Source organism: Leucopleurus acutus (genome assembly GCF_964270905.1).
Source record: "Leucopleurus acutus genome assembly, chromosome: 3".
Taxonomy (NCBI): Eukaryota; Metazoa; Chordata; class Mammalia; order Artiodactyla; family Delphinidae; genus Leucopleurus; species Leucopleurus acutus.
Window position 1 is genome coordinate 64692586 of NC_139145.1, and position 70306 is coordinate 64762891.

General features: G+C 53.4%; 1 protein-coding gene across 6 annotated transcripts; it reads right to left on the minus strand.

Annotated features, from left to right (window-relative positions):
- Positions 1-6538: 6538 nt before the first annotated feature.
- Positions 6539-37386, minus strand: TCF7 (transcription factor 7; the record flags this gene model as incomplete). Of its 6 annotated transcripts, none has more annotated exons than XM_082835828.1 (11): positions 6539-6627; positions 9273-9321; positions 9843-9950; positions 10062-10224; positions 10651-10770; positions 12017-12109; positions 13735-13822; positions 14681-14792; positions 36242-36366; positions 36876-36942; positions 37147-37386. In XM_082835828.1, 11 exons carry the CDS (start codon positions 37384-37386, stop codon positions 6548-6550), a joined length of 1245 nt encoding a protein of 414 aa, XP_082691954.1. In that variant the 3' UTR covers positions 6539-6547. The 6 variants fall into 6 exon arrangements, with proteins under 6 accessions (XP_082691954.1, XP_082691953.1, XP_082691957.1 ...); XM_082835827.1 differs by having other exon boundaries at positions 13735-13825; positions 37135-37386; XM_082835829.1 differs by having other exon boundaries at positions 6575-6650; positions 13735-13825; positions 37135-37386.
- Positions 37387-70306: the final 32920 nt, after the last annotated feature.

Genomic DNA, 70306 nt, shown 5'->3' on the forward strand with positions numbered 1-70306 from the left:
TTTGGCTTCTCAGCTTTTCATTGATTCTCTGGGTCACTTGTGATCGAAAGTAAACCAGCCGCCTTCTGAATGTTAGCTTATTACTTTCTCCCTAACATTGTCACGGATTAAGGATGTGTGCTCTCAGTTTCTAATAATTCTTAACCTCTTTCGAGGTGCTGTTATATTTTATTAGCTCACCTTCATAAATCTACTTTTAATATACAAAGTAGGTATTGCTTTACAGTTTTTATATTTTTCCAAAGATTCACAGGCATCCCTTTAGGTTACAGATCCCTGAAGTGGCATTATAGCTGTGATTTATTCTACAACTGTTTGAACACATCAGCTGCTGGAATTGATCAAGCAAGATCTGTATTGTAATTTGGTAGACTGCTAGGACTACAGCTCTGTAACATGGTGCCATGGTAATTCTGAGCTTAGTCTGGAACTAGCTGGAGAAGGAGGAGAGTAGCAGTGAGTCACTATAGGCACATGACTCAGGGCAGGCAGATACTCCAAACCACGTGATTTTTTTTTTTTTTTTTTTTTTTTCCTGGCTGCGTTGGGTCTTCGTTGCATTGTGCGGGCTTTCTCTGGTTGCAGCTTGCGGGGGCTACTCCTTGTTGTGGTGCGTGGGCTTCTCCTTGTGGTGGCTTCTCTTGTTGCAGAGCATGGGCTCTAGGCACGCGGGCTTCAGTAGTTGTGGCGCGCGGGCTCAGTAGTTGTGGTGCATGGGCTTAGTTGCTCCATGGCATGTGGGATCTTCCCGGACCAGGGATTGAACCCGTTTCCTCTGCACTGGCAGGCGGATTCTTATCCACTGTGCCACCGGGGAAGTCCTGCCCGGGCTCTTAATACGGCAGTTTGAACAGGGAGACAAAGTGGTTTCACCAGGGAAAGAGAGCAGCAGACCCTTTGATCTGAGCACAGCCTTTACCTTATCCACATCCATCAGAATCTCATCTTTCAAAGCTTAACTTTTGGTTGCCACCAATTCCATTTGAAGATGTTTCTGATTATTTTTATAAAGCTCAGTATACATTGAAATGGGAAGGTACCAAATAAATGTTCTCCTATGAGTTGCTTGTGCTTTAAAAAGGTGATAATCTTCAATTGTCTGGATTTGTATGAAAACCAGGAGGGAATAAGGGAGAAGATTGCAAGTAAAGGGTAAGCACATGAAATGGTTAAATCCCTGAAGTGTAGCTCCTGGCTTCTTTGTAGGAAGTATAAGACATGGTTGCCTTCTTAGAAGATTTTGGTGTAGCTTAGGAGGCAGAGATAAATACTGCTGGGAGGAAATGAATAATAAAAATGTTCTGAGACAGAACATTAGTGAGCGAATTGGGGCTGCAGAGCTGGAAGGGTCTAGGAAAGGTTCCATGAAGAACTTGGTTTCAAAGGTCAAGTTGGATTTGGTTTGGGTGGAGGGATGCCAAGGTGAGGGAGAAAGCAGTGTGCTCAGTCTGGAACTAGTAGCAGAAGTTGGGTGTCATTAGGCCTGCTAGAGAATATAGTCTGGAAAGAGATATTAAAGCTGGATTGGTGAAAGAATTTTGGTGACATTGTAGGAAGAGTATTCATCAGACTCATGTTAGGCAGTGCAGTTCTTGAGTGAACCAGAATGTTTTTATTATTATTAAAGTATTCTGAATATTGAGGACTTTACAACTAGAGTCTTGATGCCTTTTTCTTGGTTACTATTGTTAAAAGTCACTACCTTCAAAAAACAGAATGAGTAAGAACTGTATGTGTACACAAGATGAAGAACGATGTAAGTTTATAACATGTCCCTTAGCCCAAGATTTAGCCATTTGAACACCTAAGCAGGTAGGCTGAATGCTACCCTTCCTGTTGAGTTGTCAGTGGATGTCAGCATTGTTGGTGGCATAACGGTGTTGGTGAAGGGGCTCTTGTTTGAGCGATTTCCAGTGTGGGACTTCTTTTGAGTGACAGTTTAATTTATGGATAACATACTTGCTTCCTTGCAGTATTTTGCACTGTTGGCTATATCTGGTCTGTGTGCCAATACTGAGAGGCATTTTGTAGGAGGAATATAGTTGCTCACAACAATACCTGCTTCCATGTCTCTAGTTCTCATGACCTTCTGACACTGCTGAACTTGACATGTTCAGGAGTCATTTGCTCAACTTATTAACCTGCCATATGCCGGCCTCTTCTTTCACTCTGAGGATCAGCCTGTTCCATAAAAGTACTCTCACCTTCAGAACCTTCCACCTGTATATGTTGCAAATTGGTATTTTTCCTTTGAGTGCTGAATGTGCCATTTCACATCCTCTTTTACCTGCTTCAGATGCTTTGCAGATATTTCTGTCGTAGGAGGCTTATAGGAAGGGTGGGGATACAGAAGAAACTCAGATATATATATATATATTCAAGAGGAGTTGTGTGTGTGTGTGTGGCTAGAACCTAATTTCTACTCCTCCATTCCCCCCCCCCCCCCGCCCCGCCATTGACTGCACATGCCTGAAAGAACAAGACTTCAGATAAAGGAATGTGAGAACACCTGAATAAAAAAGGAACATCTGGTCCAGAGCCCCGGGTGAACTTTAAAGAAGTGTCAGCCTGAACTAGTAACTATCTCCCTTATAATTCATAGCTGCTGAAATATCCCTTACTTTAGGTTGCTAGTGACCTAACTCATGGGGCCTGCTAGGGATAGGATAGTTCCTACCCCTACCCTAGGACAGAATTATGCCCTTTCCAGTTAACTCTTTGTCCAGTCCCATAACTGTTCTTAACAACTTCAAAATGTCTCTTGATCTAAGGTGGGCTTTTATTCGAGGGAATTGACTATGGGAATATCCCCATCTATATTCTCTGTTGTAAAACTCCCTGCTGTACTCCCTGAGTACATTCAGTTATAGCTCCTCTCAGACCCCCACTGCCCAGTGTGGACAAGCAGACCAGTACAGACTTTGGGAGCCTGAGTTAAAAAGAAGCCCATGGTGATTTGAGATCTGAAACAGAAGGTGATCGCAGTAGTTGGGATTGGGGGAGTTGACACAACCTAGGAACCAGGTTCTGCTTTGGTTGCCAGCTCTGTTTCAAGGACCCTTGGTGAACTCTTAAACTCTCAAGAGACCTGAGAAACAGGCATGCTAAAGCAGCTTTTCTAACCTCACAGAAAAGCCAACTCAGCTTTAATATAATGAATTAGTTTTTGGTCTCAAATCTTATAGGCCTGGCAAGTCTGTGTTACCCTTGTTCCTTCAACGCTGTTTTTTTTTCCCCCCCCCGGAGAAATGCATGCAGGAACTGATTCCTTTCTTATTCTTTGGAACAATGTAAAGAACCATTCTGCTTCACTGCACATGTGGCCTTCCTAGCCAGGCTTATGGTACACTGAATAGAGCTGGGCAGCTTCTGGGCCATCCAGAATGTAGTTACAGTTCAGAAGAGTGTCTAGCCACAGAGCTTCCTGTAAAGGGGGAAACACCCTCAAATTGGGAGACCTGGGAATGCGCTGCTAGCTTGTTGGGCTGAGCCCTCACCATGTCTTCTGACTTGAGGGCAGGGGGAGCAGCCGTAACAGGGGAGGGATCAAGATCTGTATTTCAAGCAAATCTGCCAGTTGTCTAGGAATGTGTAAGGGAGGTTGGGATGTCTTGTCTTATGTCTCAGAAAACAGCATGTTTTTGGCTGGAAATGAGGTGGGACTGCTGTGGTATTTGAAGTTGAATTTGGGGCTACACTCTCAAGTCACCCCATGCCCTCACAGGAATGTGCTGGTATGATCTAGGAAGATTTGAGTTTCCTCTTTGAAGTCAGTTTCTTTTAAAAGGCTGGTTTGATTTTAACAAAGTTGCCAAAGCCCCCCTCTTTACCCTCACATACACAAAGAGTGCATTGTTCATGTACCCCCTGTGCTGTAAATAAGACACCAGATCAGATGCAGCAACCCAGTCTTGCATAAGCCTTGGTTAAAATGTTTTTTGAAACAACTAGGCCAGTAGCCAGAGCGGAATTCTTTAAATGGGACAGATGTCAAGAGAATGGCTGGTCTCCTCTAGCACCCTTGCAGAAAAAGGCAAGTCTAGGATTACAACTTTCAGTGGCCTACTTTAAATAGACACTACTCTGGAAGATGACTTTCTTTATATTTTTAAACATAAAATCCAAAAAACTAACTGTTAAGTGAAAATTACAATACATTATGGTGACCCAGCAGCTGGCTGTTGTAATACTTCTTGCCCACCATTTGTACCTAATGGTTGACTGACCTTTTGAGGTGGCTTTGTGACACCTTTTACATTCATGATGGGTCTCAAGAAGTTTATACTTAAACATGATGGAAACTGCTGTGGAAAAAGATTGTAGATTTATCAGTCTTCAGTTTTGTATAAGAATATGACTACCTCAAGAAATATTTCATGTACCTTACAGTCTTTGGGAGGAAAGGGTGCTCTTAAAATACCCATCTTTTGGATTTTATGATGATACCAGGTTATAAAAGATTCCTGTGTGTTCATGTTTTCCTCAAAATAGGCTATATACTTCTGTCTTTTCTCTCTGCCTTCAGAGGAAAATGGAGCCCAGTGATGATACGTGCCTATTTCTGGTTGGGTTTTCTTAGGGGCTGTGGCGGCAGTTTCCAGTCCATTCTCATATGAGCAGTGGGGTAGGTTGGCCTGTGCCTGCATCAGGGGTGAGCTCAGAGGACTGGGGGGTTAAGATCAAGGCTTGCAATGGGAACTTATATCTAGCATGAGCCCCGCTCTCTGGGTTGGAGCAGGGCCCAAGCCCCTTAAGGAGAGATGACAAGTCAATCCCTGGCTTGTGTAGGTTCAACGTCTTGAGAACATGTGTACCATAATAGAGAATAAACTTTGTGGCTGTGGAAAAGAAAAGGAAAGAGTGTTATACTCTGTCACTGAAACAGCTTATTCCTCAGAGTCAAGCTTTGAAAAAGAAACCCAGTAAAAAGTATCTTTATTCTCATATCAGAAAAGTTTTTCTGTAATATGCATTAACAATACAAAAATATTTTGAATACTACAATGGTCCTTTTTTCTCTCAAGACTTCTTGCAACACTACACCAGAACATACCATCTTTGGATTCTGAGAAGCCAGTGGCTAAAGTAGGAACTAAAGGCTTTTGTTGAGGGTGTGTGTGGGTACGGGGGTATAGCCCTTTCTCTTTGGACTCAGGCTATGTACAGTGAAGAGGAGGCAAAAAACCCAACTAAGTTAAATTAAAGATTCGTTTTTTAAGGCTCAGGGTTGAAGCTTGGCTCAGAAATGGGTTAAAGTAGGCTGTGGTGCAAACCCGATGTCCACCACTAGAGGTTTTCTGGGCTCCTTGCTTTGGTTATAATAGTCTTTCTTCCTGAAGCCCCATAGGGAAACTGAAGCTGGCCTACTTTCACGCTGGAAGATAGACACTGGTTGTCCTGAGGTTTGGCTTGCCCTCTTACAACTGTCTGAGAGCTGGCTAGAATGGTGTGGATAGGCTGGAACTGGATCTGTGAAAAAGGCTCTCAAGAGCAGGTAGGGATGCACACTGGATTTTGAGCCATGACTTACTTGAACTGTTGACTGCAGCCACTAGTGACTGAGGCATTTGGTATCAGGGCTTCTTAGGTGGTTGAGTTCCTTAGGAAACATTTCTGAGTAATTTGAACTAGAGCCACATACCCTCACCACCCACACTTGCCTTTAAGGTGGTGTCAGGTTATTCCTGTTGGCTAGGGTGATAGGCCTAAATTTAACCTATTCCATTCACTCCTCTTCTTGTAAGCTCCAAAGAACGTGGCAAGAAGCTTCCTTTGGTCCAGCTTACAGATAGCAGCTGGTTTTCTGTAAACAGGGCTTCTCCAGGCCCTTAAGAGAGAAACACTGTTGTCTTAAGCTTTGTGGTTGTGACCATGCTTACATATTGTTTGGTAAACCAGCTTGTTCTTGGTCCATGAAGTATCTTGTATGGGGAGGGTGTGGCAGTGGTGGGGTTGGGTGGGGGAAGTAGGGAAAGCAGTTGGGCTCAGTCCAGTCCATCTATGACCTATAGCAGAAAAGCAAGGGAGGCAGGGAGGGGCATCTGGCTAGCAAGACAGATGGTAAAAAGAATAGATCCAGTCTGCCATAGGCATGAGGGGATGATGCCCTTAATCAAATGACACAACGCAGATCTAATTCCCACCACTTGGAGCAGTTTGAATTGATGGCCCCATGTTCAGGCAGAAGATGTGCAGCCTCTGAAATCTCCAGGGCCTGGACTCTGAGAGGGAGCCAACAGGGCCCCTGGCCGGTTTCCACGTGCTTTGGGGCTCTGTCGTCTCCTCTCAGAGGGTGGGCCCCTGGAGGAAGCCATGTGTCCTCTGCATGCTAGGCTGCCTGTCTCTGAGATTCCTGTTGCTGTACCTGTGTACTCTGCAGGTTGCTGTGAGGAGCCTGAGGGGGCCCAGGGGGCTGGGAGGCTGAGAGTGGCCGAGAGACCTGGTGATGTAGGCGCCGGTTCCGCAGGGCTAGCAAGCAGTTCTGTGGGGAAGTGGGGCAGCAGGAGGTACGAGGGTGAGTCCTGGGGAGCTGGGGACCCGGGGCAGCCTAGAGCACTGTCATCGGAAGGAACGGGGCTGGGGCAGCGGCCTTCTCCGGGTAAGTACCGAATGCATTTCTTTTTCCTCCTAGGAATAGTGAAGAGAGTTATCTGTAAACAGAGGGTGAATTCATAGTCATACTCCACAACCAAAAAATGCTGTCCTTGCATAGGCCTAGCTCCCCATGACTTAGGTGATATGTCTGTGCCTTCATGCTTAGCGCTACAACTGCTGAGCCTGGCCCAGACCTAGGGACAGGTGCAGCTCCCAGCAGAACCACAAGGTGGCACAGGGACCTTTTGTAGCTTGGCCTGTGGGCTGCCTGCTATCTTCCAGGGCAGCTATCTCCTAGTCCAGGCTGTTGAGGCTCTGCTTCACATTTGTGGGACTCAGATCTGATTAAGGAAGCGGCGGGGGGGGGGTGGGGGGGCTGCAATGGGCTTGTGGCTTCTAGGGCTGAGCAATCCAAATGCTCAGAGCTAGGCTAGGGGCAGAGAAGGGAAAGAATTGGACAGTGACTTGTCTACCATCTTATTCTCTGGACAACACTTTGTTTCTGAGTAGCGTGGAATGGATGGAATAGGGCCTCCTCTGAGAACAGGGTTGCTTGCCATCATGTGTACACACACACACATACTTATTTCCCCAAATTCCTCTTTGCCCTTGGACAGGGAGTATGGTGGGCACTCATAGGGGCTGGACAAGTATTCCCTAGAGTCAGTGAACTTACTGCCTGGAGCAGCCTGAGCCTTGGCTCTAGCAGGCCTGGCCTGAACCTCAACTAGGCAACTTTAGCCATTTGATAGGTATACTTTCTTTTCCCATACACAAATACTTCTCTGTTGTATGGTGAAACATACAGGTTTAATGCCACAGGGTCTGAGTATGGCTACCAGGGGTACCTCTGTTCATCTCCCTACCTCTCTGAGCCCGCTGGTCTCAGCAGGTACGTGATATAAGTCACATGGCCACTGGGCATTTAGGTTATTCAGGTTTTTCTCTACTACAGTCACTTCGTTATTCTTAGGGCTCGGTATGGTACAGCAGGGATCCCAACTGGAAGAAGTGAGGGAGCTGGTGGACCATGATGACTTTGAGGCCTGGGAACAGGGGCTCAGGCCATTTAAATGCTGTGTGTGTGATTTGTCTGCTGAGGACCTGCTAGGCCTGATAAGCACCAGACCAACATTACCACGGAACCCTGGGCACCAGGTACCAGAAATACCTTCTAAGTCTGCCTTTCCTTTCCTCCTAGAGCATTGTCTCTCCTCCTTCCTCTTAGACCCAAGTAGTCTTCCCCACGAGCTGTTGTGTTCACTCCCATTCTTAGGAGGCATGGGCTCCCCAGTCTGCGGGTATGTTGGGGGCTAGGGGCCAGAGGAGGGCAGCAGGCCCAGCAGAACATGTGCAGAGAGTAAGGGAAGCAGCTTGAAGCAAAGGGAGGACAGTGGTGGGGACAAACCCACCTGCACGGACCACACCAATCCGTCTGCTGGTTGAGGCCAAAGCGAGCACGGCATTTCTTAGGCGAGCCAGGGTCTGCTCACAGCCATGCCAGAGGGGCAGAGCAGGGCAGAGGGCGAGCAGGCAGGCAGCAGGGCAGAGCAGGGCCCAGAAAGAAGAGGTAACATCAGTGTTAGCCAGTCACAGATACCCCACAGTCCCTACAGGCAAGGGCTTCTCCACGGCACAGCCAGCCCTAGTGGGAGCCCCAGGGCCCAAAGCCAAGGTATCAGGAAAGGGTGGCACCCAGCTGGCAGTGTAAAGGCAGTGGGAAGAACGGTGGGGGTGGGGAGGGAGGGGACCCTATCAGACTGGCTCCTCTCTGTGGCTTGTGGGGCCCCTTGCAGCAAGGGAGCTCAGAGAAGAACCTGGGGGGCCCGTGGGGATCAAGCCTCTTCTGCCTTAGGGCCCCACCCCCACCCCCACCCCGCCAACTCCCTGCCCATTTTATCCAGTTTTTCTTCATCTTTGCCAGTGTGCAATCTGCCTGACCCATATCCCCTGCGGCTGTAGCTTAAGCCTATGCTACATACTTTTCCAGAAGGAAAGTAAAGCCCATTCTTCAACCTTAGAAAAAGGACTGAGGACTCTCCCGTGCCCCAGTCCTAGCTTCCAGCTTCGCTGTGTGGGGCAGCACAGCTGAGAAAGTCGCTCGTGGATGCGGAGTGTGAAGTATCAGAGTTGGGACAGGAATTCACCCAGAGGAAGACTTGAGGCAGGGTGCGGCCTCCCGAGTCCTCTATACAGAGCACTTTGCGCCTCCGTGAGAACTGGGGGTGGGGCGATAGAGAAATTGCTAGGCACCAGCCAACAGGCTGTGTGACTGCTGGGCTCAAGCATGGGGCCTGGCTCAGCCTTCACCCAGACAGCCTGCTGCTCACCTCCGCAGAGCTAACCAGGATGCAGTATTTGGGTTTAGTCTTGAATCAAACAGTTCCTCACTAGCTTCTCTGGCAGAGGCTGGCCACTAGCAGGGCTTGCAAGGGTGTGTGTGTGGTGGGTCACAAAGCACTGCTCTAAGAATTGGCTTCTGTAGGTCTTCCCTGGGACTTAGTGTAGCTGTTCCTCCTGTGGGGGGTTGACTTGTGAGATGCAGGCCTCGTTTCCAGAGGGCCCAGGCCCTAAAGGTTCATGGCTCAGTACTCTGCCCCTCTCTTGGGCCAGAGCAGGGCCGCTCGTGAGCTGGGGACCCGAGAGGAGCCTCCACTACTGCTGAGGGAAGGCCTCACCTGTGTTGGATTCTTGGTGCTTTTCCCGTGACCGCCTCTTCTTCTTCCCCTGCAGGGAGCAAAGTGGAGGATGCTCAGAGGATGCTGGGAGGTGGACACTGTAACCCCAGTGAGCGAGTGGTTGGGACACCTGCAGCCTGCTGCCTAGTCTGGCTGCCGCTGGGATTCCAGGTCCACAGTTCCCTCTGATTTGGGGGCCCTGGTGTTTCTTGATTGCACTTTTTGCTAGGTTACCACGGAGCAGCTGGGGCCTCCTCCCTTTCCCACACTGGTCTCCTTTCTGAATGCAGGAGGTGACTTCCGGGCCCCTTCCTCCGCTTGTGCTGATGTAGCCCAGTCAAGTACTGGACAACAGCTCTGTGTGGAAGTACATCCTGGGGAAAATGAGCCTGCCTTTAGGGGCAGCTCCCCTCATCTGATCCTCTTCTGAGCTAGCCATGGGAGGCCTTGGACCCTCTATTCTACCACCTCCCCTCCTCCTCTGTGCCTTCAGGACAGTAGTCCCAACTTCCCTGGTGAGACTGTGGCCTGGCATCTTGAAGGTTCCCCTACTGTGTGTTGGCCACTCACGTAGTTGTCCCGCGCCGACCAGCCTGGGTAGAGCTGCATGTGCAGCTGCCTCTCCTTGCGGGCCAGCTCATAATACTTGGCTTGCTCTTCCCGGGACAGTGCGTGCCACTGCAGAGGGGAAGGGGAGCAGATGGAGGTGCATCAGGGAGTCAGCAGGCTGCACCGGGGTGAAGGTAGTCAGGGCCCACCCCTACCAGCCCACCTGCCCCGTGGCCTCACCCTACGGCCCAGGATCTGGTTGATGGCAGCGCTCTCCTTGAGTGTGCATTCTGCAATGACCTTTGCTCTCATCTCCTTCATGTACAGCATGAAGGCGTTGAGAGGCTTCTTGATGGTTGGCTTCTTGGCTTCCTTCTCTGCCTTGGATTCTGCCTGCGTCTTCCTGAAGGACACATGAACAGATCACTCAGGGGCCCCCACGGTGTCCTGATGCTACCACTCTCCTCTAGTGTGTCCAGTGTATGTGTAAGTGCCTGGATACTAGGGTTTTTTAAATGGGATCTTTTTTTTAGCTGCCCCAAAGTAGGTGAGCAGAGCTAAGTAACTTATAGTTCCTTATAGGAATTTTGCAGCTAAGTAAGGAGAGCCCCTCCCCTCTTGGCTCAAACTAAATCCACCCACTCCCTTCCTGCTTCTGAGGATCAAAAAACTGGTCAGTGGCAATTGCCAAAGGACGGCTTGGCCAGAGGCCTCCTGGCAGTCCCTGGAGCTCCCAGGCAGCAGGCTTGGGCCTGGGGGGAGGAATGTGTATCTTGAGGTCTGCTTACCTGTCCCACCCCCAGTCCCCATCGAGTGTCTTTTCACTCACAGGCTGCGGTCATAGGGCTGCAGCTCCTGCTTCCCTGAAGGGGGCACAATGGCTGGGTGGGGGATGGCTGCGGGGTGACCAGGTACACCGGAACCTAGCATCAGGGGTGGATGGGTGAACCTAAAGGCAGAAGAAGAGTTAACACTGAGCCAGGTATGTACGGGCCAGATCTCTGGACACAGAGAGGCCCCTGCACAATACAAGAGGGTGAACAGATACCCACCTCCACTGACCTGCATACAAGTACACAGAAATACATACAAATACCTGCTCCCAACACACTGCACAGACACGATGCAAAAATCTACATGTATGTCAAATTCAGGTGGTTACTGAAGCTCTGAATAGCTTTTGAATCTGTCCCCTTCTTACCTCCTGCCCTCACCAGCTCAGCCTCAGCCTGTGGCTGCCCTTATTTTCCTCCTTGACCCCTCAAGGCCTCTCTCTATGTAACAGCCAGAGTAACCTTTTAAAAACACCTGAATGCTCTTGGCCACTTCTGTTGAAATTCCCCCACTGCCCACAGAATAAAACCCAGGCTCCTCCCTAGGGCTTGCACAGCCCTGTATGGCCATCTCTGCTGACATTTCTAGCCCCACCCCCCCACCCCATTTCCCATCACTTCCCACCCCCAGCCATCTCCAGTTACTGATGTTCCCTTTGTTTCCCTCACTCAAGAGATGTTATCCTCTTCATGAAGCCTTCCCTGACCCATCAGACATGGCTGGGGTCTCCTCGGGGCTTCCCCATCATCCAGCTAGCCCATTCAACTGCTGCTGCTGTGTCTATACCTCCCACCCTGGGCTGTGGGCTACAGATGTCTGTTGAATTCCTTGTTCCATACCTGCGCACAAGCCTGTCACTGAGGGAGTGAGCCAAGTGAAAGGACACACATATACACATAGCTCCCACTTTACTTTCTTGATGTTCTATGGATACCAATCTGTCCCTTACTGCTTGCACAGGTATGGAATAACTGAGCAGGTGGCCCCTAAGGGCCAGAGGTTGGAGATGCATGTAAAAGGTTCTGCCTCAGCTTGGGCAGAGCTCAGGGGTTGCTGTCCTGACTCATCCTTTGCTCAGCAGGATGCACAACAGAGGTGAGTGCACACACACCTGCACACGTGTACATGCACTGTCTCTGGCTGCTCTGTTGTGCTTTGCACTGTATGGCCTGGGCTTAGGCCTCCTGCACTCCCACTGGCTTCATTCTCAGGTATAGGGCAGCGTGGGGCTGGAGAATGACAGACGGACGGATGGACAGACGATTGACACAGGGCAAGCACTGGCCTGGGCGTGGCCTCTTGTGGGCACTGAAGCCTGGGCAACAGGAAGCAGGAGCCTAGCTGCAGGGTAGGGGACTCACCTGGGGTAGGGGGCGCCAGGGGCTGCGGTGGGGGCGGGGAAGTGCTGTCTATATCCGCAGGAAGGGGACAGGGGGTAGAGAGGAGGGCTGGGCCTGTGGTTGGGAGAGATAGCTGTTAGCAGTCTGGCTACTTGCCAAATGTGGGGAACGACTTCCCCACCTTGCTTGGGCCTGACCCCTAGTGTAATAAGGCAAATTGGCTTCTGCTTGGACCACTCTAGTGTATATTTTAAACACGTGCCACCAGAGGGCAACCTTTCCCTCTATAGCAGCGGTCCCCAACCTTTCTGGCACCAGGGGCCGGTTTTGTGGAAGACAGTTTTTCCACGAACTGGGGCTCGCCCTGCCGCTCACCTCCTGCTGTGCGGCCCAGTTCCTAACCCCTGCTCTACAGGCTTACCTTCCCTCTACTCATGTATAAGGAGTAGAAATGGCAGCATTCTCCTGGGACCCAGGTTAGTAGGTCCCTGGGGTCCCTCCAGCCTCACCTCCTGAAATTCGGGCTTGATACCTGCATACCTGCCTTAAGACCTTTGCACTCACTGTTGACACTCTTAGGACTGTTCTTCTGTCCCACTTTGTTTCAAACTCCTGGTCATCTGTCAAGGTCTTGCTTGGCCAAAACACCCTTTCTCCTGAAAGCCCTTGAGATCCCAAACTGGATGAGGTGTCCCTCCAGGCTTCTACAGTCCTCAAAGCACTGCTAACAGTGCTCTGTAATTGGCCTCTTGCCTGACGTGTGCACTAGGTGGACTGAGTTCTGAGAGGGCAGGGACCGGAGGATCAACCAGCTTCAGCAGTGCTGCTCTGGTTCCCAGAACCTGCCCGGTGCACTTAAATCCTGCGGGGACTCGTAAGGGTAGTCCTGATTTGTATTCAAGGTGGAGCTTTATCCAGAGACAATCTGGACAGGGAAGAGTGAGCTGAACGTGGATAAAGGGCAGGTAGGAAGGGGCAGGTGGGCCCCAGGTTGGGCTTCTGGCCTGCTCTGCCTTCCTGGGAAGCCAGGCTTTCCTGCCTTTGGGTAATTGCCCCAACCTAGAGAGGCTAGAGGCCTGCCTAGGTCAAACTGCGCACGATGAACAAAGGGTCACGTACTCTGCCAAGGCCCAGCTCCAGCTGAAGACGGGCCCTTTGGCTCACAGTTGGGCCTGCCGAATGAGAGCCAGGCTGTCTTTCCCTGGCCCAGCCTTAGCAGAGTCTCCAAGCAGAATGCCAGGGGCTTGGACTGAAGCAGGCACCATAGGGGCAAGAAGGACCCCGCCCTTCAAGCAGCTCAGCCAAGGAAGGGACCAGCCAGCAGTAGACACTGAGGCAAGTGGGAAGTATCCCTCTGTCCACCAGGCCACTGAGAAGCAACAGCTTCTTTTGTGGCCATGCATGCTGCCACGTCCCCGGTCAGGCCTACTTTTTCTTCCTCACATACTCATATGGCCCTGAACAGCCCAGGGTTCTCCCGTCCAAGTCTTAGACGTTACGGCAGAGTGTGATAGGGCTAGGACCAGGGGCTAGGTCTCCTGCCTTCCCAAAGGGAGTATGTCTGGCTAGCTGAGGCATGGATAGAGCTGCTGGCCAGCCCCTGGTACCTGTACAGAGCTGGCATCTGTACAGAGCTGGCATCTGGGTGCTCAGCACAGAAGGGTGGAGGAGGAAAATGGAAGGGCAGGTATGGGTCCAACCAGCGCAAGGTGCCCCTTTCCCACTGGGCCCTCACTCACCAGCTTACAGTGTGCGGGAGCTGTCCCATGCTGCCTGAGGTCAGAGAGTAGAAGCCAGAGAGGTCAGGGGTCTGCAGAGGCCTGTGAACTCCTGCAGTGGAGAGGGGCCGAATAAGTGAGCCAGCCTGACCTGGAGGCCACTTCAGCTAGTTACTGCATCCTGGAGCCTCCTGTGGGGCCCTCCTAGGATCCCATCTCCGTGTGCTAGAGGGAGGACCAGACATACTGGTTTGTTCAGGACTATCCCAGTGTGATAACAGTGCCCCATTTACAGGCTAGGGAAATCAAGGGCAGAGGGTTTGGGTGACTTGCCTACGGGACAGTGGCTGGACAGTGGCAGAGTTGGAGTCATTCAGGAGTGGGAGGCCAGACCTTGCCACACTCTGGTCCAATGCTGGTCTGTAACTGGGGCCTCTCTGCTGGGGGCTCTAGCCTGGCTTTCCGGGCAGGAGGCAGACCCCCTGGCCTGGGGAGCCAGGGCTCCACCCATCCCCCCGTGCCCCCTCCTCCCCAGGGTTGAGTCAGCAGGTTTCCCACAGCCGACAATGGCTGATTTCAGAATGACTCTGCCCGAGGCTGAGGTGAATCAGCCATCACAACCACCACTTTCCATTTTCTCACTGGGGGAGGGAAAGACTACAAGTTTTATATTTATCAGTTTTACACAGAGGCCTACTCCCATACTGGTATTGGGTAGTCACGCAGGATTTAGGCTCCTACCTCAACCTGAAGCCTTCAGATTTTGACCAGGTACCACCTTCCCCAACCTTTGGTGCCCTCAGGCTCCTCAATCTGTTGGGCATGTTCGAGGGCCCCTGAGTTTGCACAGCCCCAGGTTCTCCACTTACAAAAAGGGTCTAGCCACCTGGTCTCAGAAGGCTGGGACTTGATCTCCCCACTCCCCGGCTCTGGGTCTTGTTGGGCCATTCCCATCCAGGATCCATACCTTGCTTCTGGCTGATGTCGGCTGGAGCAGGTGTGGGATGTGGGCTGCTGAAATGGTCATAGAGAGGAGAGAGTTGGGGAACGCCGTGGGAAGGCTGACTGGCCTTGTTGTGCTGAAAAACGAGGAGGGTGGGTGAATGTGGGGGACCTGAGAGAGGAAGGCACGAGACCGGGGTGCACATACGGGAAGAGCCCCAATTAGCTGTGTGGCGGCAGCCCAACCACCAGAGAAAAGTGGAGGTGATCAAAACCACAGGCTTCACTGGACAGGACCCCACTCAGGCCACCTGGTGTCCAGGAGCCCTGCCCCCCCACCCAACTTTGCCCAAGCAGTCCAGTCTCCTACTAGAGAGCCTCTCGGTCTTTCTTGGCCCTCAGTTCTAGGAGGCGTTTCCCCTGCCCAGGAAATTCTTCCTGCCTCCTGGTTTCAGAGATCTCCCCGTTTCTCTGAGGCCCTATGGCCTGTCTGGGGAGCTGCTCACAAGCCTCCAGCCCTAAGCCTGGAGCTTGCTGTCCCCCTCCTCTAGCCCCCAGACTGAGGGGCTTGAGTCTGACCCTCTGGAACCACCTCAGGCTTAAGAGGATTTGTTGACATAGGGAAGGGGCCCCCTCAGCTCTCTAACTCAGGGGAGGTGGGGCAAGGTCGTGCCAGCTATGGCCAGGCTCCCCCCAGGGCCAACCCACCCAGCCTCCACACTTCCTGTTTCCTCAGCACCGCAGGACTCTTACTTTTCACGCTAGTCACATGGATTTGTCATGAGTTGACTCATATTCAGACTGGGACGGGGGCTCCCCTGAGACCCAACCACAGGGAGTTTGCGGCTCAGGGCCAAGGCCTAGCTCTGCATATCCTCGGTGCACACCTTTGCAGGCCAGGGCCCTGGAGACATCATCTAAAACTGAAGGTCAGCTTCCACTTGGAAAAGTCCACCTGTGGGGATGCTGCTGGCTGGGAGCACAGATGAGTGACTTCTAACCCACGACACAGAAGAAATGGGACATCTCTGGGGCAACAGTCATGAGAGATGGTAGTCTGGGCTCCTTCCCACCCTGTAGGTGAAATTTCTCACTGGCTGAATTTAGCCAGACTCCTTAACATCTCTGGGCTTCCTCTCCTGTGTAGTGGATGGGATTCATGATCCCTTCATCACCAGGTTGGAGGAAGGTGAAGGTAGCTCTTGGTGAGGAGGCCTGGCGCCGGTCCTTCGGCACTGGCTGTTGGGGGTCCAGAGTGAGGCTAGAGGGAAGGGCAGGTATGAGCCACACTGTAGCCATGGCATGAGGCTCCCGGGTGGGCACAGGATCCCACACCTCCCAGCAACAGCCCTGGCCACCACCTTTCCCACATTCCTGCCTCCAGGGGAGCTTCAGGCTGGGCTACAAGCTGTACCCTTCCCCTCAGGGCTTGGTAAATTGCTCACACTGCCACCTGTCAGTCCCCTGCTCATCCATCTGCCCACCAGGAGGAGTCTTGGATACCAGGGATGATGAGCCTGCCTCCTGTCCTCAGGCAGACGGGAGTTAATGCTCTAATAGTGGTGGCTCCTTCTTTGCGGCTGGCGTGGATCTGGCATCACAGCCACTTCCTGAGGCCGATGCCTCACCTCTGACCAGAGGCCTCTCCTGGCCTCCTGGGGCAGCGCAGGAGAGCTTCCGAGGACTCGCCACTGTGGGCTTGAGGAAGAGTCTGCCAACCACGTTCAGTTCCTGGATCTAATTTACTACAATACCTGAGCACCTATTACCTTGTCTCAAATGGCTCCTGTGAGGATAAAGCCAGGAGCTCAAGTAGTCAGGTGTCAGGTAATGAGGAAGGGACATGTAAGAAGCCCTTCATTCACCCTGAAGAGTGAGGAGGAAACGTTACTTAGAGTGCTTCCCTAGCCCCCTGGTGCCAGGCCTCACATGGTCCAGACACTTTGATCTTATTATGCCAAAGGAGGTCTGCCTGGAGATGGCAGACACGCCTGGCAGCCCACTGGCAGCATCACTTGTGAAGAGTGAAGACAGGGCCATGCTGTTCAAAGCTTTGGTTGCTGGGACCTTCCTGTTGCTGTGTGAAGGCTGGGCTTCCTGAGCAAGCTGGGGGAAGCTCCTGTCATTCCCAGGCCTTCTTTTATCCCCAGCACGGACCCAGACTCACCTGTGACAGGTTGGGATCGTGCGGGGGAATGGAAGGTGGAAAACAGGACCCTCAGGCCTGCAGGTGACCGGCAACAGAGAGAGGAGTAGACTGGGATAGTAGGTGTGGGGTACGGGGTGTGGGGGAATGTGACCCCTTCATGTACTGAGTACTTGCCACATGCCAGGCACTGTGCCCAGCACTTTGCAAGCCCAGTCTTATTCCCACCAGGGTACCAGCAGGTTGCTATTTCTCGCATCTGTAAGTCCTCCAGCTGCCACCTCGTGTCTTCCTCCCCTTTATTGCAGACCTCAGCAGAGCTGTCCCCATTTGCTGCCTCAAGTCTTCAGCTCTCATTATCCCTTCATCCAGGCCAGTCTCTTGCCCCATCACTTCCCTAGGTGACTCGTCAAGGTCCCTAGGGACTTCCATGTTGCTGAACTCAGCGGTCAATTCTCAGTCTGCATTTTACCTGACTTCTCAGCACACTGAACACAACTGATCTCTCCCTCCTCCTTGTGGTAGTTTCTTCACTTCGATTCCAGGATGCCACACTCCCCTGATTTTCCTCTAACCTCAGAGACCACTCCTTCTCAGCCTTGTTTCTGGCTCTTTATCTTCTTCCTGACCTGACCCAAGCTTGGCCCTCAGTTCTCTATCAATCCTCCCCTCCCAGGCTGCTCTCATCCAGGCTTACGGCTTTAAACGTCTTCATCTGATGACTCCACATCTCCAGCCCCCACTTCTAGGAACTCCACTCTCCAAATGCTCCCCAAATTCAACATGTCCAAAGTAGAACCTTTGACTCCCTGCCCCAAACATTCCTCTCCATCTTCCTCAGTTAATGGTAACTCCCTCCTTCCAGTGGCTGAGACCAAACAGCTTGGAGTCACCTTTGACGCTTCTTTTTCTCACACTCCACCTCCAATTTGTCAGCAAATCCTAATGGCTCTACTTTCAAAATACAACAGAATCCAGCCACTTCTTTCTTTCTCCCTTTCCCCACCCAGTCCAAGCCACAGTCACGTCTCACCTGGCGACTGCAGCAGCCTCCTGCTTCCTCAGTCCTCCATCCAGCAGCCACAGAAATCAGATCACGTCGCTCCTCAGCCCAGGCCTATGGAGCTCCAGGATCAGGCCCCCAACCACCCCTCTAACCTCAGTACCGTCCTCGCTCCTTGCCCACTATGCCCAGCACTTCTCATGGTTGTTTCAGCCTCCAGCCTCTTCCTCCAGTTACTCCAGTGGTCATTTTTAACTGTGCCAGGATGGGAAGTGGGTTGGGAAGTACAGCTCTAGGCTTGCTGACCTTTTTCATTGACCTTTCCTCTATAGGACCCTGGGCCAGTATGCCCCTTGTAAAATGAGCATGATCGTATCAACCCTGCCTACCTCACTGGTCATGGATGCAAAGAACCCTGCTTTATCCTAGAATTTTTGGGAGCAGGAGCCAAGGGCCTATGAAGGTGGAAGGCTTTCTGGAAACCTCGGGGGCCTTTTTACCCTGATAAGTTCCTAGGACAGGGATTAGCCAGATCCCAGGCCTTGTGGCACACATGGAGATGAGCCTCAGGGCCCACTCCCTCAGGAACCTGGGACCCTGGTGGAAGGCATTCCACTATTCGCCATCTAAGGGCACAAACGCCTGGAGCCCTGGTGCAATGGGTGGAATGAACACCCTCCACAGGGCGCTGCAGACCACAGAGCTTTCAAATCTAAACTTCTGCTTCAGAGAAGGCCCTGCCATTCAGCCTTGGCTCTGGCTTTTCAGCTCTCAGAGTTATAAGCCTGGCTGGTGGAATAGGCAGCTCTGACCCTGGGGAATCTTAGGAGCAGAGCCTGGGGTCCAAGGTGCCAGCTCTAGGAAGACAGTCCCGGAGTCCCACTCTGCCCAGGGCAGGGAGAGGGTGGCTCCACAGCAGGTTTCGCAGCACACCACCTTCCCCGGGGAAGGCTCGTTTGGGCCAGGAAGCCCTGTCACCTGAGGGACAGCTAGAGCTGACCCTCCTTGGCCAGGTTGTTTAAGCTCCATGTTGTAACACAGCTCATTCTAGGTCTAGGAAACCTCAGAATCCAGCTCAGCCTATAGCCTCTGGCCTAGTTATGTATGTGTGTGACAGGAGCAGATGGACAGAGGGCTCATCCTGTCCCCCAGCCTTCCCTGGGAACTGGGGAAAAGCCTCATTAGACGGGGGTCTGTAGCCAGGCCACAGGAGAAGTGCCAGGTGGGTGGAGGTGGGGCTGAGAACCTGCCAGCAGGTGGAGGCCCTGAGGTGCCAGGGCTCCAGGGCAGAGCACTGAGGGCCTGGCCAGTCCTTCCCACGTTCGTGCAGGCTGCCTCTCAGCCTCACTCCCCAGCCCCCTGCGTGCCCGGTGGTGGCAGCCAGGGGAAACTGTCTGGCGCGGGACCTGGTGCCCCACGCCCCTCTCAGCCAAATGGAACGTCCCGCTCCACGGCCTCAGCACAAGGCTGTCCCAGGGCTAGGCTGCCCAGCCAGCAGGATGGAGTTGCCTGGGGCCTGACCTGTGTCTGGGGAGCCCAGTGACTGGAGCTCTGCTCCTCGCCTCCCCTGATGGTGACTGTGCCCTGCCTCCGAGGGAAGGAGGCAGGCCTGGGTTGATCGTCCCCACCCGTCCCTGAGTATCTCGACGACACAACCTCATCTCTTACCTCTGAGGGCAGAGTGCCAGGCATAGCGCTGGGCACTCAGTAAGCGCTCCCAGCATGGTGGGATGTATAAACAAATGAAAGACCTAACAGCAGACCATACTCCTTGATCAGCACACTCCAAGACCCCTGTTCTTGGCCTTTGCATACAGCCCCTTTCCCCTCTCCCGCTCCAGACTGCAGCACTCCAGGACGAGTCTAGACTCTGAGACCCTTGGACTGGGAACAGCCTTAGCAGAGGCGGTCCTTCCTGCCACAGCATTGCTCTTACTGTTCTTCCCCATGCCGGTTCAAAACCTATCGTCCCGAAGGCGGACCTCATCCTTCTGGGATCTTTTCATTGGCCCATGGCTGGAAATTCCTTACTCTGGTGCCCCAGCATGCCCTCCTCTTGCTGAGCAGGCTGGAGCCAAGAAGGGGCCCTAGGGCAGGGCCAGGCAGGAGGAGGTGGAAATGAGGGACTCCTGAGGTCAGTCTCCTCTGCTCTGAAGTCGGGCTTGGGCCTGGCCGGGCTGCTCCCGCCTCCCTCTTCCCCAACCCCCAACTTCCTGCAGGCTCAGGTGAAAAATAAACACGGTCGGCATTTTCCCTGCAGACCGCAGAGGTCGGCTTACAGGCTGTGTGCACCCTGCGAGCCCTTGCCACTGCCAGCAGAGAAGCTCCCTCGCCTCTAACGGTTGACTCTGAAAACCCCCAAACGCTTAAGAAGCCGCACAACACTTTCTCAGTGAAGAAAGCTTCTGCTTCCTCTGGTCTCAAGCCTGGAGGGTGGAAGCGTGTGAGGCTGACAAGGCCCTCCCAAGAAGGCCTCCCCTTGGCAGGGACTGTGCCAGGAGGAGCACCACCCCACAACACACACATACACACACTGCACCAGAATTCGCAGTTGACCACTATCAGCAGACACAGTCAGTCAGGATGTATTTACTAAGCTCCTACAATGTATCAGGCAGAAGAATGTTTCAGGCCAGGAGATCAGCATCTGCTAATGACAGCTGATGGTTTATATCCTGTGCGAGGCATAATTCTGAGCACCTTATAGAGTTTAACTCATGTACTCCTAAAACCTATGAAATAGGTACAATTATTATCCTCATTTAATAAATGAGGAAACGGAGATGGAGACATTACATAGCTTGCCCAAGGTCACATAGCTTGTAAGTGGCAGAGCTGAGATTCCACCAACTGTACTGCAAAGGCCCTACGGTTATCAAGGATAGAACAAGGGGGAACAGGGGAAGGAGTCCCAGTCCTAAACTCAGTCTCTCCCTTCTTCAGCCTAGTTGGTCAGAGTCACCTAAGCCAGTGCTCCCCGACCCTAAAGATGCTCCAGTAAGTTCTGGGACCCTGGGATTGGGGTTCTAGCTATACCCCATGCCTGCTTGCCTGCCAGGGCTGTCGGCACAGGGAGCTTGCCTGATGGCAATAGTTGGGACATGACCCCAGGTCCCCAGCCCACATCTCCCCGACTCACTCTCGCACAGCCACACCCCAGCCATACCCAACCACGCAGGCCTGCCTCTCTCTTACCCAGGTGTCCAGCTCTTCGCCTCTGCACCTTTATCCACCCCTTACGCCCTCCCCTCCCAGCTTTCCACACTTCCTCCTACTCTTTGCCATACTGATTCCTTCTCATCCTGACCTCAGTCTAAGGGCCACTTCCTTAGGACTGTGACCTGGGTGGGGTTCCACCAGCCCAGCAGGCAGAGCTGCCCACTTGCTGCAGGGGTTGTTGGCCTAGGGGTCCTGGAGGGCAGAATCGGCTTGTTAGTCATCTCTGCCTCTCCAGGGTCTGTGCTTGGCATGTTCATTAAGACTTGCTGAATGAAGGCCTCTAGAATACCTGATGCCCCAGAACCCGTGCATGCCTACCCACTCATCCAACCATGGACCTGACTTCAGTCTCTTGGCTCCTAGAACGGGGGGGGGGGGGGGTATTCCTGATGCCCGCTCTGGAGCTGCGGAACGGCCCTTGGGATGAGTCCACAGAAGGAGGGCAGATCCACACCTCGAACTAGACAGAAGGGTGGGCTATTGATAGTTATTGTTCTCTCTGCCAAGTGCACAGATGTGAAATTCAGTATTGTAAATGCCACATGTGACAACTGATTTGAGGCAGGCATTATCCTTCCTGTTTTACTCATGAGGGTCGTGAGGCTCAGTGACGCTGAGAAAATTGCAAGTCAGTGCTGGGGACCCCTTTAAGGTCTCTCAGGGTCTTCAGGCAACACCAGACAGCCACATTCTCATCTCTCACCTCCTCTCCCTCTGTGCTCCAGCCACTTTGGCTTCAAGGGCCATGCTGTTGCCTCTGCCTGGAGAGCTCTCCCACCACTTGTTGGGCTCTCAAGTTAGGTCTCTAGCAGTACGTGTAGGTAGGGCCCAGTGTGAGCCAGTGTTTAGGGAGCATGTGGCAGCACTGGACAAAGCACCCTGGCTGGGGCTGGGCATGGTCACAGCAGCACACAGGAGGCTGGGAGGAACTGGGGCCACTGCTGGGAGTCAGGGACATCCTGCCTGGCAACTGAGACCCTGTGCCTCCTTCTACCCCATCTCCTCCTTCCTGCAACACCTTGGGAGTCAGAATTCACCAGACAGTCAAAGCCAGGGCTACCACTAGTTCATATGGTGCCTTTGTGCTAACTAGAAAAAGTACCCTTTCCTCTGGAGAGACAGCCAGGCCCACACCAGGGCACGTGGCTTGTGGAGCATAGTGCAGGCTAGATTTCAGCTCCTTGGCCCGGATTCCCTGCATAACCCCACACAGTGGCCCTGCTCAAAAGGTCCTCTCCAGTTCTCACTTCTCTTCCCTGCATTGCCAGAAACCAGGCCACGCTCCATCCAGGGTCTGCCACTCAACTTCTGCTCTGGCCTTGATCAGTTCCTCTGGACTCCTCTCCCAGCTCCAGGGCCCACTAGTGCCCACCACACACAGCTCCCCCAGTCCTCTAGGTCTGGAGCTGGGGATCCACTGTCCAGCACCCACGGTGCTTAAGCACCAAGGAGTCTGGCCAGTTTCTGAGTGGGAAGCTGCCCCACGGCCTGGGACCACGAGAATGAACTTCCCAGAAGGAAGCAGGTCCTCCAAAGGAGGTTCGCCTGCATATCAGCCAAGCCGTGATGTGCAGGCTCCCCAGACCCCACGTCTGCAGATATCCCCTGGCTGGGCTCATGCCCTTTTATTGCCAGCTCCCGCTGCCCAGGACATGGTGCTCTCCAGAGGACGGCCCTCAAGCACCCCGCCCACAGCGTGCTGGACACCTTGTGCTAGACGCCCACCGCAGAGCATGGAGCCGCGGCCGTGTGGCCAGCTGAGCTGGAGGGCTAGGGTATGGCTGGGCTACACCCTTGCAGACCAGGAGGCTTTAGTCCCGCCTGTGGCCAGGATGCACAGAGCCCTCCCAGGTCCACGTGGCCAGTCCACCAGCTGCCTGGCCTTGACATCAGATAGGGGGTCCTGCCACAGCAGAGGCAAGGACTTGAGTCCCTGCCTACAGGCTTGGCAAACCACAGGCCTACTCTAGACCCAGCCTGGCCCCGAGGCACCCCCGGAGCTAGCGGAACCTCACTTAGCTGAGTGGCCTGGCCCACAGCCTCCAGCGGTTTCTATGCATTCGTTTACTTTTGTTTTCCTTCTTCCTCTCTGAGGTAAACGCCCCTCAGGACAGGATGTTTTCAGAGGAAAATATAAGCTTCCGGGAGCTGCTGCAGCCGAGCTGCTAGTTGATGCTACCGACACACTGTCTGGGGACTCTGCAGCAGCCTGGGGGCTGGGCATCCCCTGTCCAGGCAGTCGCCCTCCCAGCTCCTCAAGGCCCAGCCCTCCGGGAGCCCATGTGCCTGAGGCAGAGGCCAGGGCACAACCTCGGCTCAGGCTGTCTTTGGCAGTAGGGAAAGCCAGGCTCTGGGAAGAAGGCATTTGAGGAGTTCAGAGGTTTTGTTCCCTTGGGAGCAAAACAAAAACGCTTTGTAGAAAAGGCATGAAGAAAGCAGTGGAGGTGCAGATTTAGACACGGCAGCCGCCACCAGTGGCAGCCTCCTGTGTGCCTAGCACCCTGCAGGGTTCGCCCCCCGCCCCCCGAATCCCACCAGTCTTCCCAACCACTTTGTGACGTGTGTACAGATTGTGCGGATGAGGAAAGGGTAGCCGGGAGAGGTTAAATGACTTGCCCAAGGTCTCACAGCAAGTAATGACAGATCGGGATTTGAATCCAGCCCTTTGGGGTTCCTGGCCAGAGATCTTTACCACTCGGTGAGAGGCCTCCCAGGCCAGCTGGTAGCGCACAGCAATGGAGACCACACGTGTGAGGCGCAGGAGCCGAGTGGTTGCCAGGTTCTCCCCCCTACACTGGGTCTCCTCACTAAGACCTCCACCTACCCGGGACCCGCTGGATTTTGCCAGCAACACCCTGCCCTCATAGGAGGTGATGTGGGTCCTCAGTCGTAAATGACTAAAGGAACCGTGAGAAGTCATTCTTCCCACCAGGTCTGGCCTCTTTTCCCAGTCCACATGCATGCGGGGTGGATGGCCACCGCAGAAGAGTTAGTGTGCCGCCTAGGAGCGAGAGCTAGGGCGGCCTGGCGCAGGGCCCAGAGAGGCGGAGGCTGATGGTCAGCGACGGCTCAAGGGTGGGAGGCAGAGGAGACTTGGAGATCTCATCCCCAGCCTTGGCACTGCATTCCTGCCCCGATTAATTCCAGCCAGCTTCTGAGGAGCAAAGATAAGATGGGGGTCTCTGAGTTACCTGGTCTGTTCAGCTGCCTGTACCAGCCCAGAGGACAGTTCTGCCCTGGGGCCACAGTCAGGAAGCTCACTTGGGTCTAACCCTTGCAGCTACTGCCAGTTAAGGAAGGCCCTTGGGGCTCTGCCTGGACTCAGTCCAGCGGTTTATCCCAAGTGAACAAGACAAGGAGTGGAAACGAGTTGCTGGAGGCTTCAGGCCCCAGGATGCTCCCACCCAAGCCCCTCACGCCAAGTGTAAGCAGACGGAGGAGGGCAGGGCTGCTGCAACTGTCACAGGGGCCCTCTTGGGGTGGAGCCCTCTAATGAGGTTGAGTTAGGGGGTTCCAAAAACCACACCAAACAGCTTTTACAGATACACACCTGGGTCTAACACTATAAAAATACAGGGAGAGGGTGAAACACTAAATTCCTGGCGGGGGTGAGGAGTGGGGATGGATGGGATGGGGGAGCCAAGGCGACCCAGCTGTAGCTATAAAACCCAACTTTTCAAAAATGAGTGGATAGATATGTTGTCTGAGAGGCAAGGTAGCAGGTGGTAAGGGCAGGGAACACAGAGGTAGATGCCTGAATTCACATCTCTCCTCCAGCACTTGCAAAGTGTGTCTCTCTGTGCTTCGGGTTCCCCATCTGTACAATATCCATATCTCATAGGGATTAAATGAAGTAATATTTGTATCTGCTAATATTTTTTAAAATTAACGAAGAAGAAAACAAAAGACAAAGGCGAGCATGTTCCTAGACCAAGGCTTTTCAGGAAAGCCGGCTTTTGTGCCAGGCCAGGGCTGCTGGCCCTCGATTTCCTTTGGACTACGGCCAGATTGCTGTTGGGCCAGACTCCTGAGCTCCTGACTAGCCCTCAGTGACCAGAGCCAGGGCAGGGGCGGGGGGAGGCATGGGGGGTGGCACGGGAGGAGCAGAGGAGGGCAGTGGTAGAAGAAGAAACCCTCAAAATGCCGCAGCAGGGTTGGGAGGTGGATCTGGTTTCCAAGGGGTTTGGGGAGGGGACACCCATGTGCAGGGATGCCCTCAGATTCCTCAGTCCAGCCATTCCCATTGTCTCCGAGCCTAGGACACCCTCTAGCCCATCCCTGGACCACACAGAGGAGGGCACCTGGGCCAGAGAAGTCCAACAGTGAGCTCCAAGCTAAGCCAGGACCAGGACCAAAGTTAGAAAGGAGGAATCAACCTATACACAGTTCTTAACTGTCCTTGCATCATGCATCAAACCTGATGTAATCTTTTTTTTAAAATTTAACTTAATTTTTGGCTGCGCTGGGAGGCTTGAGGGATCTTAGTTCCCCAACCAGGGATTGAATCCATGCCCTCGGCAGTGAAAGTGCAGAGTCCTAACCACTGGACCACCAGGGAATTCCCAAACCTGATGTCATCTTAAATGTCATTTATAAACACTTTTCCAGGTAATATTTATTCTGAAAGCCCTGAGGTCCTGCTTTTAACCAAGAAACAACCCTTTTGGCCCCCGATAGCATGTGGTCCAGCCCTGACCCAGGTCCAGAGCTCTGAGGTCAAGCCCAGGAGGGGCAGTAAGGGCCAAGTCTTTCCTTGAGGCCAGAGGAATTCAGCTCATAAACTCAACAGGAGTGGGTTCAGCTTTGCAGCCTGCAATGCTCCCAATGAGCTCCACACAATCGAGACCAAAGGGACAGAGCAGAGCCTGGGCTTTGGGGTAAAACAGACCTGAGTCCAAATCCTGACTCTGACAGGTACTAGCAAGTTCTTAACCTCTCTGAGCCTCAGTTTCCCCATCTGTAAAATGAGAGCGATAATAGTATCTACTTTCTTGGCTTCTTGTAAGGATCCTGCTATTAGGATTAAGTCCCCAGCACAGGTCTGGCACTTGGGAAGTTCTTGACACATGCACTATTACTGTGGCTGTTGTTATTCTTGCAACAGTTTACGAGCACCTACTATGGGTCATGCGCTATGCTGGCCGCTAAGATTCTAGCAGTGAAGAAGACAGATGTGGCCTTGGCCCTGTAGATCCTCTCCAGCCCTTTTGATCCCAACCACCATCCCTTAAACCCCACCTCAACACGGCCATCAACGCTTGTGGCCTCTGCAATCCCAGCTTCATCTGGCCCCACACCCTTTGGTCTATGTTCACCCCCCAGCCCCACCCATGGGGTTGCCCACCACAGCTGGGGGGCTCCCAGGCTGTAGCCTGCTTCAAAGCCTGTCGGCAAGCTCTGGGGCGGCTGCTGCAGCCCGGCGCACACTTGGGGCCGCCCCGCCTGGACCCTGGCTATAGCCGCAGAGACCTCACTGCCGCTGCTGCAGAGCTCTCCACAGGCTGCTTCTCGGCATCCCTAAGTGCCCACCCACCCCCTGCCTGCCTGGCCACCGGGCCAGCCACAGAGCCATCTGATTTGAATGAAACTTCAAACTTAATGACTTTCATGCTGGTTATTTAAAACGCAATGTAATTTTCTTAAACACCCTATTATTTCCTTTGATAGCTACAAAGCTTCCCCCAATCCCATAAGCATGTTTATTTTTAGGGAAAAGAGTGGTTTTGCAGCTGGTCATAGAGACTATAGGGAAAAGGAGCCTGCAGAAAGTAGGGCAAAGAGTCAACCGTAGCAGCCTGGAGACCCACAGCTGCCTTGCCTTCGTGCTGGGGCAGACTCCACCGGCACCACGGGGTCCAGGGCAGGACCCTGCCCTTCTCATACCAGCACATCCACCAGCGGCCCTCCTGTCTACCATCTGACAGTGGCCAAGTCCCCCTTCCTGTGCTTCCCCTCCACAGGGCCCCAGTGTCCTCATCTGTAAGATGGTTCCACTGGCTTCCCACAGACATGCCAGGCAACTATGGTCTGGGGAAGGGGTCCTGCGGCCACCGACATGCTCTCAGCTGCCTCCTCCAGACATTCTGCCCTAGTTAAGGCCTTGAGGCCTGCAGCTTTGACCAGCTGGACGAGATCTGTGCCCAGATAAAGTGGCCTCCGGCAGTGGCTGCCCACACTGGGAGGGTGGGTGGGTGTGGCTCTGCCAGTCGGGGGCCCCCTGGCAAGGGAGGTGGCCTAGTGGTGGGTGTGCGTGCAGAGGTCAGCTGAGCCCCGCCAATGCGGGGTGTCCTCTGGGAATGGCTATTTTTAGATCCCAGGCTTTCATGTGGCCGAATGATGTGCAGTTTACAAAGCATTGGTAATGCGTTTCAGATGGCGGCCCAGCGGACCGGGAGGCTGGGCCTCCTGCCACCAGAGCCAGGTCAGAGTTAGTCAGAATACCCTCAACTGGACTTCTGTCACCTGTCTCTCCCTCCCTATAATTCTTTCTTGCCTGACAGGGAGACCAGGCCTGGAGCAGTCCTTGCAATACCCACCAAAGCCCCCCCTGAGGCCCACCCGAGCAGCAGGCCTCCCCAGCTGACCCTCGTCTGAACTTCAGAAATCCTCATGTCCGGAGCTCCCCACCCCCGTTTACAGAAGGAAACTGAGACCCAGAGAGGTTAACAGATTTGCTTGAGGTCACACACCCAGGGGAGGAGGTGGCCTTGGTCCCTGGCTTCCTTACCCATCATAGCCCCCTCCCCTCATGGGCAAATTGGGCTTCCTGGGAGGGGTGACCGGCCAGCCCTGGCTAGGCCACCCAGACACGGTGGGCTGGGGCAGCTGTAACCATGCACCCCCAGAACGCACTGTTCCCTGGGGCCTGCCCATCCACGCCTGCAGCCCCAGCCGCACACTCGCCATCAGCTGAAAGCAGAGAGTGCGGAGCCCAGACACCTCTCCGGTTCGTGGAGAGAGAGAGAGAGATGGTTGTTTTAACGGGAGGGGTAAAGGGGTTGGCAAAGCATCTGCTTCCTCTGATCTCCAAGGAGCTTTGGCTGTGGAGCTGGCTGTGACATGAAGGCTGTGTGTCACCATCTCCCTCTGGGCTCTAAAGCCATATCTGCTAGCACAGCCCAGGCAGGCAGGCAGGCAGGCTCCATGGGTGGGACAGGCTACATGGCTGCCTCCCCACAAGAGAGGGCCAAACTCACCAAACTACTACCTTGGGCCAGGGACCCTATCCAGCAGGGGACAGTCCCTCTACCCACCAGGGGACTGAGCCAACGGGAGCCCCATGTTCTGCAGGACCAGAAGGGGCCAAACCCTCTGACCAGGACAAACCCTCCCGGGCTGCAGCTCAGAGACTACACATGCCAAGGCTGATGTGGGCCACACCTCTTTAAGGGAGGGAGGCGGCACCCACGTCCAAACCCCAAGCATCAAAGGTCTGCGAGCTGAGACAGCAAACTGCCTGAAGGAAGAAGCTAACAATGTCCTGGGGTCTCAGAGACCCTCCACTGACTCCTGGGGCCTTGGAGTCCTGCTAGAGACAGTGCTGAGGAGACGTGTTCTCCACACCCTGGCTAAAGCACCAATGGGCTGCACACCCTGACCTCTGGGGTTCAGCTCCCCTCAGGAAACAGCAGACAAGACCCTGGACTCATGACCCTGGAGTGAGACTGAGAGTCAAAAGAAATAACACAAAACTTCCACCTCTGAGGCACTCCTGCCTTGCATGTGCCAGTCCGCTCGGGTCTGCCCTGCCCAAAGCCCACCCCCTCCCTTGCATCCCAGCATCCACCTGCCCCAGCTGCCGGCTCTGCCCGCCTCACCCTCTATGTTCAACTCAAACCATCTCCCGTGGGCACCACACTGCCCTTCATGCTGCCAACACACTGCAGGTACCCACCAGCCACTCCTGGGCTCTGGAACCAGCACCCCCGGGTATTAAGGTCACGTGCTGGGCCTTCAGTGCTGGCCCTTCTCCAGCCTCACAGACCCTGGGCTTCGGGTGGCTCTTCCAATGACCAAGAACATACTAATTTCTGCCTCTCCTCCTCTGCTTGAACTGTGCCCCCGACCTCGAGCATTCTCCCACTCTCACCTTCGCAGGTTCTGGGCCAGCCAGAACTCTCCCCTGTCAGGAAGCCTTCCTGGCTGCCCCCACTGGCCTCCCTCCCTCCTCAGTGCCCTTTATCCAACACGGCCGACTCTGAGCCCCAAGGAGAGTCTCTTTGCCTTGCCAGAGCTGAGCTCTGCGGGGTGGGGCAGAGGCAGCCGTCCCCTCTGAGCTGAGCCAAGGCCAAGTGGGGCTCAGTAAATACCGGTTAAGAGTCTGGATCAGGATTCTAGGTACAGCTGGCACTATGTCGTCCAGCAGCTGAGGGCCCGAGGGCTGGCTGGGCCGGACAGCTGTCCTCTTTGCTCTGCCCCAGGGGAACTGGCTGCTGAGCTGAGGACGGAGAGCATCAGGGGCTTCAGTCCAGCCGCACCTTCAGGAGCACTGCACCTACTGGCCCGGCGCCCTTTACAAGGGCCATTCCCACACAGTGTTAACAATCCCTCCCACAGTGGCTTCCACTCAGGAAGCACCTACTATGTGCCGGGAACTCCACATCCACTATCTCGCTCCACTCCACAGTAACCCAAGGAGGTAGGAACCTTCACTATCCTCATGTTTAGATGAGAAAGCTAAGGCCCACAGGAGTTAACTTACCCAAGGCCACCCAGCCAAGGAGTGGAAGATATGGTATTTGAGGGCGGAGCTTCCCAACTCAGGCCTTCCCCCTTCACTCCTCTAAGGGGCCTTGGATAAGTCCCTTCCCTGACCTGGCCTCACTGTCCCCACCTGCAGAGGAGGGCTGTTACCCAAGGATCTGTGCACTGTACCGTTCGGGGAGGGGGAGCCCTGTGACCTGATAAAACACCTGTTTCCTCCAACAGAGTCTTGTTTGTACACAGTGGCAGGAAGCAGCCAGTCACAAGGTATGAGGGAGTGTGACTGTATGGCTTCGGAACCGCAGCTGCCCGAGGAGGCTCAGAGGGAGGCTGCGGCTCCCCTCGTCCCCTCCATGTGGCTCTGTGCCCACCCTGATCCAGCCTGACCTCAGCAGTTATGCGACTTGAAACCAGTGCCCCTGCAGCCCATTCTTGCAGCTCCGCTAAACCTCCCTTCATGCAGGAACGGGGGTTGGGTGTGATCTTAGGAGACCCAGGAGGGCATGGTCTGCCAACTGGCCATGAGAGGGGACCCCCAAGGCCCCCCCCTTTCAACTCCACTCACGCCTAAGTCTTGGAGCACTTGGGGAAGTAGGCAGAACTGGTATGGATATCCCTGTTTGCGGGCTATGGAAGCTGGCTCGTGAAACCCTGCTGGGGCCGGGGGAGAATACCTGGGTCCTGGTGACCAACTCAGGGCTCTCTGTCAGCCCCTCCACCCTGCTAAGCTGGAGGAGTGGATGGCAACCCTAAAACAGCAGCCCCTGGTGACAGGGTGGGGCAGGGGTCTGCAGGATAGGCCTCCTTCAGGGTGCTTTCCTGGCCCTGAAATGCATCAGGGAAGCCCTGAAAACGAAGTTTCACCTTGGGAGCAGCTGGCGGTGAGGGGGTTGCTGCAGATTTTCCAAATACCACACAGCCTTCCAAGTCAGGAAGGAATGCAAGTCAAAGTTACTTTTAAGTCTCATTGCCCACCACGAACCTATAAAATGAACAACAAAAAAGGGGAAACTCCACGTCAGCTATGCTTGGGCACCGCAAGGAACCCTCGGTGAACTGGGGCCTTGATTCTTCCTACCTCTTGAACCCATAATTCTCTTTGAACATTATGCTCCAGAAAAATAATCAAAATGGAAACTAAGGAGTGATTTGTATAGAGCATCATTCCCACTGGTAAAGAAGGCAAGGTGCGAGCAAACTAGAAGCCACATGAGGGAGAGATGAATAATAAACATGAGGGAAAACAGGCAAAGAAGCTGTGCATGGGCACTGCCTGGGGGCCTGCACACCAGGGAAGCGTCGGAGCAAGACACAGGGGTGTTGCACACGGGGCACCATGTGAGAAAAGCTCTGGGAGTGGTTCAGAGGCTAATGGCCATGAAGGTCTTTTCCCTTTTTTTCTTACAAAATAGCTTAAGCCCCTAACATCTTGTGTAAAGGGCTTCTATATGGCTGGGGAAGGGGAGCCTCTTTCCGCAAAATCTCTGGGCGGTGGGAGAGGATTCTCAGGATGGAATGAGTGGCTATGGCTCCCAGTCTGGCCCCAGGAATAACACTTTTCCTCCCAAGAATGCCTGGGTGAGGCAGGTGTTGAGGAGGGGGCCTGTACACCTGAGGGCTAGTCCCCAGGGTTCAAACCCCCAAACCCCGTGGCCCAAAGTGGAGATATAGTCCTCCAGACAGAAGTGCACATGGAGCCTACCACTGAGCCACCCCTGGTCCCAGAGGAGCCAGGACAGCAAGGGAGAGGGATCAATTGTGGCCAAACCCCGACCCCCAAGCCCAGGCCACACTGGCACCTTCCTGGGCACGTCCCTGGTACTGCTGCCTCCAGTCCTCAGTCCAACTCTGGGAGGAGGGCTTGCCACTCCCATTGTGCAGATGAGGAAACTAAGGCTCAGACATACTTCTGACACATGGGCTGTCTCTGGACTAAGCATGGCAAGTGCATCATAAACCAGTGCCAACCACCTTGGCCTGAAGAGCTGCTGGGGTGGGCAAGGCAGCCGAGGCCCGGTGGGGGATGACGGAAGGCCCCACTTGGATGGTCAGAGCAAGTCTCTCTGAGGAGGTGACATCTGAATAAGCCCTGAGTGAGGAATGAGAAGTGGCAGCTAGGTGAAGAGCTAGGGAAGAGAATGCCAAACTGCGGGAACGAGCGCAAAGGTCTTGAGATGGAAAGAACTTGGTGGTTGTAAAACCTATCAGGCCACTGAGGTGGCTGCTTTTTAGGGAGAAAGGAAGAGTATGGTGCAGACGAGGAAGGGCGGTCAGCAGGGGCTGGCCACCCAGGCCTTCAGGCCGTGGTGAGTGGCTTAGATTTTACTTCAAGAGCAATGGGAGCCTCTACAGGGCTTCATCAGGCGAGAGGTGGGATCTGACTTATGTTTGGCTGCTCTGTGGATCCTGGATTGAGGGTTAGGGTAGGGTTGTGGGGAGGGACCCAGGTCCACTGCAGGGACCCTATGGAGGCTGCCTTCCTGGGGGAGGGATGGTGATGGTTGGGGCTTGGAGGTAGCAAATGAAGTAGAGACGTGGAAGATTTGGGATGTCTGGAGGGAGCCCAGATGCCTGCCAGCCCCCTATTTGTCTTCATCTGGCAGACAACCCTATTGCTTCAGGAAGCTGCTCAGCAGACCTTCCTCACAGCCTAGGCAGGGGCCAGGTCTTCCCAGGACACGCCAGCAGGACCTTTTGTGACAGTACTCCTCTGGCCAGGGATTCAGGTCTATTCATCTGTCTCCTCCACTCAGCTGGGCACTCCAGGGGCAAAGGCTGGTTCTGCTCTGTCTGGTGGCCAGCCTGGTGCCAAACTCTCTCCTAACAGGCTTCATCCCAACCAGGGCTGGTGACCAACCATCACTACCCCTCCTCCGTGAGGCCCCACTGCTCACCCTCTGAGGGGTGTGGAGGGTTGGGTGGGTGCATCTCTGCAGAGCCCCCCCGGACCGGCTAGCCACCCGTCAGCAGCACTTCCTTCCTCTGCTCAAGTCTTGCTCATACCCTCACCTCCTGCTCCCCCAGGGCTCGCTCCCCTCACCTGTACCTCAGACCTTGGAGTCAGAGAACATGAGCCCGATGGCCAGAAGCCCACTGCTTCAAGTGGGCTCCTTCACGTCAGATGTCTCTGGGCATGCCCAGACACCAGGACGGCACAGGGAAACAGCCCCAAGTCCCTGCAGAGCCAAAAGGCTCAGCTCAGCTATTTATTTTTTAAATTGAGATGTAATTCACATACCTTAAAATTGACCATTTTAAAGTATACAATTCAGCGGCTTTTAATATATTCACAAGATTGTGCAACCGTCACCACTATCTAATTCCAGAACATATTCATCACCCAAAAAAAGAAACCCCGTACCCATTAGCAGTCACTACCCATTCTTCTCCTCCCTCAGCCCTCGGCAACCACTCCCCTACTTTCTGTCTCTATGGATTTGCCTATTCTGGGCATTTCAACTAAATGGCAAAAGGCTCAGCAGCCTTCCAGGCCACAGATACCAAGCAGAGCCCATAGAAGGGGTCAGAAGAGTGACATGGCCTCATATCCTTTTTGAGATGGGGATTTGCACCAGACTGTCAGTTCTGCACTAAGACTCTGAGTTTCCCTAAGGAGTGATGCCTTACTCATCCCAGAAATCCCTCAAAGTCTGGCGCAGGACCAGTCATCGCCCCTCCCCACCTCAATCCCAGAGCGGAGCAAACAAAACAAAACAATAGTGGCTACTGGTCTAGGCCAGTAACTGTCTGCAAGCCTACATTAGATGCCTCAAAGACATCAGCTATGAAATTAACTTTGACCTAATTTCCACTTCCAAAAACAGAGTTTGCAAGAAACCAAGTACCAAAAAGAAGGAACCTTTTGGGAAAAAAATCCCTCTGCCCCCCTGGCAGTTGTCTGTGAGGTGGTCATTTGGCCCATTGCTCCTGACAACGTTCAAGTCTGCCTGCTTTAAGGTGTCCAGTGTAGCAGCCGCGTGGGTATTCCACCTACACAAGGGCAGATGAGGTCCCTGGCATGGGTTTTCCCCACTGTCAGGGGAGGTCAAGCGTTCGGCCCTGAGCTCCCCCGCACAACTGTTGACCACTTGGATTCTCTCAGAGAGTGCAAAGAGCAAGAGGGGCCAAGTTCTAAGGCTCACGGGGAGGGGCTGGCCAGTGTGTCATCTGTCCCCTGAAGAGGGGCTCAGGAAAGCAGAGCTTTGGAAAAAAACTTCCAAAGGTGATTTTCCTCAGGTCCCCTACAAGGGACTCCTAACCTATCGTAAGAGTTTCTTTTCTCATTCCAGACACATGAACCTTGGATCACATGATAAATGTGCTCCCAAAACATGGGGTCAATTAATTTTGCTTTTTAAATCCTCACCATATTTTATATGTCCACACAACTCTGAGTAACACAAAGAACTACTACTCTTATTTGCTATTTGGTTGTAAGTATCAGATTTGCTTAAAGGAGGCTCCCCTATATTCACGTACATCTTCCTCACCCAGCATCTCCCTACCTTAGGCCCTTGCCTCTGTCCTTGTCCCCAGCCCCACGGAGCAGCCGATGCCAGGGAACAGAAAGTCAGCTCCAGAGCCTGCCCTCCTCCTGTGTTCCCATAAGCCAGGCTGCAGGAGGCTATAGCTGTGTGGGGAGGAGGACAAAGGGATCTGCCCCTATAAGAGAGGGTGCGACACATAGAAATGCATCTGCTGTACCTTAAGAAAGAGCCCAAAGTTGAAAAAATGAATGATCCAGGCCAGGGGAGTGATGGTGTGCCTGCCCTAGTTCCTACTCCCCCCACAATCCTGACTGCTAGAGGCAGCCATCCAGCTGCCTACACTTGGACCAGTGTAAGCTAAAGGACACCAAATGGTCCCATCACCACACCCTTACGAAGAACGAGGCACTCCCACTCTGGGCACTCTCCTACCACTTGCCCAGGCTGTGAAAGAAACTCAGAAACACCGCCTTTTCCCTGCCCCTCTGTGTAATCATAAGATGCCGGAGGGAATCTGCCTGCTAGGTCTGCTTTGGGTCCTAGACCTTTTGTTTAGTCATGATTATCAGGGACGCCAGCCCCCTGTCAGCAGCTCACGTGCCTGTGGTTTGGCAGTGGTGGGTCAGGTCCCACCACTTGGCCCCAAATCTAAGGGTTTACACCTTGTAGGGGGCCCCCAAAGCATCCTTCAGTATCAGCTCATGGAGGGTAGAGGTCTCTGGGGAGAGCTGCTGCATCAGGTGGCAAGGTCAGAAGGTGAGCCCCTTGCCCCACAGACTTGGAAGGAAGCGAGTACCTCACAGATGGAGCCACCCCCGAGCAGGAAGCCAGACAGACCACTCAACCAACATGTTCCTTCACAGATGAAGGAATGGGGGTCCAAAGGGCAAGGAGCTTATTTCTAGTCAGCTGCCTTCCACCAGGTTTTCCATCCTGGGTTTCTGGAGAGAAGGCTCAATCTACTTTCTCATGTCCCACCAGCTTCAGCATGCAACAGCTTTCAGAACCAACCCTCCTCACTCCTGATCTGACACAGCCTGGCAGTCACTCTCCGCCCGCTGGGTGACCCCCACCACTAGCCATGTGAGCCTCCTACTGCTGGCCTGACCTGCCCTGGGTCTATCTGCACCTAACACCCACCCACCACAAACCCCAAACCCTTACATGAACTCTAGAAGCTCTAATCTCACCCCTGACTTCGGCCAGCTGAGCACACTCTGAAACACTAATCTGAATTTTTCGTAAGTGCAGCTTTACCGCTGCTCCACAGCACTCAGAAGAGGCTCTTCACACCTTAGGTCATCTGCACCAGTGGGCAAAAAGCATGGTTTGTAATGATCATGGAATCTTCTCAAAGCACTGGGGACTTAAATTTAATTTGCAAATTCATTAAACAGGCCGCTTACTGACACTACTGATTTGAAACACCTTTGCAAACCCTTCCTGGTGCATTTGAGACCAAGCCAGCTTCATAAAAACCCACTTTCCACACATCGTGTTCGGGTTGTTTCTCTGGTAAGGCCACATTCATGCCAATAAGGACAGAGCGAGTAGAGCATGTTTCTCCTGTACAACCAGGAGACCTGAAGCAGACCAGCTTTTCTGCCCGTTCCTCCGAACACTGAGGATTGGGGCTTAGTGGGAGAAGGCTAACAGCCAAGCTCACAACTCTGAGCACACCACATGCACCACCGTCAGGAGGGGTGGGTGGTCTCAGCTTAACCGTTCTCCAAGCCGACTCCATCCCAGCACCACCTAGCACCAGGACAGGGCCCACGCCTGCTCGTGAGCAAGCTGGAAGACAAAAGCCAACCGCTGGAGGCAGGTGGGGTGCCCAGGGCAGCCCTCCTTACTTCAGGAAAGTTCTCCTTCTGGTTCAGATCCCGCTGGGTGTGGATGGGGAAAGAGACAAGAACAGAGTTCTGTATCCATTTTGTTCTAGGCAAAAGTCACTTCTTGCCCATGCCTCACATACCTGATCAAGAAGGTAGCAGGCACAAGGCGGGCTGGGCTGCTGGGGCCACTTACCAGCGAGGGCTGCGGCTGGGGGTGCTGCCCTGCTCCCGAGGGGGGCGGGTAGTGCATGAGCAGATTGAAGGCGGAGTAGACGGTGTCTTTGTACATGCCGCTGGCGCACTCCGGGGTCTTCAGGCCTGGAAAAACCACAGCTGGTCAGAAGCGCCAGCCCGGGCGTCTCGGGCTGAAGGCTGTCTGCTCGCTCGAGAGGAAATCGGAATTGCCAAGGGGTCCCCTTCAAGTTCGTGACTTGAAGGGCTGGGGGTGCCCGCAGTGCCAAGTTTCGACGAAGGACCCCGAGTTCGGGCCTCCCTTTCTCGGCCCCCACTCCGCCCTCCCGCCAAGGAACCTTGGCCAACGTTTTCTCCTCAAGTCGGGGGATTAGTCAGTCACCTGGGCAGGAGGGGAGGCGGAGATGGCGGGGGTCTGTTTACTCCTATAAAGGTCAGGGCACCGGAAGTGACTCGAGCCCGGCGGCGCCCGGGAAACCCGCCCCCCACTCCCCCACCTCCTCGGTTTTACCGCCTCCTCGAGCTGCAGTTGGGGGGAGGCACCCCATCGGCTCCCTCCCGTCCTCAAAAGCCCCGCTCTCCCACCGAGGCCGGGCCTTAGCGGGAGGAGGGGAGCCAGGCCGGCAGAAACTCACCGTCTTCCAGAGACTCTGGAAGTTTGTCGGGGAAAAGTCTCTGCGAAGTGTGTTCCCGCCCGAGAGCCTGCGGGGAGATCCAGAGGGGCCTTGAGAGGGCTGGGAAAGCTGGGGGCTCGGGGCCCGGGGCAGGAGGGGTCTGAGGGATGCGGACCCCCGAGGGCCGCGGGAGGGAGGGGCGGGGTAGCGCGAGCCGAGCGCCGGGGCCGGCGGAGCGTGGCGGCTGCGGGGGAGAAGCGGGGCGCGGGCCGGCGCTCACCTCGGCCCCGACCTCGGCCTCGCCGCGGGCACCGGCGCCCGCCCCCGGGACCCCCGCGTCGCCGGCCGCGCCCTCGGACTCATTGACGAGCGACGACTTGAGCTCGGCCAGGTCGCGCTCGGGGCCCGCGGCGCTGTCGCGGCTCTTGTCGTCCTGCTCCTCGCCCTCGTCCTGGAAGGCCAGCAGCTCGTCGGGCGCGCCGAGGTCGTCGCCGCCGCCCGCGCCGCCCCCGCCCGAGTCCAGCTGAGGCATGGTGCGCTCCTCCCTCGGGGGCGCGGGGCGCGGGGGTGCGGGGCGCGGAGCCGGCCCGGGAGGCAGCGAGCCCGGAGTCCGGACCTCCGAGCCCGGAGCGCGGCGGGCGGAGCGCGGGCTGACTCCGCCTGGGCGGGCTGCGGGCGCGGGGCGCGGACGCAGGGCTGAGAGGCTCGGGGAGCTGGCGGGTCCGAACATCAAAGGCGCCGCCGGCTGAGTGCCGGGGGCGGGGCGGGGACGCCGGGGGCGGGCCCTGTCGATGGGCGGAGCCATATCGCCCCGCCCCTCCTCTCCCGGGAGAGGCCGGGACGTGCCCAGTGGGTAGAGACTTAAAGGGCTCGCTCTCCCAGGCATAACCTGAGTGAGGCGTCGGAGGAGCCTGAAAAGCATTACACTTCTCCTGAAATGCGGGGACTCTAAAGGAGATTCTTGACCTTGATTCCTCACCTACAACAAGGGAGTCCCTTCCTGCGCCCAGGTTTCTCCGCCAGCTGCGGAGGGCACGGAGTTTGTGGGTGCCTTGGAACGGGAGCCAAGGTGTGAGCAGAGTCTGTGCCCCGGGCCCAGTATGTCCTGGGCTTGGAACTGGGGGCTTCCTAGAGCTCGGGGGCTGCTCGAGGCTGTGCTCGAACACCGGGACGGCAGAGTTAGGACTCCTCAAAACTCCATTCTCTGAAGCATCTTGCAGCCTTCTGCCAATCTGGGCCCTCCTTCCAGGTCGCCCGCACACAGTGCTAACGCAAGCATATACCCCTCACACATTTATTGAGTGCCTGTTGTATGAGGGACTCATACATTACATATATGTGATGGGCCTCTCAGCCATGTGGCGGCTCCGAGGCGCGAACACAGCCAAGAGGGCAGGGAGGAAATATCCCGCCAGACCCCATTCCAATCCTCCAGCCCCACCCCCCAATCCCACTCCCAACACCTCGCTCAACTGAGTTCCCTGCCTGGAACCTGCGGCCGGGGGAGGGGAGACTGTGGGCAGCTACGTGGGCCACGGGATTCTGACGAGGGGTCAATGGTCCCAGCAACTTAACCGGGAAGTCGCATTCCCGCAGAGCCTGTTGACTCTGAGCCTGGCGCAGGCGGACCCTCACAAGATCTAGGCTGCAGGGTCTGTAGCCGGAGGAGGGCGGGAACGTGAGACACCTTCCATCGCATCTACCAGGCACCTTGTGTCATGTCCACGCGGGCCTCCTCAGCACACTTGACCTCAGCTCAGCCACTGCATCTAGGAAAGACACCGGCCCTTTTGGATCGCGGTGCAGTAAATCCAGCAGGTTTCGGTGCTGGATTCAGTGTAGACGTTCCCACGTCTCCCGAAAGCAACTGGTGCAGAGGGTATTTAGGAGGCGAGAGCGTCTTGGACGCGTGTCCGGTTCAGAGTCCCACAGGAGTCCTGTAGCGGCGCAAAGCCTGGCCGGAAGAGGGCCGCGCCGCCCCTGCGGGTCCAGGCCCAGCCGGGCTGGCTGCGGATCAAAGAGCCACGGCCGCCCTTCTCTGCGTTCAGATCCTATCTGCACCCGCCCAGCAGGGCGCCTCGGCCCCCCCACCTCAGGGCTAGAGTGCCCAATTTTCCTCCCTTCCCGGTGCTGGAGGGGCGAGGCGGGGTGGGGGTGGGGGTCGGGGGGAGGGGGTTGGGCACTGGTGCTCAGCTTGGTGACGGAGATGTGGGAAGACCCTGCCCGTTAGGTCTCCCCTGGCTCCTTTCCTGGCTGTGAGCTTGCTGCTCAGTCTCACTCATCCTCTCTAGAGTGTGTGTGGCGGGGAGGGTTGTTCCAGCCTGACTTGGCCCAGTTGAGAGGGGAGAGGGTACAGGAGGAGGGGCCCACAGCTTCCCCCCATCCCCTGACCCTGAGGCTGCAGGGTCTGGTTTTGGATTGAGCGTCCTCTGGGAAGTTGAATGGGAATACAAATCTGCCTAATCCAAAGGCTTTGGAGGTCCTCCTCTGTTTGCGGGTGACCCCAGCTTAGCAGGAGCCTCCTTCCTCCAGGAGAAGGTCCGAAGACCCATGCCGTCACAGTGGACATAGGCCAGTGGGGATTGAAGTTTTCTCCATGGAGAAAGGAGAGAAGTCAGGGCAACAGTGAAGTGGTTGGTTTGTTTTTCTCAATAAGGCTAAATTTTTTTCATCTTAAAGTATTAGCCTTTAATCAGAGATTATGAACTTTCTGTTCTATTGGGATGAAAACAGCCTTTCTTTACTAAAATCATAGTAAGAATTGATTTTTTAAATATTCTTATTTGGCAAAAGAAAAACTTGGCCACTCTCTGTTCTCTCTGCCACCCCAAATTTCTTTGGACATTGTATAAGGCTGTGAAATCCTAAGGTCTGGGATCTGCTGCCCTATGGGGTCATGGCCCCAACCTCTTGCCCTGCTGGGTGGAACCGGGGGAGGGGGTGGGTGAGTAGGGAGAACAGAGGGGTGAGGTGGGGTAAGGTTGGGAGAGAGAAGCTGAGGCTCAGACATCCCCAGCCACACTGAAATCAGCCTGAAGGCTTGCTGAGGGAGCCTCTACCCTATACCTGGACTCAGGCTGTGGAGAAGGGAGGGGCTGAAATGAGGACCTGCCCTCCAGGAGGCATTGTTTGAGAAGCTCAGAAATTACTAGAGCCGAGTTTGTTACTGTATTAATCTGTACAGATGATGGGCAGAAGGAGCTCAGATATGGGGAGATCAATGTGGCTGGAACGGTCAGGCTGGTTTCCTGAAGGAGGCGGATTTCGTCTGGGCCTGGAAGGCTCTGTAGTGCTTGGAGAGATAGAGAGGAAAAGATATTCAGGCTTGTCCCCATAAGATATATACCCACCTCTGCAGCAGCCCCTCGTCTGGTCAGCACTGAATCCATCATCCACACAGTGACTTCTTATTACTGAGTGATTACTATGTGCCGGGCATCATGGCAAGAGCTTCACACACATTATCTCATTTATTCACCATATACCAATCCTATGACATAGGGACTATTATCCCCATTTATGAATGAGGAAACTAAAAAGCTCAGAGAGGTTGAATAAGTCATTGCAGGTCTCACAGCTTAGAAGTGAGGGTATTAGTATTCCGAACCCTGGCAGTCTGACTCCTGAGCTACCCTAACCACCACACTCTAGTGTGGTGACTTCTAAAATTCCAGAGGGTGTCCGTATCTGCCTTGTGATCTTTGCAGACAAATGCTGATGAATGAGCTGTCACTAATAGAATCCCAGCTTTCTGGGTGGCTCACGTTGCATACAGGGGCCACCAGGAGGATTGGGGAAAGTTCCTGGCTGGTCTGAATAGGGTGGCTCAAGCCCTTTGCTGGTTGAAAGGGCCCAGAGCATCTGCCTTGAGTCAGACAGACCTCAGCCCGTACCATCTCTCCCTTGGGCTCGCCCTAGACTGCTTGCTCTGGGCGCTGACTCAGATCCCAAACAGAGATGATAGGCCCTGGGGTTCCTCTGTGGGGTGGTGAGTGGGATCTGCTGTGGCTGCCCCTCGTGGAGGTGACCAGGGAGTTTGGGGACCAGGGCCAACTGCAGGGAGGCCCCAGAATCTTCTGGACTCACGCAGCCCAGGCTTCATTTTCACACAAATGAACCAGGTGGATCGCTCTGTCATCAGATGCTGAACGCAGGACAAAATCAGAGCTCTTAAGGGTTGAGGGATGGAACAAGAGAGCTCTAGGTTTGGATTTAGACAGACCTGGTTTCCATCCCTGCCCTGTCATTTATTAGCTGGGGGACCGCAGATAAATCACCGACCCTCTCTGAGCCTCAGCTTCCTCAGGGGTAAAATGGGTGTCACCCCAGAGCCTGCCTCACACTGTGGGATCAAGGCTGAGATGACTCATGTATCCTAGGAAAGAGCTTAGCACAACACCCAGCACATTCCAAGCACTCTAATAAATGGGTGCTCTTGAGCTAGATATTTTTCAGAAGTTGTTAGGCTAATTGGCTCTTCATGTAATGTCATGTAAATCATCTAAATGTTCTCATGGCCTGAGCTCACTTAATCACAACTAAGGCTGAAAATATACATTTCCTTTCCTTTTCTTTCAAGTTCCTTTAACATGAAAGGCCCGCATGAACTCTCTGACCTTTTCTAACAGGGAGACCCTTGAAATGTGGTGTTTCCAGAAAACAGCTCAAAGGAGCCCCAGATGGATTTGGTAAATTACAACGGGGAGAGAGGTTCAGAGTGGGTCTCTTCCTGCCCGCCAGCCACCTGGCATCCTGTCGGGGCTTGCTGAACGCTGCCTGGAGGCTGGGCTGCTGGCTCCAGGCAGGAACACTTCCCATGGAGCTTTCTCTCTCGGGGCAAAGCCTGGTCACACGTCCTAGAGTCAGACTGGTTTGTTACTAGAAACACAGTTTGCTCTCTGAAAACTCTGTGTAGTTTCACTGCACGTCTGTGCATGTGTGTCTGTGTGTGTACATGTGGGAGGTTGTGGCCTGCAGAATGGCAAAGACACACAATTGCTGGGATGTGACTGCTCTGGCAGCTGCCTTTAAAATGAAGCAAGAGTGGTTAAGACTCCGCCTGCCAATGCAGGGGACATGGGTTCGAGCCCTGGCCCGGGAAGATCCCACATGCCGCGGAGCAACAAAGCCCGTGCACCACAACTACTGAGCCTGTGCTCTAGAGCCTGCAAGCCACAACTACTGAGCCCACATGCCACAACTACTGAGCCCGTGAGCCACAACTACTGAAGCCTGCGCGCCTAGAGCCCGTGCTCCACAACAAGAGAAGCCACTGCAATGAGAAGCCCGCGCACCGCAACCAAGAGTAGCCCCCACTCACTGCAACTAGAGAAAGCCCGCAGGCAGCAAAAGAGCCAGTGCAGCCAAATATATATATATAAACGAATAAATTTAAAAAATAAATAAATAAAATGAAGCAACAGGGTTTGGGGTCATTTTTTCCATCTTTATAATCTTCTGTGTTTCTCCCCCAGACCCCCTCCCCCGCAATTATTGCACTAACTGAGAATTACTCTTTTTTTTAAAATATAAATTTATTTATTTATTTTTGGCTGCATTGGGTTTTCGTTGCCGCGCACTGGCTTTCTCTGGTTGCAGCGAGCGGGGGCTACTCTTCGTTGTGGTGTGCAGGCTCCTCATGGCGGTGGCTTCTCTTGTTGTGGAGCACGGGCTCTCGGCGCACAGGCTTCAGTAGTTGTGGCTCGCGGGCTCTAGAGCATAGGCTCAGTAGTTGTGGCACAGGGGCTTAGATGCTCCGCGGCATGTGGGATCTTCCCATACCAGGGCTCGAACCCGTATCCCCTGCATTGGCAGGCGGATTCTTAACCTCTGCGTCACCAGGGAAGCCCGAGAATTACTCTTAAAATATAGTTAATAATGAAGCTCGATGTTAGCTTTTCCTGATGAAAACCCAAGGAAGTTTGGCCAAATTGGCTTGAGGGGTCGTAGTGGTGGTGAGATTATAAAGAGAGCTGCCCCACAGGTTCAGAGGGCTCCTTATGACAGTTTCCCGAGGCTAATTTCCCACATGGGACCAGCTATTGTTCCCAGTGAATGGGATTTGCTCACCCAGAGGAATAAAGAGTCCTGGGTTTCCACAGGAAGGGGTCTGGAGTCAGAGGCACCAAGGTGTCAGCAGCAAAGGCAAGCTGGGAGTGGCTGCTGCGTGCCAAGCACTGTGCAGCCAGGGCGCGCTGGTCTCCCGGGAGCTCAGGAGTGGGAGGCTGTGTCCGGTACCCAGCTCTACCACTGGCCTGCTGGGTGAACTGCCTTCTCCGGGCCCAGTGCCCCTTACCTAGTTTCAGGGATGCAGTGAGGAGCCTGTGGCGATGAGTCCAGAGGTGAGAGACAAGAGGCACCCCAAATGCAACAGGAAGTGAGGGACACTGAGGCCCAGGGTCCATGTGAGAGTCGCCGGCAGTTTCACAGAAGAGTGTGCCCACGTTCGCTCCTGTTTGGGGTGTGGGAACGGCCCGAGAAACGTGGACGTATGAACGTCTTACCAGGAAAGTACCATTCGATGTCTCTTTGAAACAGGGCTGTCGGGGCTTTGCTGCTTATCACTAGGGTGTGACACAGAGCTGGCGAACGGCAGTGCTCAGACATTTTTGGATGGATGACTTACTTGATGGGTGGATGGATGAGTAGGTGGATAGATGGATGGGTGACTCATTCACAGCAGTGACCACTTAGAATTCAGGGAGAAACTAGCAAGCCCAGTGCCCGCTTTCTAGGAACTTGCCGTCTTGCGGGGGACGTCAGGCCAATAGAGTTCCCGGAGCCAGGGGTTTGGAAACATGGCTGTTGTACGCATGCCACGGTAGACACGGAGGGCTTCCGGAGGATGAAAGTCAGCCTAGGAGGCAAGTAGAATTTAGGAGGTGGGGCAGTAGCCCACACTCTGGGTTGTGATGAACTTTGACCCCATAGGGTCTCTGGGGCCTAGGTGAGCCAGGATCCTGGGGGAGAGTTTGGCTATCTGTTGAGCCTTGCCCAGAATGGCACACCTTCATGCCCCAGTTCCTACAGTCCCCTCAGCCCCCCACCAACTGGGACAATTTCTCCCAAGTACTACCTCCCCAGACACCAGCTCTCCCTGTTTACCTCCTCTCCTAGGACAGACTACTTCCTGGGTGCGTCATCCACCATCTTGCACTGGGCTTCAAGGCGTTCTGGCTCAGTGCCCCAAGTAGAGTGCCCCCTCTTTTCTAGCAGCTGGGCGGGGGGAGGAGCAACAGGACATGGGAGGTAGGGAGGATTAAAGGGGACCTGGGCCAGACCCTGGAGTCACTGCCAGTCCCAATGTACACGGCCAGTAAAGATTCTGAGAAGTCCTGCACCAGGAAAAGTCCTGTCTAGCCTTCTTTGGTTAAGTGCCTTCCAAACTTATCTGACGGTAAAACTATTCTTCCATGTATGATTTTCCAAAGAACGTGGCTCCCCTGAAAGTCTTTTGGGAAATGCTGGTATCCCTGGTTTCAGGAGGCAGAGATGGGTACTCCTTATCCAGAACATATTCCAATTTGTGTCCCTGATATGGAGGAAATTAGCAACACTTGCACCCCAAACTGGTCTTTACAGCTCTAGCCAGGCTTCACTCTAGGCCTACTGGAGTCTCGGCTTCTTGGAATCACGGAACCTTCATCTGTGCCATTGCTGAGTGCTAATATGGACCAAGCATACTGTGGCACTTAATAAATGCCTGCTGCCCATGGGATGGGGCTGTTGGGCAAAGGTCCAACCCACCTCAGTTCCTCAAACTCCCAGGGGCTATTCCCATTGGTTTGTTAGCTGGGAATTCTGCAGTGTCTGAGATGTCTTGCTTTTTCAAGGCTCATCTCTGGTCTCTCGCTTATCCAGGAAGCCTTCCCACTTACTTGGGTCCACAGGGATCTCTCTCCCTTCCAGACTCCCATTGCCTTTAGAACTGGAACCCCTCAACTGCTCCTGAGCTGTTCAGTCTCTGTTTCCTGTGAGTGAGTCTCCTGTCCCTTGACTGCTGTCTGTGTTGTTTGATGGTCAGGAGAGGGGCTTAGAGCTCACAGCCTGTGTGTGAACTAGGCCTTCTGCAATTACTCATTGTGGGTGGGACCTTGGGCGAGTCCCCTCTTTCTTGGAGCCTTCGGTTCCTCATCTGTTAAGTGGGCGCAATGATAGTATTGTCTCAAAAGCTGGGAAGATGCGATGAGTTCCTGCTTGTAAAGTACTTTGCACAGTGTCACGTGTGGAGTAGGTTCTTGCTAAGTAGCGACCAGTTTCAATTATTATTATTGATCCCAGCCAGCAGGGCTGAGCTCAGGACCAGCCCTTCAAAGTGCTTAGCAGAGGCTGTCCTGCCATCTTGCAGTCCTGCTAGTCATGAGTGGAGAACAGGAACCAAGGTGGGGAAGGCACCAGGAACCCTGCCTTTTGAGGCCAGGCCGAGGCCACTGAGTGTTCAAGTGGGGACTCCTGAGTAGGAACTCCTCCTGCCAAGAGATGGCCATCTCCAGATGTCTGCAGGCCGGAGGGAGCCAGCTGGCCTGTGGCGCCTGAGGGCAGAGGCAGGACTAATGGGAGGAAATTACATGGAGAGATTTCATCTGGCTTGAGGAAGCACGTCTACCAGGCAGAACTGGCCAATCGTGGGCCGCCCAGGCCACCAACAGAGCCAGTGAGCTCTCCCTGTCACCAGAGGTGTATGAGCAGAGGCTGGGGGCTTCCAAGGGAGGGAAGCCACTGAGGGGATTTCTACCCTTGAGGCTCCTCCGAGGTTGTGGGCAGTCCCTTGTACTTCCTGAGTGGGCCTGCCCCTCCCTGGCCCATCTGAGTCCACCGCAGGTGTCTGAGAGTGAGAGCAAAAGCTTGGATACTTCTGGCTCCAAACTGGGGCTGGAGGCTGGAGGGGAGAGGGTGTTGCTATAAGAGGCTGATCTCAAGGGGGTTAATAACCACAGAGTCACCTTTTTGAGGCAGCAACTTAGTTCAGTGGCTGACATCATGGAGCCGGAGCCTGTTCTGTGCCCAGGCACCTGCCTTAGGCCTGCTGGGGTCACGGAGGACAGAGCTTGGTGGTGGGAGGGGTCTTATTCTTAAATCAGCCTCCCCTCTCTTGCTGCAAAGGAGAAAGACGGGAAGAAGCAGGAGAGGAGAGAGCCTGGGTTTCAATACTGGTTCTGCCACTTGGTAGCTCTGTGACTTTGGACAAGTCACTTAACCTCTCTGTGCTTCAGTTTTCTCTGTAAGACGGAAAGATAATAATACCTCCCTCATTCGGTTCTTGTGAGGATTAAGTGAGTTATTGTTTGTGGTCCATAATAGTCCATAGTAAGTACCATGTATTTGTTAAAGAGATAAAAATTAATTGATAAACTCACCTATGCCTAGCCTAGTACCGTGCAAAGGTCTTTATATCAATCACCTTGTTTAGTCTCCACAACAGCCTAATGAGGTTGAAACTACTATTATTAGGGAAATTAGGGAAAGTGAATCTGAGAAGGTGAAGTTCCTTGCCCAAGGTCACACAGCTGATGAGAGGCAGGGTGAAGGTTTAAACTCTGGGTGGTCTGGCTCTCCGTCACTCGGCTCTGCTGCCCCACGGGTTTGCAGCCTCTCTAGGGAGGTAAGGTGCCAATGAGAGCAGGGTAACAACAGATCAGTGGGCAGGAAGGGGTCAGAGGCGTCCCCCAACCCCCATCCGCCTTGGTCAGGCTGGAAGCCCCCTCTCGTGGCTGCTGCCTGGGAGAGATTTCTCTGACTAATTTGTGGAAACGTTGCTGGGTGACTCCGATTACAAATTACAGCCCTGCTTCCTCCAGCTGAGTAATCTCCATGATGGGGAGGAGGGGGCCTGGAAGTAGCCAGAGTTCTGGGCTGGCAGTGTTTGCCTTGGCGGTGACACTGCTGAGGGAGCTGGGCCACCCCAGACAAGCTCCAGGGACAAGGGACAGGAGCTGGACAAGGACACAGTCTCTCTGGGTGGTGTGGGGCTGTGGGCCTAAGGTGTCCTGCTCACTCCCATTTTCTCTTCTGTCCCAGCTGGACTCCTCTCTCTTGCTCATGACTGTGTGCCCTGGGCTGAGCCAGGGCCTGGCAGAGAACAGATGTCCAATAAATACCTGTTGGATCCCAGAAGTCTCCAGACACTGCACTTCACTGTTTACAAAATTCCTTCCCCTCTGTTATCTCATCTGATCCTTACAACAACCCTGAGAGGTAGATGAGGAAACTGCGGCTCAGAGAGAGGAAGTGACTTGCCCAAGGTCACACAGCTCAAACCCGGGTTGCCGGGGCTCCAAATTATCAGTAACTCCGCAGCCCACACAGACATCTCCCCTGTCCTTGTGTGAGGACAGTGGGAGGACAGAAGGAACCCCTCGCGGTTGGAGGCTCCCCCATGGCCTCCTTCGGCACAGAAGTACTCCTCAGAAACCGTCAGGGGAGATGGCCTTATTGTCTACTGGGACACAGAGCTACAGCCTCTGGGGCTTCTGACTGGGATGAGGAGGCTCAGGGATGCCAAGCTCTTTCCCAGCCTCTCCTGGCTGTCAGATAGACAGGTCCATGCAGTCAGAAGCTCTTTGCCAGGGAGGTGATTCCAAGTCACTGTCCCAAAGGCCAGTCTCCATTCTGCAGTGGTGAAAGTACATCTCTTCACCTCTGGATCACTGGTGGGCCTCTGATGACAACTGCGGTTTCCTTGCCAGCTCTGCTGTTTTTACTTTTTGTTCACTGCTCTATTATTACTGATATCTTAAAGGGTTTCCCCTTCTGGTCAAGCTTTGTCTTTAATAAAATTTTGGAACTTCTCTCCTCTCCTCTTTTCTTTCTCCTCTCAGCCTGTGGTTTTGGAACATGCTGAAGCAGGAGGTAGGTGGGAGGCGGTTTAAAAGCAGCTTCCCCTGCCTCCCTCCTCTCCCCGTCCCTGCCTCTAACAGGCTTGAGGGGCCACCAGGGTGGACCCAGCTCTGAGGGCAGCACTTGGGGGAGAAGGCACCCCTTTGAACTGGGAATTCTTTTTCTTGTTCTAAGTGGCTTTGGTTCTTCTGGCCCTGCACGTACAAGCCCCCTTGGTGCCGTGACCCACCCCTTCTCTTTCTCTCCAACATTCTCCCCTTCTCGGGGCTGTCCCCACCGCTGAGGGAAGCTTCTAGCACAGCTGAGACCACTGACCATAAACAAGTCAACTTACTTCTCGGGGCCTGTAGTGCCCTGGGGAAATGGGCACATGGCAGAGCCTGACAAAATAGGGGATGGGAAAAGGCTTTCGTGGGGCCCCTCTGCTCATCCTGATTCATTGCGGGACTAGGTCTAAGCAGAAAACTCCCCTTCCGAAATTTGCAGCCGCTCTGGCTGGGGCGGGGGTTTCTGCAGCTGCAGCACTTGGGCCATAGCCACTGGCCCATTGCAGCAGATTCTGGGCCTTAGGCAGGGGCTGGGATGGCCCTTCCATCCTGACGGTGGGGCTAGCGCTTGGCAGCCGGTTTTGGGAGGGCAGGACTGCAGAGCTCTCAGAGATTAACTTGAATTCATACCTCCACCTTGGAGCCAGAGAAATACTCCTGGCCTCCTGCTGAGCCTTGTACGCGGGACCCCAAACTGGGAAGGACAGAAGTTCCAAGGCTTTTTGCTTCCGCTCCTCCCCCTCCAAAATAGTAGGGGCGGGACCTGGCTGGTTCTAGAACTACTCTTGCTTTTGTGGTTGAGCTCTAACTTTTCGTTTTGTGTTCAAAGATGAGATTCAGATCTGTAGGGGGAAAGCACTTGAAACCCCTTTGGTTGCTGAGACCTGTACCTGAGACAGACCCACGGCATACCAGCGTGGGAAATGCTGTCTTGGTCTTCCCTTTACACCCACAGAAAGTCCCAAAGGTGCCCAGGGGTCACCAGCTCACGGGCTAGTCAGGGAGCTGAGCTGTGGTGCCGGCACAGAGAGGACCAGGACTGTCTTGTTGACTGCCGGTGCCAGAGCCCCCAGAAAATGGGGGATCGTCAGTGGGAAGTTAAAGAGTTCCACTGTATGGACGAGGGCCTGGTGTAACTCCAGGCCCCAAACAGCTGAATCTAGCTGTGCAGGCCTCAGAGGGTAGGAGAGCAGTGAGGACCAGAGTGGTCAGGGAGGGTCCCTGGAGGAGGGGCCAGAGCTGCACTGGAGGGCAATGAGATGGGAGGCAGGGACGGGGGCCTTTGGAGCAAAGGTTAGGAGGTGCTCGTCATCCTTTCTTCCCTGGACCAGCCCTGAGCACTGAGGAAAGCCAGATGGCTAGAGCTCAAAGAGACTCAGGAGATTGCCAGGACCCCTGAATGTGCAGGCAGGGAAAGAGGCCCAGAGAGGCAGGTCTCACAAATCATTGGCGCTCCTTCCTCTACTCCATAGCTCAAAGAATTTAGGAGCCCCCTGCCCCAAGCTCAGGACATCGTGAAAGGTGCAGCAAAATAAACAAAAATCCAAAGCACACATTTAGTATATTGAGCACGAGCTGCTTTTGTAATAAAAAATAAACCACTTAATGTCATTAAAAAAAATGCAAGTGTAAATAAACACTTTCGGGGTAGAGTGGGGCTTGGGAACTTGCTGCCTTACAAGTAGTTCACGCCCTCGCTGCCCGGGCCGGCCCGGGTGACCAGGCGGCTCCTTCCACAGCCTCCTCCCTCCCAGTGTTGGGGAGGCTGGATCCTGCTGGGGAGCAGCCGGACCCGCGCACAGCGCCCCCTGGTGGCTGGATCTGGAAGAGGCTGTGTCTGAACGGCAGGGGTGGGAAGTAAAGAGGTTGGCGCGCGGACACTAGATCCCCGCCTCTCGCCATAGTTGCCCCCACCGAATACTAGAGTAGAGGACAGACGCTCGGTCTCACTAGCATAATTCACCTCCCTCAGTTATCAGGGAGCTGTGACAGGGTTCTCACCTGGGCTCTGGAGCAGGCCTGGCGGCCGGATGTGCAGGTTCAACTGAGCCCCAGAAGGGGGTCTTTTAGAGCAGAATCGTTCACACGGGGCCTGACGGGGGTGGCAGGCTGCACGAGAGCTTGGAAGCCTCCAGTTGCTCCTGAGCCTCGGTCTGAGCCCCACTTTCAGTGCTGCTGACAGACCTGTGGTACACAGCTGGTGAGGTCCCACGGTGAGGGCTGCCCCGAGAGTGACAGGGCCACAAGGCCCGGCTCTACCCCGGCTCAGCTTCTCAAGCTGGAAGGATAGTAGCAACAGTAATGGCGGTAAGAATGTCACCTGGCATTTACTGAGTGCCTCCTGTGGGCCAGCACAGCCGAAGCCTCACAACAGCTCCATGAGGCAGGTGGGGTCTTCTTTTTACTGAGAAATCTTAAAGGTAGAGAGAATTGTATAATGAACCCACCTATATCCCATCGTCCCAATTTCACAATTATCAAGATTTACCACAAATGTTTTGCTTTTCCTCCCTCCCTCCCCCTTCCTTCCTTTGCTTTCTTTCTCTCTTTTTAATTAAATATTTTAAAGCAAATCCCAGATATAATGTCATCTCACTCTTGCATGCTTTAGTATGTATTTCTAAAAACATGGACTTTTTTTTTTTTTTGCGGTACGTGGGCCTCTCACTGTTGTGGCCTCTCCCGTTGCGGAGCACAGGCTCTGGACGCGCAGGCTCAGCGGCCATGGCTCACGGGCCCAGCCGCTCCGCGGCATGTGGGATCTTCCCGGACCAGGGCATGAACCCGTGTCCCCTGCATCAGCAGGTGGACTCTCAACCACTGCGCCACCAGGGAAGCCCTGGACATTTTCTTAATAACCACAAAGCTGTTATCACAGACAAAAAAAATGAGTAATAATTCCTTGGTGTTATCTAATATCCAGCCTGTGAGGCAGGCACTCTTATTGCCCCCATTTTATTAGATGAGGAAACAGAGATTCTGAGGGGACCGGTAACTTGGCCCAAAGTCACAAAGCTTGTTAGTGATGGGGATGGGACCTGAACCCACAGAATCTGACTTGGGAGCCTGCCCTCTAAACCACTCTCTCTGGTCCTCAGTTTCCTTCTCTGTAAAGTGAGGAACAATAACGACTGCCTTACTACTTCACAGGGTAATGCATGAGTGTACCATGCTATTCTTGCCTCTAACAATAACAATGAAAATAATAACGACATAAAGCAATCAGAAGAATTAATAGAACGTTGGTATGACTGCAAATATGGCAATTAAAGGAAATTAAGGTCTGCTGAGTCCCCACTCATCTCTCAGCTTGTGCTCATCTCATGGAATCTTTACTCCAATCCTATGTTTCCTGATTAGCAGCTTCATTCTGCAAGTGGGGGAACTAGAGGCTCAAAGGCAGGAAGTGCCTTTCCAAGGTCAGGATACTGGTAGCTGATAGGAGAAGGATTTGGAGCCAGGCTACTCTCTTGGGGATGGCAGACATCGCTGGGGTGTGTCAGGAGCTGAAGATGATCTTTGCTAAGGACTTCAGGGCCTTCTGCCGTCATGGGGAATGTGCCAGTTGGGATTACTGCTTGTAAGCAACAGAAATCAGCTTTGGTAATTTGGGGGCAGAATAAGAGTTTATTGGAGGGATATGGGATGGCTCACAGAATGGATTAGAATGAGAGGTCCAGGCTGGGAAAAGATGAATGTGAAGTAGCCCTGTGGCCTGGAAGGCAGCAACTGCTCAGAGGTCTCAAATGGCCCCTCAGCTCCTAACACACATCCTGGGATAAATCCACTTCTGCCTATTTCTCTGCTCCTACCCAGAGGCCCAGGAGAGGGCATCAAGGAACCCAGCCTGGTGGCACAGCCCCTGCCCGTCATGGCTGGGAAAGCATGGCACTTTCCTGGAGGGTTCCAGAGTGCTGGGTGGTGCCAGGGCTTTTTAAAGGAGTGAAACAGAAGGGAGCTGGAGGGGATTCCCCAGAAAAGGCTCTGCTATCTCTGGTTTTCACACTGTAATTTTGCTTTTAGTGCTTGGTGTGTGAGTCACATGTGAAAGTCTCTTGTTTTTCAAGGCCTGTGTCTGCTGCTGCTACCACCTTCACAGTGGCTGCCACCTCTAGGTAGGAGGCCCAGATCACAGGCAGGATCCCCTGCCTACCACTGGGTGCTACAGATATGGGAGCAAAGCATTAGGGACTGTAATCTTGGGGCCCACTGTTGGGGAGGGGTTTTCCATCCTTTGCATCGTATGCAAATAAATGCTAATGATATGCAAATGACTGGGTGCCCTCAAAGCCCAGCTGAGTAAGATGTGAAGGCAGGGGACTTGGCTCTGGCTGGCTTGTGTCCTCCAGCAAATGCTTTCTTGATCCAGCTTGCCCCCAGAGAGAGCCCTGGCTTTGGGCAGCTCTTCTGACACCTCCTTCTAGAAATGTGCCCTGGGCAGTGTCAGAGTCTGTACCCCTGGGCACTAAGTACTCCCTGAGGGGCCTCAGATCCTTATGAGAAGTAGGTGGGGAATAAAGTCTAAATTAATAAATGAAAGACGCCACCTGTGGCCTATGCACAGGGCTGGACGCACAAAGCCTGCTGGATTGGCCCAGGGCCAGCCAAGGGGCCGGGCTGTACCAGCAAGGCCTGCGAGATGTGGGACAGCCCCCTTCCCACTGGGCCTGACCCCTGGGCCTTGGCAATAGTTTCTGGTGAGGTGAGGGAGGCAGCTGGGAAAGGCTGACTCCAGGGAGAGGGTGTGAAGGCTGGGTAACAGCTGGCAGAGCCCCTGGAAACTTCCCAGACAGGATGCCCTGCTCTACTCAAGCTGTGCCAGGTAGTTCAGATGAGAAGATGAGCCAATGGGGGAAGTGGAGAGGAAGGGAGTGAGAGGGACCCCCATGGGCCTTCAGGGCCCCAAGAGGCAGGAGGTCTTTAACTTCTGGTAACATAAAGGGCCGATCCCATCGAGGGGCAATTCTGCGCTGATTAGAGGGCAAGCCAGAACAGTCCCCTAAGCCAGGCTCAGGCAGATGCTGACTGGCCCAAATTACAGTCTCCCCAAAAGCCCTACTTCGAAGAGTCTGGCCTCAACCTGAAGCACTGCAGGCTCTGAGCTGGTGAGTTTCAATGAGTTCTGTCTTTCCTGCCTGTCTGTTCACTTCCCCTCCTCCTCTCCTTTCCCTCTCACGGCTTCTTTTCATGAGGCTCCATTTCTCCTTGGCCTCAGAATTTTACCCCCACTGGGGCAGCCTCAGCAGCATCTGACCGTCTTGCTCATCATAGCTGCAGGATCTGAGCCTGGAACCCTGTCTGGCTTGCCCCCTGCTCCTGAATAGATATAGGCCCCGGAATCACAGGCCCTCAAACACAACTTTGAATCCAGTGCGGCCCACCTGGGCTGTTTTCCTGTCCCTTATGGACCCAAACTTGGCCCCTTCGGACTTGGCTCCCTCCCCAGTGCCTCAGTCTCTCTGGGGGAGACTCCAGGAGTGAGAGTAGGCACTGAGCCTGCCCTGGTCACCATGACTTGAACCCCCTACTTATGCAGGCTGCAGATACCTCCAAGGATAAGGTTGGGCCGAGCTCATTCAAGAAGCCTCAGAGGCCTGGGGCCAAGGATCTTCATGTGATGGAGATGGGGCTGGTGGTCAGGGCCACACAGGGGACCACTACCTTTCCAGGCACAGAGGATTGGAGGGTGAGAGGGGAGCAGTGTGAGGGGCTGGCAGAGGATTGTCCAAGAAAAAGAAATCCTTGTGTTGGCGAGACCTGTCCTGTGAAGGTTCCAGTGGGAAAGTCCCCAGGAACTGGAGCCCCGGTTGCAGGGGAAATGAGACAACTATCTCCTTGATGGCTGTGACCCTTATTCCGGACAAACACACACTGCTGCTCCTGTCCCGCTGCCACCCAGAGGGGCACTGCTGAGGTCCACTCACCAGCAGCCCCTCCATAGGTGGGGGTGTCTAGAGCGGCAGGGACCAAGTGCACGCGAGCCACTGGAATGAATGACCTCTCCCTGGTGAAACGAGGAGGCTGTGGGCTTCCAGGAAGAGATGGCTTCCCTATGCCTGTGCCCAGCTGCCAGTGTAAATGCACCCTCACCGTTTCATCATCCAAAGATTTATTTAAAAGAGTTTTGTGTTGTGGCTGTTCTGGGTGAAGTTCTCAACGATCTGATTTTAAAAGCCTTTTTCTCCGCCTGGACCCTCAGTGAGTACCAGTAGGGGTACTTGAGAAGCAAAAACAGAGCTAATGAGCTTGGTTGTGCCCTTGTGATCCTGAATGTTTTCCATTCTGAGCCCTTAACATATAATTAAAGATTATTTAGCATGGACTTTTTCTTTTATTGTAAATTAATTTCAAAACCAAGTTCTGAGGTTAAATAATGATTGTATTTGTTAATCAACCCAACCTGGGTTTCCTTCCAAAAGAAAACAGGATGCCATTGTCGAAACGCTGGGAACGGGACGTTTGAGAACTTGGGGGTTTCAGTGATTGCAGCGATGTTAAGGGTTCTGACAATGTTGATATGTGTCGAGGTCTTTTTGTTAGACAGGGATGGGCCTTGGGAAAAGGTGAAACTGGAGAAGCTGATGGGAATATGAGCTGGGAGCTGTGAACCTCCAGCTATAGTCTGGGCCCTAGGAAACTCACAGCTTCCTGAGAGGGGGCTGTTGGCCCCTTGGCCAGGCCACAGCTTGCCTGCTGAAGAGCCCATATATGTCTACTCAGACATGGAGAGGTGGGTGAGAAGGGGTTGCCACTCGGCCCGTGGGACAGGCTAACTCGGCTTGCAGTGCCTCATGCTGCCCCACCCCAGTCTCTCTGTTAGAGAGACTTCTGACGTTTTCCTCAGGGTTTTTCAGTCTCAGCACTACTGACACTTCAGCCAGATAATTCTGTGTTACCAGGGATTGTCCTGTGCATTGTAGGATGTTTAGCAACATCACTGACCTCTACCTGCTAGATGCCAGTAGCCCACATGCACCCCTTCCCCACTGTTGTGATACCAAAAGTGTCTCCAGAAGTTACCAAATGTCCCCTTGGGGACAGAATTACCCCCAGTTGAGAACTGCAGAGTTAAAATATAATACACATTCATGATAGAAAATAAGATAAAAATAATCTATAATTCCAGTATCCAGAGTTGGCCTCTTTTAAGGTTTTTGTTCGTTCGCTTGGTGTTTCGCCATGCCATGCGGCATGTGGGATCTTAGTTCCCTGACCAGGGATTGGGCCCATGCCCCGTGCAGTGGAAGCCCGGAGTTTTAACCACTGGACCGCCAGGGAAGTCCCCCCCTTTTAAGGTTTCGATGTTCTTCTTTCAGACTTGCTTTTCCATGCATATGTGCATTTTGGCTTTTTTTCTGAAACCGAGGCCATACAGTACATTGTTTTGTCACTTGCCAAGCCATGGGCTACACAATGGATATTTCCCTTCACCGCCAGATCTACTCTACTGCACCTCTGTCCAAGCTCCGTTGGAAGCATCCCCCTTCAGTAACGGGCTGGAGGGCCTGGAAGTGTGGTATGAAGCTCACCACGATCACATCTTAAGCTTTCAGGGCCCAGGGGATCAATGTGCTTCTTCCCCCAGAGGTGATGTGCTGTGGGGACGGACCCACACTCACACCAGTGCACTACTTACCAACAAGTCACCCCAGACCCACTTCCGCCTGGCCCAGAGCCTGGGTTGTGCTCTGTTGGGCTTGTGTCTTAATGGGTAGCCCTGGTGGAGAGCCCACCTTTCAAGGAGGGAGATGGAGGGTAGGCCAAGGCAATCAGAAGCTGTCAGGTACCAGGCAGCAGGTGGAGGAGGGTTCTGAACTTGTGATGGATTGTGGCCCCTTTGAGGACCCGTAGGAGCCTTTCTCAGGAATAACAGCCCCATCTGCCTGGTTCTGCTCCAATTCCATAGATCACCGGTTAGGAACCTCTGAGGGCAGCGATTTTCCTGAGGGCTTGTGGTGACCTACAGGCTTACTCCTCTCTCTTCGAGGAATATATGTTCAGGTCCTGGGAAGGCTGTGACCTCAACCCTTCCCCATTACACAGGGCAGGGCGTCCTTCACAGGACAACAGGCAACAGATGGATGGATGGGTAGATGGATAGATGCACACATGCACGGATCCGGAGAACTGAGACTAAGATGTGAGCTTCTCCAATGATAATGTTGATCAAAGCTAGCATTTGCTGAGCCTGTATCATGGGCCAGGCTACTCATCTAATATGCTCGACTACATCCAATCCCATGGAAAGGAAGGTACCATGATTATAAGTGAGTTGACATTTTACTGAGCTGGAAACAGGCTGAGACTTGCCCAGGGACATACAACCTTGTGAGTGGAAGGCTGGAATGTCCATGCTCTCGACCTTGAAAATATGCTGCATGTATGGAGGGCAGGATGGGGTTGCCTGAGCTGTGAGTGGTGTGTGTACACTGTGCCGGGACCCCCTGGGAACTTTGGCCCTGGGACCATCTTCCCAGCAGGGATCATGCCGGGGGCATAGAAGCAGAATGTAGAAAGGTGGTTGCCAAGGGCTGGAGGGGAAGGAGGGGGAGATCGGTGTTTCATGGGCATAGAGTTTGAGTGTGGAAAGATGAAAAAGTCTAGAACTCTGTTGCAGAATAATGTGAATATTCTTAACGTTACTGAACTGTACACTTAAAAATGCTTAATATGGTAAATTTTATGTTATGTGGTTTTTACCACAATAAGAAAATGTGGGATAAAGTCAGTTGTGGAAATCTGAATGCTAGAAGAAAAGAAAAGAAGTCTGCTTCTGGCTCTGGCCTTGTCTCTTTCCCCTGAAGGTGGGCAGCACCCCACTCGTTCCTCCATCTGAGTTCCTGGGGGCTGTCTCCACATCGTCTGCAGAGTCTAATGGGGCCAGAGGGAAACTAGCAATTTTGGGGAAATCTATGAGAGGGTGGAGCTTGGACCAGCCTGAGGGCTGAGAAATGGGAAATGTGCACCCCAAGGGAGCTTTATTATATTTTATTTCATTTATCTTTTGAAAAGACTACATAGGTAGTGGGACAAACTTCAAAAGGTACAAACAGATATGCAGGGAAAATTGTCTCTTTTCTACCCCCTTGCTTCCCCCATCCCTTCCCAGAGGTAGCCATTGCCATCACTTTTCTGTATATCTTTTCAGAAATAGTCGATGTACCTACAAGCACATACGAATGCAATTTTTTTCTGCCATAAATGGCATATTAAACATATTGTCCTGCACTTTGTTTTTTTTCACTTAACAACATATCTTGGAGATCACTTAATGTTAGTATAGGGAGATGGCTCTCAATCTGCTTTAGTAGTGACACAGTATTCTATTGTATGAACCATATTCAAATGGATCAGTCTTTTCTTTTTTTATTTTATTTTTTTGCGGTATGCAGGCCTCTCACTGCTGTGGCCTCTCCCGTTGCGGAGCACAGGCTCCGGACGCGCAGGCTCAGCGGCCATGGCTCACGGGCCCAGCCACTCCGCGGCATGTGGGATCCTCCCGGACCGGGGCACGATCCCCTGCATCGGCAGGCAGACTCTCAACCACTGCGCCACCAGGGAAGCCCGATCAGTCTTTTCTTGATCATCATGTGGATTGTTTTGGATATCTGTCGTCATAAACAATGCTGCAGTGAATGATCTGGTACATTCACCATTTCACTCATAGGCAAGTATATCTGTGGGCTAATTCCCAACCGTGGAAGTGCTGGGTCAAAGAGGATGCGTGTTTGTAGCTGTGATGGCAATAACCAAGTAGCCTTCCCACTTAGGCAGGTGCCAGGCCCACCACTGCCTCACCAATACTCAGTGTGATAAAAATGTGTCAGTCTTTCCTGTTCCCATGAAGAAAGATGGCATCATGTTGCAGCGCTCTTTTAAGTTCTTATCTGTGTCCTCTGTGTCCTTATGCCTATTTTTTCCTTTGGGTTGTTGCCTTCTTATGAGTTTATAAGAGTGCTTTTTGGACTACAGGAGTATTCCTGTGATTCAAATCGTGGCTTTTTAGAGAAAGAGCTGAAGAACCATGAGGCTCTTGGGCTCTCCCAGCCCCACGTCTCCTGCTAAAGGTCTGTGTTGGGCTCATTGAGGAACTGGCTGGGGCCGGACTCTGGGTTGAAGCAGCAGCTCCTGGGGAGGAGGGGCAAACTCGCTGCAGTGCAATGCAGACAGCGAGGCTTCTCTTCAGGATGTGCCCTCCCATCAGCCTGGTTCTGGGGTTGCTGCATGTGGTCAACAAGCTTAGCCTGCACAACTCCAGGAGGCGTTGTTTATGTGGACTGTCATGTGAATGGTGACCCTGGGAGCTCTGTGACATGGTGGCCCTTTTGGGGTCCAAATGGAACCAGTGGTAGGCGGCTAAACTGGTCTCTACTTTCTTGACGTTGAGCAGACCGTGTGACTTCCTGAGCACCCGGGTCTGGGCAGGGCCAGTCCACAGCCCTGTGTGCACTGACCTACATCGGGGCAGCATAGGACCACCACGTGGGGTGTCTATGTTGTCACGGGCTTGGCTTCCTACAGAGATTAGCTCCCCAGCCTAGCAAGCTCCCCTGGAGGGGAGTGCCCAGGATCCCTTGTCCTGGGGCAGGGCTGACGCCCCCCCGGGAAGGAAGCCTTAAGGGGAGCCTGGAGATCTGAGGACGGGCACAAGGAGCCTGAGTAGATCTGGTGGCTGCTCTGGGCATTGCATGGAGCCCAAGTCCCCAGGGAGCTGAGAGGTAGGGGCAGATTGTCCAGTCCCTGGGTCTGCAGTGTCCCTCGGCAGGGAGCGGGTGGTGCCTGGGCCTATTCCCGGATGTACTGAGGAAGCAGCGGGCAGGGGTTTTGGGCACTGCTTGCTGGGCGTCAACCCCCAGACCAGCTCCCCGACCTCCCAGACTGCCAGCCTCAGAGCAGGACTGGCCTGGGCAGCAAGGAGTCTGGAGGTCCCCAGGGAAGACAGCCCCTTTCTTGGTTTCCCAAATAGCCAGCATTGAGGGAGGCCTGTGGTGTCAGCCTGTGGCATCGCCCTGGGGGAAGGAGGGGCGTGGAAACAGAGTATCCCTTGTTCCCTGGATGAAGGAGAGAGCTGGGTGCTCTACAACTCCCACCCCCAGAATAGGGATTTGATAATGCTGAGAGTCCTGGCAGAGAAAGCTTCTGGAACCTGCTCAAATCCCAAAGCTAGGGCTGCTCAGTCCAGCTGCTGGCGTGGGGCCTTGACTGGGGGTAGAGGCAACGTTTTAGTTGCCTTGTCACCTGGCATGGAGGGCATCCCAGGACTGGGACTCCTCTGGGGAGCATGGGTGTGTGTGTGTGTGTGTGTGTGTGTGTGTGTGTGTATGTGAGAGAGAGAGAGAGAGAGAGAGAGAGAGAGAGAGAGAGAGAGAGAGAGAGAGAGAGGAGCACAGCCCCTCCTTCCCCATCCAGCAGCAGTGAGGCCTGGGGAGAAGTTGGGAAAGAAGGCCCTGGGAGGGAACAAGAGAGTGGCAGTCAGGCCCTGGGTGGAGGAAGTGTGCCCCTCGCTGCCATCCCCGTGAAATCCCTGTGAAATACTCGGGTAGAGGCTGCCTCAGTGGCCGGTGCCCCATGGCTGTTCAGGACTAAAGGGAGGCTTGTTCTTGGCTTCCTCGATAGGGCAGAAGTCCAGAGCTCTTTTCTAGAATTACTGTGTGGCTCTGGGCTGTCTCCTAGCCTCCCTGAGAGTCTCATCAGCACCGACCAATAGAATTTTCTACAGTGATGGAAGTGTTCTCTGTGCTGTTCAGAAAGGTTGCCACTAGCCGCATGTGCCTACTGAGCATTTAAATGGGGCTAGTGTATAAAATAGGTAACTAATGAGAACCTACTGTATAGCAGAGGGAGCTCTACTCAGTGCTCTGTGTTGACCTAAATGGGAAGGAAATCCAAAAAAGAGGGTATATATGTATACGTCTAGCTGATTTACTTTACTGTACAGTAGAAACTAACACAACATCGGAAAGCAACTATACTCCAATAGAAATTTTAAAAGAATGGGGCTAGTGTGACTGAGGAGCTACATTTTAAATTAAATTAAATTTTAGTAACTTAGAACATAAATAGCGGCCAGTGGCTAGTGGCGACCTTCAGGATAGTGCAGCTCCGGTCCCTGGGCCCCATGAGCCTCCTGCAGCTCACTGGAGCCCCTGTGAGTGGGAGCGGATGGCAGTATCAGGTATGGAAGCAGGTCCCCCAATGATTTCAAGAAACCACAGTCTTGTGATAAAGTCCATGAAACACCCTAATCTCTCCTCCTCTTGGATTTTTGAGATGCGTATTACCATGTGAAGTAAAGGCTCTGAGATGTTTCTGCTCAGAAGAAACCCATTGGTTTCATTTAAGCTCAAAGGTTCCAAATGCATGTGAGCACAGCACCTTTTTCACGTGGCACATCTAGTAGTATTCTGGGAACCCTTTGAAATGCTGCGAGAGGCGGCTAGACTCCCAGAGGAGCTAACACTCCCAAATGGGGCTACTTCTGGTTCAAGCACCGTGTGTAGGGAACCTGGAGCTCTTGGTTAAAACTGAAGATGTTCCCATGGGTTGCCCCAGGGCTTCCCGGCCTGGGCAGGAACCCAGCAGGGACCCTGGGAGGCTCCATCACTGTGTGATGCCCTGGACCTGGCAGCTGCAGGCCAGGGCAGCCCCTCCCCACTCCATCCATTGGCCTTAGGGTGTGGGATGTGGGCCTCTTGGTGGGGTGCACAGAGGCAGCTGCCCCATTTCATGTCTTTCCAACCTTCTACTGCTTTGACTGACCACGTGTCTGGACTGGGAGAAGCTCTGTTGTTGTTCTAGTTTCTGAGCTGGACCCTGATGAGAAGAGAGGGGAGACGGGGCAGGTGTCTGTCAGGGGGTCCCTCCATCTGCCCAGGTAGGCAGTGATCCAGAGCCGGCCAGGACTTGCACCTCCGCAGGGAGACTCCAAGAGCTCCTACGGGACACTCTCCATGCTGATTCGATAAGCCCTGTCACCGGCATCATGCCAAGCAGGGAGGCAGCGGCAGCCCACCCCCACTCCCCATGGGCCCCAACAGTCTGGTCTTTGGGGCACCTCAGTGGGGTTGGAGCTCTGCAAATGTAGGAGAGTGACAGTTACTCTCTGGTGAGGCAGGGCATTCCTGCTGGGGACATTCAAAGGTTTCCTACGTGCTTATCAGAGTAGGAAACTGGCCAACAGGAGAGGGGCTGCCATGGCCACTTTCTATCTCTCTCTGCAGGGCTGTGGCCCAGCAGCTGTCTCTCCTTCGGGGGATGGTTCAGTCCTCTCTGGGCAGCAGGGAAGAGGGCCTTCCCCCTGACTCCCCCTAGAACTCTGTGGGTGCAGGTCTCTGCCCTGCATGAAGGCCTATTCTCTCCTACTCAGATCCATGCTTTGAGCTTGATATGAGGAGCACTGATGGGAGATCTGGAACACTTCCTGCTGCCTATTCTGGGAAGTCTGAAGGCACGTCTGGGAGGCCTGGTTGGGCCCTGTGATAAGATATCACCAGCCACCTAGGCAATTACAGGTCTGTAGGGCTTGGGCTGAGGTGGGATGCTCGGCTCTGCCCCAGCCTGGAGTCCTGCGTCTGGGCCGGTTTTCTGTGGGCTCACTGGACACACATGCAGGGCTACCATGGAAAAACTCTGGGGGCACCACTCACAGGGGACCCGTGTGACTGTGCTGGGGACACACACATACATACGTGTCAGTCCTGTCACCATGCACACTTCCTCACCACACCTCAGCATACCCACTACACAAAAATCCGACTTGATTAAAAAGAACAGGCAGTGATCTTGCCCACCCTTGGAAATTAATGGCTTCCTTCAGAGCATTTGAAGTGGGTTCCATTTACATCTAACTTTGCAGGACCACGTCCAGCTCTGTCAGGTGAGGTGCACCTGGGCTCCAGTGACTCGCACATACATTCAGGCTTGCCAAGGGCCAGGGCAGCTGCCGTTCCCAACTACAGCCGATCGCTGGTAGATTTAGGAATCCATAAGTCACCTTTATTCCCTGGAAGGATGATTGTGTGTTAGATTGAAAGAGGCCTTTGCCACAAGTGTCTTTGGCAAACCCTGGTCAAAGCTATTAGCCATCATAAGGAAACTCCAGCAGTTCGGCTGGTCCCTGAGAAGTGGTAAAGCGCTAAAACCAAGAAAGAATTGGATGCGAATCTGTGATAACCTAAGCCCCAGGAGAGAATTTACTGAACTATGCAGCAATGCTACAAGTACAGTACCTTTCTTCCATCCTTGTGGTGGGCCAGAGGGGGTTGGTGGGGGGAACTGGCATGAGTGGGGGGACTCTAGAACCAGTGTTGGAGATCACCCAGAGAAACCTGCCCATCTTCTAGATGAGGAAACAGATCCAGAATGATCAAGACGTTACCCTAGCTTTTAACAGAACGTGAGGGGCAAAGCCAGGACCCCAACCTTGGTCTTCTAAGCCTGACCCCTGTCCTGGAGCCCTCCCACACACAGCTTCCTCTCCAGAACAGAGAGAAAGCCAAGACGGTGACTCACAACCCGCTTGGCAGTTTTGCTGATAAATTCTTTGTTTTGAAGCGAGATGTTCTGCCTCCATTAAAGTCTTTAGGAAATTATAGTGATTTTGACTTTTTGAGACATGTTTGAATTACTCACAGTCTGGAATTCCCAGGCAGAGGGTGAAACCCAGAGAGGCTGCAGAGAAGTTAGGGGCAGAGGATCCGGGGTCAGATGGATCTGAATTCAAATCCACACTCTGCCACTACTGTGTGAGTTAACCACTCTGAGCCTCAGTTTCCTTGCTGGTTTTGGTAACTAACACCAGGATTCATTCAAGAGTTGCTGGGGGACTAAATGAGGTAGTGAGCAGAGAAGGCTTGGCCCCCAAGAGACCTGAATAAATGGGCAGTTGGGTTATTCCCTGACTGAGCAGGAAGGAATAACCCCTGGGGTCTTGCTTAGCAAGCACAGAAGCAGCCTGCACTGAGACCTCGAGCAGAGCCTGCTCGGCCTTATGAATCACAGGCAGGGCTGCCTGGGTTCATATCCAACTCTGTCACTGACCTGGGGCCAAAGGACTCGTCCTCTCCGAGGCTGTTTCCCTGAAGGAAAAATAAAAGCGGATAATAATAGCGCAGGTCTGTTGCAAGTACCTCCATGTTCAGGGCTTAGGACTGGTGCCGGGTGCTCATGGATGGTCGTTTTCTCACTGTCCCTATTCTTTCTGCCTGCGTTTCCGGCAGGGCAGTAACGGCTCATACAGTAGTAGTGGGAGAGTTTCCATAGCTCTGTTTCTGCCAAATATGGTGCGAATTTGAGCTTCTCTTGTTCAGTAGGTGGCTGAGCCTTTGCCCATGCTGTTCCATTGCTAAGAAGCCCCTCACTTCTCCATCCCTATCTATTAGCATCCTTCCAAGGCCTAGCTTGAAAGGCTGTGGGAAGAATGGGAAGAACTTTCCTGATTCCTCAGTCAGTATATTCATTGAAAGTTGAACAGATATTTACGGAGTGCCTACTCTGTTCAGCACCGTGCCGGTGGTAACTTCTCCATTCTTTCTTCCCAGCCCATTTTTGCACTTGAACACTTGTGTATTCTGCCTTATCCTATAGCATTAATATTTTAGAAGGCAAAGGGCCTTAGAAAACTGCATAGGGTTTGAGGGCCAGTTTGTACCCAGCAACCTCTCTGTCTTCTTTAACTTTTTCTGACTTTTCTCCCTGACCACAGACTCACCCAGGGGGCAGATGTGTCAGTCTTCCAACCCCAGCCAACAGCAGATAGATCTGAGCATGCTCAGTAGGACTGTAGGGGGGTACCACCACCCAGTTGGGGATTCAAAGCCCGTGAGAGGTAGCCCCCGAGGGAAGATGAAGGCTTTAAACTGTTATTGTAAGTGTGTCTTCTCTCCGTGGGTTGCATGGAGATCAAAGTCTGAAGGAAGTAGAAGGTTGCTCTCTGACAAAAACACCATATTTTTAGAAGCGCTTGGTGGTTTAGGATGTTTGCCCCAATGCTGCCTTTCAGTGGCAGGGGGTGGGGCTGGGGTGGAGGCCAAGGGATACGAACTCAGGCTGAGGGTTGGTGGGAGTGGGTTTCCTGGCAGCAAAGGGCCTGAGGGTGGAGGCTGAGGGTGGGAGGACGTTCCATCATCACTTATCTTTCCTGAAAACCAGAGCCCCCAGACCTTACACTTGGGGAGCGGGCAAGGGAGGGGGGGCCTTCGAGGCCTCTGACTCCATCTCCCTTCAAAGATGGGAGCACAAAAGCCCGGAGAGGAGCAGAGAACTGGCTAATCTCCACCTCCCCACCCCCTCCATGCTCCCCCATCTGGGGATTTGGGACTTGAACACATGAAACCGTTAAAGAACCATGTATGCATTCTGTAATCAGCGCTAATTGGTGTGGTTCAGAGGAGGGGGAGGAATGCCAGGCATTTGGGGGCAGAACATCAGTGGGTCTCTGAACCAACTGCCCACGAATAGTCCGTGGAGAATTGGAATAACTCTTGGGGTCTGGGACGGGTAAAGCGTGGGTAGCTGAGAGGACAGCCCAGCAGTATGGGCAAAAGGTAGGAGGTAGAAACTCACTGGGCCTGAACATGGGGAATGACGGGAGTCTCCACGCTCCCAGGGCTCGGAGCCTGCCTCACTACGTTCTGTTGAGCCTCATTTTCAATGGTGGTGGGGAGAGGTGAACTGGCTCCTCCCCGCACCCAAAGGGGAGCAGGGAGAGACATGTTGGGGGGCTTCCCAGCTCTCCCCACCTCCCCCCAGGAGGCCTTATAATCAGGGTGGCCCTCCCTTAATGTTTATGCCCAAATCCTAAACAGCCAGGCTGGGATGGTGAGCTATAATTTATATCACTTTTCATATGGGTTATGGGCTCCAAAGTCTCAGACTCCTTCAAATGGGAACCACATTGAAGAAGGGGTAAACCGACGTTAAGAAATCTGGTCCCAGGAAGCCACCTGCTTCTCATTTGGGATGTGTCTGGGTTTATTGTTTGTTTCCAAGGCCCAGCTGGTTTCGAGAGACTGCAGGGCAGCCATGGATCACTACCCTTGCCAGGCATCCGTGCTGAGGCTGGGGTGAGCCTCTGCTGTGAGTCCCCCCAGGCTTCAGCGTGCCCCCATGTGAAGCTCTGCGGGGGAAGTTGGGAGCACACTGCTCTTTGTCTTTGCCTGTCCCCACAGAGCAAAGCCAGCTGGAGACAACCGAGTCTGGGCAAAGCCCCATGGCCTGTGGGAGGCCTGGCGCCCCAGGCTGGTTCAGGGGAGCGAGCACTCTGGGCTCCCCCAGCCACTACCAAGAATCAGGGCACCAACCAGGCTAGGAGGCCGGCTGCACTGAAGATGAATGACCCGAAGCTCCACACAACAGCACAGGTGGATCTTAAACGTGTGGTGTTGAGTGAAAGAACACGAATGAGGGACTCCCCATTCGTATACAGTCCCAAACCAGGTAAAACTATTCTGTGGTGTTAGAGAGGTAAGCTTAGGAGATAAAACTAAAGTTGGAAGGGATTACCCTGGAGGTTGGGATGATGGTAGCCTTTAGTGAGGAGGTTGGGGACTGGACTGGGTGGGGCGGGGGGATTCCAGGGGGCAGGCCGTGTTCTAGCTCTTGATCCTGAGGTAGCTACAGGAGCGTTCTCTACAATCATTCATTAAGCTGTACATTTATGCTTTATGGACTTTCTGAATGGGCTATTTCTCACGATAAAAGAGGCTAAGAGGGACTTCCCTGGTGGTCCAGTGGTTAGGACTCTGAGATTCCACTGCAGAGGGCATGGGTACGATCCCTGGTCTGGGAAATTGGCAGGCCGCGTGGTACAGCCAAACCGAATAAAACAACACAACGACAAAGAAGAGTTAAGAAGACAAAAAACAGGACATGAACGAGTGAGCATGGCACCCACTGCCCTCCCTGGCTTGTCTCTCCTTTCCATCCCACTTTGTCCTCGGGGCCCTGGAACACTCCCTCCCTCTTCTCCCCCACTCCAATTCCCACCCCATGAGCCAGTGGTCGGCCCCTTCCCACTTGTCCTACCCAGCCTGGCTCAGGCCCAGGCCTTCCTTGGTGCTGATGGCGTCACAGGTGAGGGGGACTTCCTGATCCCCAGAGAGCCCTGAAGCCCAGGGGGCTGTGGAGCCCTCTTCTCAGTAGCCCCTGCCCACTCTGGGCCTAGCCCAGCACTGGCCCCTGGATCGATTGGCGCGACTTTCCCGGCTCTGAGAGATTCCGCATGGTCGCTCATCAGGTCGGGAATCGTCAGAGCCGCCTGGACTTCCCCGCCTCAGCTTCTGCAGGAACAGCCCGCGAGCTGAGTAGCTGCTCAGAGGACCTCTGTGGACGGTCGTCGGGTGGCCTCTGGTAACAGGCCTGCCCTGGCAACCTCAGCTCTCTCTGAGGGATGCCCTGGGGCACCCTCACTGTGAATGAAGGGCAATCTTTAGAACAAGCATAGTTTTTGAAAAAAAAAATCTCTGATCTTCAAAGTTTTGTTTGCTCTATTAAAGGGCATTGCCTTTTCACAGGTGAAATGGATCCCTCAAAGTGGATGCGGAAGAAACTGTAGGAGAAAATGAGAAGCGTGGGGTTGGGGTCCCTAAGTGGGAGGGGCCGGACTCTCGGGGGTCTGGCTTCCTCCACACTCCTAATTTCTGGGAGCAGATGACTCTCCCCCAGGGTGCCCAGGCCTCGGGGCTCTTCCACAGAGCTTTCAGGTGAGAAACTTTCCATTGTTGCCTTATCTTGTGGCAATCCCCGCCTCGCTGCCCCAGAAACCACAGGTGCGCGCAGATCTGAGGCCCTGATCTGTTCCATTCTCTTTGTGCCATGCGGAGCCGGGGACGTGAACCCCGGCATGAAACGGCGCCCACAACCGCAAGGCCCGCTGTGCGCCCTCTGAAACTGTAGGTAAAGACAATTACCGGCAATTTCCACAGCATGGTTTGTTTTTTGTTCAAAGGCCATGAAGGCATTCTCAGCAGCGGGCCCAAAATATAGTATTCCCACCGCATGCCGCCCTCATAAATGTGCGATAAAAGCTGTGGTCACTTTGTCCCGGCTCTTCCTTTTCACAGTCAACCCTTCAAGTCTGATGTTGAAACTGCTTTTTTCTTAATGTGTACTTTGATGGCCCAGATAATGCTCCATGATAAGGAACTGCCTTCAAAACTACTCACTGTACCTCGTGCTCACCAGTAGGATGTGCGTCACAAGAGAAAATCAGGTGCCCGAACTTATGAGAAGTGGGATAGTAACGTGCTGAGTCTGTGAAATTCTCCTCTCTGATGCCTGTATTGAAGATTTTGCAAAGAGGAAAAAAAAAAAAAAGAACCAGGCACCGATCAGAAGCGGAGAAAATGGTGGGCCATGTCCTAGAAAGAGCTATTTCCCCTTGACAACAGTGGCCAAGAATCTGTGCACTCAGGCCCATCAGTTTTCCTTAACGGAAAAGACTCCGTGAGGCTGCTGTTAAGCGGCCCAGAGAGCTTGGGTATGTCGGAGCTCTCCTGGGGGAGTCTTGAGGTTTTGGATTCATCAGGTGTTGCACCTCCTGTGGTTGACTTTAAGCTATTCCCTTCGCTCATCGGTATTTGGAATCTACCAAGAGCTGCCCACACCTGGAGTCATTACCTCACAACTGGAACAGACCCTTGCATTGTATAAGCAATGTTTGCTCTTTTCAAAGCACTTTCATGTCCGTTATCTCATCTCCAAACCCATGGAGAAGGTTGACATCAATATGGCGGCCAGCACAAACCCCAGTAGGGTACTAGGCCCATTTTACAGAAAAGGTAAGAGTGACTAAAGTGACAATTGCAAAAAATACTCCAAGGCCAAGAGAGGGGCTTTTCAGTGGAGGTCTCATCATTGTGTTTGCAAAGACCAGGCATTTTCAAAGACTTCTAAGATTCGGGCTAAAATCAGTGGCTTCTCAAGTCACTTAAGAGAGATCATCCTGGCTCTTGACTTCATTTTTAGCTTTGCCTTGTTCCCAGGGACCTCAAAGATCCCCAGCCTGGGAGGCAGAGGGATTAGAGCTGGCTTGGATCAGACAAACTGAGGCTTGACTCTGCTTAACCAGCTGTGTGACTTCGGGTGAGTTACTTTACCTCTCTGGGTCTCAATTTCTTCATCAGGAAAATACAGGTGTCATGGTTAAAGCTCTTCAGGGTCCCTGCTAGGCATGAGTGTCTGTGATTTTGTGATTCTATGAATTACCTGAATTTGCATAAGCATAACATCTTATAGGTTTCGAAGCACTTTCACATAACTTTTAGCAGTTCATTTGATCTCAGCCACAGCTCTGTGGGGTAGGCAGGCAGGCATGCCATATTTTCATATCCCCATTTGAGAGATGGAAAAGTTGAGGTACAGAAAGATTAAGTAGCTAGCCACAGGAACTCTGGCAAGCTGGTGCTGGCCAGGACCTGAGCAGACATGTGGAGATTTCTGGGCTGTCTGTGGGCAGCCCCTTCTGTCCAGGGATCCCTACTGTGTCATCCTGGAGGGGACTGAGAAGCACCAGAGCTTCAGGGTCTGGCTTAGAGTGCCTGGCCCTCTGGGCCTCCTTATCATGTGCAGCTTCAGTGGCTGGACCCTCGGCCTCACACACAACAGCTGGCAGCATTCCAGGAGCTGCTTCGGGAGGCAACGACAGAGGTCTTTCCGAGGCGGAGGCAAGGGAATCACTGCTCTAGCAGAGTCTTCTCCCTCAGCACCTCGCCTGTGTGTCCACGCCCTCTGCCTTGGATCACACAGGTTTCCCCTGCTGGAATCCCCTCATTCCTCCTGCCAGTCAAATTCTTAGCTATCCTTAAAACCCAGACCAAAAAGCCCTCCTTTGAGCCAAGTGCTCTACATACATTTTCCTATTTAATCCTCTCTGTTTCCTTGCCTGTAAAATGGAAATAGAAATATAAACAGCCAACATCATTTATCACCCATTTTGCAGATGGGGGTACTGAGGCTCAGAGGGTTAAGCCACATGCCTGAGGTCATGCAGCTGACGGGGGCTAGAGCCTGGATATGAACCTTATGACCTAAAGCACGCAGGGTTGTAGGCACCACACAGCACTGACTTCTTTGTCACATTCACAAAGCACGTGGGGACCACCCCTCCGTCTTCTGAGCTCTCCCATCCTCGCTGAGTGTGTGCTCCGTGGATCTCACTTATCTCCCTCTCTGGGCTGAGCCTTGCAGGTCAGAGGTTGCATCCTATTCAACGCCATCCACTCCGCATACCTGCCTGGCACATAGTTGGTCTTGGTAAGCCCTTGCTAGTTGAAGGTTCAGAGAGTGAAGGCACCTGGTGTGTGGAGGGGTACCAAGGCCAGTGGGGCCTGTAAGACTGGGGGCTGGGACTTCCCTGGTGGTCCAGTGGTTAAGACTCTGTGCTTCCACTGCAGAGGGCGTGGGTTTGATCCCTGGGGGAAAAGATCCCACATGCCATGCTCCTGGGCCAAAAAAAGACTGGGGGCTGCTTTTCCTTCCATCTGGTCCCACCGGGGGCCAGGCTACTCCAGTGCTCTCTGGCCTAGCACTTAGAGCACAGCATTGCAGTACGGTGACCCACTTTGTTATTCTCACACTGCCCACAAACTTGGTCCTGACTCTTCTAACAATGTAGAATAATGTGCTATTTAAAAGCACAGGGTCAGTGTTGGATGCTCTGTCCCCCATCTACTGTATGACCCAGGGCAAGTGACTTCATGTATTTTATGAATCTGATTCCAATCACCGTAAGGTGTACCATATTTTATGTCCCAGCAAGAAAGAGAAAAACACTCCCTGCCAGTTAAGCTATGCTAAGCCACCAGCTGTAAGATGTATCTCAGCTTCAGAGATATTAAGATTTGTCTAGACACTTCACAAAAGAAAATATTCGAATAGCTAATAAGCACATGAAAAGATGCTCAACATCATTAATCGTCAGGGAAATGCAAATTAAAACCACAGTGAAAAGTTAAACATATACCTATTATATGACCCAGACATTCTACTTCTAGATATTTACCAAGAGAAATGAAAACACATGCATACAATAACTTGTACATAAATGTTTACAGCAAACTTGTTTTGTAATAGTCCCAAACTGGAAACATCCCAAATGTCTACCAACAAGTGAGTGGATAAACAAATTGTGGTACATCCATTCAATGGAATAGTACTCAGCAATTAAAAGTAGTTAACTATTGCTACATGCAACAACATGGATAAAACTCACACTAAATATGTTGAATGAGAAAATCCAGAGAAAAGAGAATACATACTGTATGTTTTGATCTGTACAAAACTCTAGAAAAGGTAAAGGAATCTACTAATAAATTAACAGCAAGTAGGTCTGTGGTTGCCTAGGGCTGGGGTGGAAGGAGGGAGGAATGGATTACAAAGAGGTAAGAGGAATCTTTGAGGGGGTGATGGGAATATTTGTTAAGTTGATTGCATGGGTATAAACAGGTCAGAACTTATTAATTGTACACTTTAAATATGTACAGTTTATACCTCAATAAAGTTGAAAAATATGGGTATTTAGGAGAGAATGCTTTCCTTGTCTGTAACCCAGGAATATTGTTATGAGGCTTA